The following is a 72,089-nucleotide window of genomic DNA, read 5'->3' on the forward strand; positions in this document are numbered from 1 at the left end:
TACAAACCCACCTAAGAAGAAATAGCAATGTCTGAAACAGAAAAATTGAAACAAACTTCAACAAGATGACAAAAAAGAAAAAAAAATTAATGTATATTGTGACTCTGAAGGGGAATGCAGAAGGTCAGAACCAGCTGACTCCAGCCAGGATGGGGCAACTGGAGATATGCCCCAGGATGGGAAATTTAGAGGGCACTGACTGAGCTTGTAGGAGGCAGTTGAGTGGCACAGTGGATAAAATGCTGAGCCTGAAGTCAGGAAGACCAGAGTTCAAATACAGCCTCAGGTACTTCCTGCCCCTGTCACCTGAGCAAGTCACTTAATCTCTGTTTGCCTTAATCCACTGGAGAAGGAAATAGCAAACCACTCCATCTTTGACATTTTTTTTACTATTATATTGGCTTGACCTACCCATGAGGAATTGATATTTTTCCAATTGTCTAACTCTGACTTTATTTGTGTGAAAAATGTTTCATAATTGTGATCTATAGTTCCTGGGTTTGTCTTGGCAGGTAGACTCCCAAGCCCAGTATCTCTGCTAAGAAAACCCCATGGATAGAATGGTCCACAGGGTCACAAAGAATCAGATATGACAGAATAACAAACAGCAACTGAACTTGTACTCCCTAAGGTGGCTGCAATAAGATTTCTGTGCCAGATCTGTGATAGAATAATGAGATTGTGGGGAGGAGAGGAAGGAGAAAACTTCCTGGGAGGAGGGGCTAATTATTTGACTATAGCTCTGCCTTCAGAATTCAAATTTGGCCTCAGAAACTTACTAGCTGGGTGACCCAGGGCAAGTCACTTAACCTTGTTTGCCTTAGTTTCCTCATCTGTAAAACAAGCTGGAGCAGAAAATAGCAAACCACTCCAGTATCATTGTCTGAAAAAGAGGATCACAAAGAGTTGGACATGAGTGAAACAACTGAACGGTGACACTGTGAATAAAGCACTGGCCCTGGAGTTAGGAGGACCTGAGTTCAAATCCAGCCTCAGATACTTACTAGCTGTGTGACCCTGGGCAAGTCATTTAACCTATAGCCTCCAATAAATAAATAAATGAAATGCTTAGGATTTTTTTTTAAAGGGAGGGGGAGTGAAAGGGTAAAAGCCTGACATGAGCTCCAGCCTAGGGATGGAAAGGGAAGCTGGTCTCCTCAGAATTCACAGCAGGGCTTATGGAGTGAGAAATGAGGTGGGAGAAGAGGGTATGTGGACCATGACTTTCCTATACCCCACCACACTACAGAATTGGGCAGGGTCAGGCCCTTCCTTCCTGTGGAGGAAGGCGCTGGTCTAACTGCCCTCCTGGATGTCGGGGGTGGGGGGGGAAGGGAAGGGGTTGATGGGTTTGGAACCAGCCTGAAAAGAAGCAAGGGGACCCTTTCCCATTTATCTGCTAGGATGAGACTAGGAGAATGTTTTGGGAAGGACTGACTGGTGCCCCAAATGAACCTTGGCCATATCGCAGAAGGCCAGATTTCAGTGATCCGACTGAACCACAACCAGCTGGACTGGAAGTAGAGAGACCTGAGCTCGGATCCCTGCTGAAACAGTAACTGTAAGTCTTTGTTTCCTCAGCTGTAGGCATCTACAGCTCTGCCTCAGGTATCAATAGAAAGTCCCCACTTTGCCACACAGAAGCAGATAGGTGACAGGCATGAGATACCTATGCACGCTCCTAAGTCCTAGCTGGGAGTTACCAGCAGGCTATGCGCACTCATAAGGACTATCAACTTCAGATTCAGCAACACTGAGTAAGCACGTGTTATGAACAAAGCACTGTGCTGGGCTGTCAGATTACTCAAATATGCAAATAGACCTGTCATCTCACAACCCATCATTGCCCTTCCTGGGTGACCTTTGGCAAATCACTCATCCTCTCAGCAGGCAGTAAGGAAGCACTTGAAGAAATGTTTTTTCATTCATTCATCCTCAGGACCTCAGTTTTCTCTTCTGTGAAATGAGGGGGTGGTCCTATGTGCTTTTGAAGGAATCCTCTGTCTTCCTATCCTGTGAGAATATTGCCACATGCTCCTGTAAATTTACAGCAGCAGAGCTCTCCCCCTACCCCTACCCTCCCGCCTACCAAGTTCTGGATCTCTTCGTCTTGCTCTCTGACATTGAGAAGGTACAGAGGAATACTCTGGCTGTACTGTGCTTATTCTTTGCTGATTACAAAAGTGTTTGATTTGCTCAGCCCTAAAGCCACAAAGCCAAAAAATAAAAATGAAGCAGTCCCTGCCCTCAAGGAACAGAATTCCATTCTTCTGGGTGGGTGGATGCCATCCATACAGAGATAAGCAAATATAAGGTCATTTGAGAAGAAACAGAGCAGGCAGCTAGGTGGTGCAGTGGATAGAGCACTGGCCTGGAGTCAGGAGGACCTGAGTTCAAATCCAGCCTTAGACACTCACTAGCTATGTGACCCTGGGCAAATTACTTAACCTTGATTGCTTCTCTCCTTCCCCCCCCCTCCCAGAAGAAAAAAGCTGGATACAATATTTACCATTCATCTGATAAGAAAATAATACAAGTCATTTGGGGGGCAGCTAGATGGCACAGCAAATAGAGCACCAGCCCTAAGTCCAAAATCTGGCCTCAGACACTTGACACTAGCTGTGTGACTCTAGGCAAGTCACTTACCCCCACTGCCTAGCAAGAAAATAAAATAAAAAGAGAAGAAACAGAGCATTAACAACTGATGGGCGTAGAGGAGGATCTGGAAAGACTTTAAGAGGAAGATGGCACAGTTCTGGAGCTCATAATCTCCTCAGGATAAGTTATTATTGTTGTTGTTGCTGTTCACTCATGTTGGACTCTCTGTGACCCCTTTTTGGGGCTTTCTTGACAAAGATACTGGAGTTGTTTGCCATTTCCTTCTCCAGCTCATTTTACAGCTGAGGAAACTGAGGCAAACAGGAGTAAGTGACTTGCGCAGGATCATATAGCTACTAAGTGTCCAAGGCCAGATTTGAACTCAGGAAGATGAGTCTTCCTGACACCAGGCCCAGGGCTCTATCCACTGTGCCACCTAGCTGCTCATACAAACAAACAAAAAACTAAAATATACAATATTTAATGATAGAAAAATTTGCATTAGACAAATGTAAAACAAAATGTTTTGAGCTTAGAAGGGCATGTAAGAGCTTACGCTCCCTTGGCATAACCTTCGTGAATCCAGTTTACCTCCATCCTCAATAAGAAGAAGACATTAGTGGAGGAAAGATGAACTATATGATATGCTATCATATGAGCATAACAACAATACCATAAATATGGCACCAGAGCTAAATTTTCTAGGATCATAGATTTAGTGCTGAAAAGGACCTTAGACATCAACCCCCTTGTTTTATTTTATTGGTGACTTTTATTTATTTTTGAAAGAATATTTTTATTTTATTTTTCTTAATTACATGTAAAACTTTTAGCATTTGCTTTTTATCATTTTTGAGTTCCAAATTTCCTCCCTTCCTCCCCTCTCCCCTCCTTGAGAAGGCAAGCACTTTGATATAGTTTATACATGTGCAGTCATGCAAAACATATTTCCATATTAGTCATGTTTCAAAAGAGACCACAGACCAAAAAAAGAAGAAAAAATACAAGAAAAATGAAGAAAGTTTAAAAAAAGTATTCATTGATCTGCATTCAGGCTCCCATCAGTTCTCTCTCTGGAGGTGAATAGCATTTTTCATTATACATTCTTTGGAATTGTCTTGAATCATTGTATTTCTGAGAATAGTTAAGTCATTCACAAGTTGATCATGATACAATATTGCTATTACTATGTACAATGATCTCCTGGATCTGTTCACTTCACTTTGCATCAGTAAGTCTTTCTAGGTTTTTCTGAAAGCATCCTACTAGCCATTTCCTACAGCACAATAGTGTTCCATCACTATCATATACCTCAATTTGTTCAGCCATTCCCTAACTGATGGGCATCCCTTTAATTTCCAATTTTTTACCACCACAAAAAGAGTGGCTATAAATATTTTTGTACATATAGCTCTGATGGGGCTGATGGACCCCCCAAAAAGAAAAGACCCTCAGTTCTTGAACTTTCCCACAAATTTCAGGAACCCAGATCCCTGGCATTCACCTGAGGCATTGCCCATCCCAGTCAATAATCCTCTCAACTGTCCTTTCATTGTGGTCCTGACCCAGCCCAGCCCTTCATTCTCTGTCACCTCAGAGCCATCCCAGGCTACTTGCCATGCCTTAATCATATCCAGATCTTCCCACAGTCTTTTCCCTGTAAAAATATCAGTCTTGTCCTTATGAAATTAGTAGATTCTTAAAATCTGACCTGCTTGTATTGGCATCACCAATAGCACAGACTCATTAGGAGTCTGGCTCACTTCTATTGGTATTACAATAATGTTACTGCTTGGACTGAAAGAAGACTTAAGTGGTCTAATTCTTTTGAGGCAACCCCCCCCACCCTGGACCCTTGTATTTTGGGGTTCCTAGCCCCTCTAGACCACAACAGTTCCTTTTCCTTTTATTTTTTAAAAATCTCTTTGGGAGGGGCAGAGCCAAGATGGCCGAGAAAGGCACAGATTTGCCTGAGCTCTCCCCCAAACCCCTCCAAACACCTTTAAATAATGCCATAAAGCAGTTCCTGGAGCATCAGAACCCACACAAGGACTGAGTGAAATAATTTTCCAGCCCAAGACAACTTAGAACGTCAGCAGGAAAGGTCTCCCACACCTGAGTGAGAGTAGAGCATAGTCCAGTGCAGGCTGCCCCAGCACAGCACAGCCCCAGCAAACCAGGAGCAGGCTTTGGGAGCTACTGAATCAGAAGTGGAAGTAGCTGCTTCTGCTATGGATTCAGGAGCTCTCAGCCCACAGACAGTAAGGGAGTCAAACAACTTGTCAGGAGGAGATTACAGGTGTGTCTTTGCTGGCACCGAGGCAATACCCTGTTGCTTTTCCCATGCTTGGATCCAGGTCATAGTCCTGGGTGGCAGACCCAGAATGAGGAGGAGCACTAGCACACCAGACTTTGTGGCCCCAGTAGAGAAGGACCCACAGTTCCAGGGCAGAAAAAGGTGCTTGTGGTCACTCACAGAGCAGAGTACTAGGCCATGAGAGTAGTAAAAACACCTCACCTCTGATCGTACCACCTTGGAAGAACTGAAAACTTACAGGTCCCTGGAAGGATCTCTGAAAACAGCTACACAAAACCCATGAAGCTTGGGACAGTGCTCCCTCCACCCTGGAAGCAGAGTTCTACTTTAATAAAGAGTTAAAAGTCAAGAAATAGGCTGGGAAGATGAGCAAAGAACAAAAAAAAAAATTCTGATCATAGCAAGTGACAAGGAAGATCAAAACATGTACTCCTACATCCAAAGCCTCCAAGAAAAAATATTGGTCTCAGTCCATGGAGGAGCTCAAAAAGGATTTTGAAAATCAAGTAAGAGAGGTAGAGGAAAAATTTGGAAGAAGAATGAGAATGACGCAAGAAAATCATGAAAAATGGGTCAATAGTTTGGTAAGGGAAACACAAAAGAATACTGAAGAAAATAACACCTTAAAAAACAGACTAAGCCAAATGGTAAAAGAGGTACAAAAAGCCAATGAGGAGAAGAATGCCTTTAAAAGGAAAATTGGTCAGATGGAAAAAGAGGCACACAAATTCACTGAAGAAAAAACTCCCTAAAAAGTAGAATTGGCTAAATGGAAAAGGAGGTACAAAAGTTAACTGAAGAAAATAATTCCTTAAAAATTAGAACTGAGCAAAGGGAAGTTAATGCCTCTATGAAAAATCAAGAAACAATAAAACAAAACCAAAAGAATGAAAAAATAGAAAACAACGTGAGATATCTCTTTGGAAAAACAACTGACCTGGAAAATAGATGCAAGAGAGATATTTTAAAAATTTTTGGACTATCTGAAAGCCATGATAAAAAAAAAAGCCTAGAAATCATCTTTCAAGAAATTGTCAAGGAAAACTGCTCTGATATTCTAGAGCCAGAGGGTAAAATAGAAATGGAAAGAATCCACCAATCGCCTCCTGAAAGAGATCCCAAAATGAAAATTCCCAGGAATATTATAGCCAAATTTCAGAGCTTCCAAGTCAAGGAGAAAATATTGCAAGCAGCCAGAAAGAAATAATTCAAGTATCATGGAGTCACAATGACAATAATACAAGATTTAGCAGCTTCTACATCAAAGGATTGGAGGGCTTGGAATATGATATTCTGGAAGGGCAAAGGAGCTAGGATTACAACCAAGAATCACCTACTCAGCAAAACTGAGTATAATCCTTCAGAGGGAAAAAAATAAATATTCAATGAAATATAGTACTTTCAAGCGTTCTTGATGAAAAGAACAGAACTGAATAGAAAATTTGACTTTCAAATACAAGGTTCAAGAGAAGCATGAAAAGGTAAACAGGAAAGGGAAATCATAAGGAACTTAACAAGATTAAACTGTTTACATTGCTACATGGGAAGATGATACTTGTAACTCATAGAACTTTCTCGTTATTAGGGCAGTCAGAAGGAGTATATATAGACAGAGGGCACAGGTATGAGTTGAATATGAAGGGATGATATTTTAAAAAGTAAAATTAAGGGGTGAGAGAGGAATGTACTGGGACAAAGGGAAAGAGAGAGGCAGAATGGGGTAAATTAGTTCACATCAAAGCGACAAGAAAAAGCTTTTACAGTGGAGGATAGGAGGGGAAAGGTAAAGAGGAGTGAGTGAACCTTACTCTCATCAGAACTGGCTGAAAGAAGGAATAACATACACACTCAGTTGGGTATAGAAATCTGTCTTAACCCTACAGGAAAGTAGGAGGGGAAGGTGTTAAGAGAAGGGGGGGGGAGTGATAGAAGGGAGGGCAGATTGGGGGAGGGGTAGTCAGAAGCAAAATACTTTTGAGAAGTGACAGAGTGAAAGGAGAGAGAGAGAATAGAATAAAAGGGGCGGGGGAAATAGGATGGAAGAAATACAGTTAGCAATAGTAACTGTGAAAAAAATTTTGGAGCAAGTTTCTCTGGTAAAAGCCTCATTTCTCAATCATATAGAGAACTGAATCAAATTTATAAAAATAAGAGCCATTCCCCAACTGATAAATTATCAAAAGATATGAACAGTTTTTAGATGAAGTAATCAAAGCTATCTATAGCCATATGAAAAAAAAATGCTCTAACTCACTACTGATTGGAGAAATGCAAATTAAAACAATTCTGAGGTACTATCTCATACTTATTAGATTGACTAATAAGACAGAAAAGGAAAATTACAAATATTGGAGGGGATGTGGGAAAAAATTAGCTATTAATGCATTGTTAGTGAAGTTGTGACCTGATTCAGCCAATCTGTAAAGCAATTTGGAACTATGCCCAAAGGGCTATTAAACCACGTATGCTCTTTGACCTAGCAATACCATTTACTAGATCTGTATCCCAAAATAGATAAAAAAAAAAAACAAAAAGGAAAAGGACCTATGTGAACAAAAATATTTATAGCAGCTCTTTACTGGTGGCAAAGAATTGGAAATTGAGGGGACGCCCATTAATTGTGGAATGGCTGAACAAGTTGTGGTATATGATTTTGATGGAATACTATTGTGCTATAAAAAATAATGAACAGGATGCTCTCAGAAAAACCTCGAAAGACTTACATGAGCTGATGCAAAGTGAAATGTACTGTGTACAAAGTAACAACAATATTGTGAGATGATCATCTGTGAATGACTTAGCTATTCCCAGCAACACAATGATCCAAGACAATTCTGAAGGACCTGTGATGAAAAATGCCATTCATCCCCAGAGAAAGAACTGATGGTATCTGAATACAGATTGAAGTATTTTTTTTACTTTATTTTTCTTGAGGTTCTTTTTTTCTATGTTTTCTTTCACAACATGACTAATAAAGAAATGTTTTGCATGACTATACATGTATAACCTATATTGAATTGCTTGCCTTCTCAATGTGGGGTGGGGATGGGGAGAGAGGAAGAGAGAGAATTTGGAACTTGAAGTTTTGAAAACGAATGTTAAAAATTGTTTTTACATGTAACTGGGAGGAAATAAAATATTAAATAAATTTTTTAAAATAAAAAAATGAAATAAGATCTCTTTGGGATATAGACCTGGTAGTGGTATTCCTGGGTCAAAAAGTATGTACCAAAAAAAAAAAAGGATGCACAGTTTTAGCCCCTTTGGGCTTAGTTCAAAATTGCTCTCCAAAACAGTTGGATCAGTTCACAAATTTACCAAGAGTGCATTAGTATCTCAATTTTTCCATATCCATTCCAACATTTGGTTTTTTTTCCTTTTCTGGATGACTTATTTTTACTTTATAGACATTTCCTGATATCCCCTCTCTCTCTTCTCCCCTATAAAACGCTCCCTTGTCAGGCACAGGTTCACATACACACACACAGAGTCAAGCAAAACCAACAGATACAGAGACTGCATAACACATGTGATATATTCAGCATTTGTCTTCCCATGCATTTATATCCAGATTGTGATGGACAGTTTTCAAAACATTTTCTTCATAACACTCCCATGAGAAAGAGAATGCAAGTACTATTGCTTCTATTCTGCAACTGAGAAAATGAGGCCTAGAATGTGACTCACCGAAGGTCATACTCTTTAGTGACTAAGGTGAGACTAGATCCCAGATGTCCTGATTCCCAGCCTCAGACTTTTTCTTTTACTCCAGCATGACTCACCAGGACTGACAATTGCCTTCCCTGCCCACTTTCCCTTCTTCCCAGATGCCTCCTTGTCATGTTTCAAAGCATATTATTGGTTTGTTTTTAACTCTCCTCTATAAGAAATTATTATAGGAGCCTAGAATTTAGACCCAGTAAAAACCTTTAAAGCCATCTTGTGCAACTCCCTTATTTTACAGACAACAAAACTGAGACCCTCAAGAAAGGTAGTGATTTTCCCATAGTTATACTGGTAGTAAGCAGCAGAGGCAGAATTTTAAACCAAGAAATAACCAACCAACTTAAATTGTTTAAGATGTGCAGAAAATGGAAGCAAAGACAAACAGCAGAAGATGAATGTAAGAGTTTTGCACAGTCCAGTAAAAAGAGTATGAAGAATGCTGAAGTTCAGTGCAGTGAATATGCTCTGGGGTCACTATCCCAAAAACAGGTACCTACTTCTTCTCCTCAATGTTCTAGAGGTACACCTGAGGGGTTTGGGGTATTTCTTTTCTAATGCCATTAGCTTAAGCCCCAGTGGTTGTATCCCCTCCCTTCACTGTTAGGTACCGGTGACTAGAGCCCCAGTGCTATTTAACCCATTAACATGAATTAGGTTTTATAAAGGGACATTCACTTTGAAGATACAGCAATAACAAAAGAACAAACATTTCCCTCCAACACCTAAAGGGTATGCTCCCCTATCCTACCTCTTTCTCTGGGAAGAGAGAGTAGAGTCAGAAATATCAGGTGGTCCCACCAAGTTCATGGTTCAATTACAGCATCAATGCCTGGATGAGTGCTTATTGTATCTACCACTGGGCTGGCTCCAAAAACCATTCCTGAAGGTGACTCCTTGCACCTCGGATCACCGCCTCTGTCCAAAGCACCTGGCATATGCTTTCCCATACTTCTGGATTTCTGGACTCCTAGAGCCTTGCTCTCTTGACCTTTTGAAACTCACAAAGTCAGAACCTACAGATTAAGCTCTTGCATCTTAAATGAAAAAACAAATGCCAAGGTAGACAAAAGATCAAGGCTTGTTTTTGAAGGGTCATGTCATTCTCAGAGGGAGAGAGCTCAAGGCTTCTCCCCACTATAGTATCGTCTCTCATGAGATACCACCAACAAAGAAGTTAAACCAAAAAAGGTCCACCAAGAAAGAGAAGGAAAAGAGAATTAATAGCCAATGCCATCTAAGACCTTTTGAAATTTATCATATTTTATTTTTCCCCAATTACATATTAAAACAATTTTTAACACTTTTTTAAGTTTTGAGTTTCAAATTCTACCCCTCCCTGACCTCTCCCCTCCCTGAGACAATAAGCAATCAGATATAGGTTATACGAATGCAATCATGTAAAATATCATCTGAGGCCTTTTTCAAGCACCCATCTGGGCTGGTTCCATAGCTGCAGCCAGTCAAAGAGGCTGCTGTATACCACATGGGCTGGAAACAGTTATAGAGTGTCTGCTCATGTCCAGTAGTCTCTAAGGCAACCCCACTGCTTTCATCAAAACTCTCCCAGAAGCAGGCTCTTGGCCTCTTCCTCACAGGAAATTGTTTTAGCCAAGTGCACTGATGCACTTTGCCCACTCACCAATCGCCTCTTACACTAGTATTGGGATAAGGGGGGTTGGTGTTCCTTGTGGTAGAAAGTGAGCTAAGGATATTTTTGGTTTGTTTCAGAATCCTATAATTACTGCGCCCATTCATAGGGGTATGGCTATGCCAATATTTATTGAAAGTTGGGTGGTTGGGGTGAAAGAGTGTGGGAGACCAGAGACTGGTAAGGGCAGTCAGGACTAAAGAAAGAGGGGGATATAGCTTTTGATATAGGGATATAGATAGCTGATATAGATATAGATTTGTTTTAAGCTATACTGGAAGAAAAAGGAAACAGATCTTTCTTGGGGAGGACAGAATGATAATGACTGACACCTAAGAGAAAGCAAAACTGTTCATTTTCCATTTTGCTTCATTTTTCTCTGCAACGGACTGAAAATGACAGAACAAAAATGATTATCAGGAAGTGGGTATGGAAGACAAAGAAGGAGGTAAAGAGCACCTAGCTATACTTGATGAGTTCAAAGCACCTGACCTAGATGAACCCCATCCCTCGAGTCCCAAAAGATCTGGCAGATGTAACTGCTAAGCCACTGACAATGATCTTTTAAAGATTATGGAAAGGTGGGGGGGTGGAGTGTGGTACCACAAGATTAGAGAAGAGCAACTGTCTAGATTTTCAAAAAAGTAAAAAGAATGGAATGGATAAATTATAGTCCAGTTTTACACCAGCATGCCTCACCAGGTCTGACTTAATTGCCCTCCTTCCCCACTTTCTCAAGTGCAAGGGAGTACACCATGACCCAAGGTGCAAGGAGTGAGCTTCAGGAATGATTTTTGGAGCCTGCCCAGTGGTAGCTGTAATAAGAATTCATCCAGGCATTGATGCTACAATTGGCCATGAACTTGCCAAAGGAACTGTGAAGGATTTAATTCCTGAGAAAATTCTAGAGCGAATTTAATTTCATTTTATTAGTTGGAGTTTGAGTGAAAAGTATCTCCGCTAGTTTTGTTATTAGGACATCTGACTGAATTGCTAACACCAAAGAGGTGATCATTCTAGTACAAAGCGCCAGGGAATCCCTACAGTCCTTGCAGTATGATGGAGTTCATTTTATAATTAGTTTGGAGGTAGGGGAGAAGTAAAGGTTTTCCGTCTGAAGTTTCTTCCAGGCTTTACTGTCTGCTTTTATTAATGGGCTGAAGGCTGGGGAAGGGGACAGAGCAGTCTTTGATAGGACCTGTCACTACTACTTGTGGTGGTCGAATGAGGCATAATTGTCTGGTAGAGAGCAGATGAAATCCCAGAAGCTTCTTCCAAGTCCAATAGTAATCATGAGGGCCATCGCCTCAACTCATCACCCCTGGACTGAAGAAGAGGGTAGGGGGATCTTTTGGTATAGTTGTCTGCCAGAGAGTAGAGGGACATCCAGCAGTTGAAGTCCCAGAAGCTTCTTCCAGCTCCACTGTTCAGTCTGGTCCTGTAAGGTAAAAAACTGAGGAAGCAGCCTTCTGGGAGGAGGAGATTGATGTCCACACCTCTATGGGTTCCTCTGAATGTCGGCAATCTTGGGTCATGAAAGTTGCAAGGATTGAGCGTGTCTGATGAAGATACCATGATGGATCCTTGAGTCTGACAGGTTGCTGGAGACACAGGGTCCAGGATGGCTTTTCTTCCAGTGCCCACAGCAGACACCATCAAGGCCACCTCCAAGGTCGCTGCCATGCCTACCAAACCTACCACCTGACTGGGCTCAGCTGCCAGTGCCTCGAAGGCCTGAGGAAAAGGGGCAGACATGTAGGCAGGCTGGGCCGCATGAGCCCAAAAGGGCCAAAGGGTACCTCCAGTGGTGCTTTGACAGTTTCTCTAGCATAGCTTCTTTAAGAACAGGTCATGCCAAATTCATCTTACCTTTTTTTTAAACAGGATTACTAAACTAGTAGATAAGGAAAATATTAGAAAATAGTTTGCCTAGATTTTATCAAAGCATTTTATCAAATATTGTTTACTATTCTTGTGGAGAAGATGGAGAGATATAGATTAGACCAGAGGTATCGAACACAGCCCCATGTGTCTCACAATACTCCCAAGTGTGACCAAATCAAAATGTAATTGGGAAATATTTAATAAAATAAATAAAAATACAATAAAATAGAGATACGTGACATTTTAAAATTAAGTCAAAATATACCCCTCAGGATAGGGATTCCTATTTGAATTTGATATCACTGAATTAGAGAATAGTAAAATCAGATGGAGTCAGAACTGGTTGGATGGTTCAGCTCAAACAGTAGTTATTAATGGTTCAACATAAACCTGGTAGGAGGTGTCCAGTGGAGCACCCTGAAGATCTGTGCTTGGTCCTATGACGTTTAACATTTTTGTCAGTGATTTAGGCAGAAATCAAGTTTGCTCATTAAGTTAGCTGATGACACAAAGTTGGAAAGCATAACTAACAAAATTAGGATCTTAAATGATTTTGACAGGCTAGAGCACAAATCTAAAAATCTAATAAGATTCAATTAATTGGAATAAATGTAAAATCTTGAACTTGGGTACAAAAAAATCATCTTCCAAAAGTATACTATGGAGGACCATGGATAGATGGGCATTTGTTCTAAAAAAAATCTTGGTAGACTGTAAGTTTAATATGAGTCAGCAGCATCCATAGGCAGGCAAAAAAAAAAAATGAGATCCTTGCCTACACTAGGAGAGGTATAGCTTCCAAGAGGGAGATGACATTCCCAATGTACTCTGCCCTTATCAGACCTCATCTAGAGTATTATGTTCAGTTCTGGGTGCCAGGGTTTGAGAAACACATTGATAAATAAGCCAGAGAGCGAATAGAGGAGGGCAGCAAGGATGGCAAAGGACCCTGAGTCCATGTCATAAGAGGATTGGTTGAAGGAACTGGGCAAGCTTAGCCTAAAACAAAATTTTTTTAAAAAATGAAGACTGGAGGATAGAGGGAGAGACATGATAGTTGTCATAAGGTACTCAAGTGGAAGACAGACTGGACTTGTTCCATTTGGCTCCAAAGGGCAGAATCAGAAGCAATAGGCAGAACAAAAACTTCCTAACGATCAAAGCTGTCCAAATGTGAAACAGGATGCTTACAGAGGTGGTGGGCTTCCCCTCCTAGGAGGCTGTCAAGCAGAAGCTGGCTGACCACTCGTTACGTATGTTACAGTGAGGATTCCTTGGCTCAGTAGATGAATCGGACTCGATGGTCACTCAGGTGCCTCCCAACTGGACAATTCTGTGATTCTTTAATTCTACTCCACATTCCGCTCCACCACAGCATCCAAATGACCGGGGTTATAACTAAATGAGTGTTTTATGAGCTGGAGAGGTTAAGTGAAAAGGGAGAAAGGAGAGGGGGAGGAGAGGGGGAGACAGGTACCCAAAAAGAAGCATTCTCCAATTGGAGGCAGACATCATCCCGTGGTTCTCAGTTTGCAGCCTAGCCAGTCCAAACAGCCCCTGTTTGTCTGCTGTGTCCTCATGCTGCTCTCTGCTGGCAAATAGCAAACTTTCCACGGAAAGGCTCAAGCAGGGTTTTTTGAACAGAGTTCACTTCATAACTCTCATAGAATGTGATAGCTGGCAGGGCATTTAGGATGGTAGAATAAGAACTCTTAGAATACAGAATGATAGAACTAAAAGAACCCTTAAACTGCTAAATGCAGAATGTTAGAGCTGCAAGCACCCTTAGTCATAAAATAAATAGCGAGTGCTGCAAAGAAAGGCATGATTAGAATGCGGAATGTTAGAGCACGAGGGTGCCTTAGAGACCATTTCTTTTAATCTCCTCATTTTCTGGACAGGAAAAGTAAGACTTAGAAAAGAGAAGTGACTTACTTGAAGTTATACCTAAGACCTAGGTCTCCTTGACCTTGAGCTCAGGTCCAGAAAAAACAAATACTGAGATGGAGACTGTTCTAAGGATCAAATTAACTGATTACTTTTTTTAAAAAAGTAAAGTATAAAGTAATGATGCAAATGTAGGCTATTATTACAGGAAATAAAGTGCAATAGGATTTTTTCTTTCGTAGTACACACCAAATAGCATTTCACCTTTATAAAGCCCTTCCTTTATAATATTCCCATGAGAGAATTAGCACAAGTATCCTTAACCCCAACCTACAGATGAGGTAAGTGATTTGCACAGTGCCTGATACATAGTAGGTGCTTAATACTTCTTGGATGACTGACTGACTGACCATTGTGGTAGATGAAAGATGAAATGTCTGAGGGAACAAAGGTTGGAGCTTCTGAGCATACTGAGTTCTTAAGCAATGCATGCCAATTGCCTAACAAGTCAGGACCAGGCCTCCTCAGCTTTGGCACTGGACCCAGAATATAGGAGGAAACATATTTTTGTGCATTAAAAACAATCAAATAAGACCAATTAATTAAAAGAAAGCAATTAACCAGGATACAATATCAGGTAATCTGATTTCTAATTGGAGAAAAGATTGAGTACTTTCCAAGTTGGGAGGGTGAAAGTGAACAAGTACAATTCCCTGCAATCAGAAAAAGAGGTATCTCTCTCAAGTGGTATGCAATGACTGTATACAATCAAAGGAACATGGAAATAACTGATCTATCAGTATGGGGCCAGTTTGCAGATGTGTAGTTATGAGAAAACTCCTTGCATCAGTCTTTGGATCTGACTGGGTTTCTGGTCGGCTAACTAGTTAACTAGGTCCTTAGTTAAGGTTCTCTAGGCAGCAGATAGAGGTGGTCCAGCTTCCCAGCAGCATAGGGATGGGTTCAAGCAATGCAATAAAATTTTCTCCCATTCCCACAATTGATTAAAGTTTTCTCACAAGACAGAAATTGGGCTAGACCCATAATTGAGTAGAAAGGGAACTGAGCTAGCTCCAGAACTGAATCACAAGATGGAGTCAGTGTGGTTAACTCAATTTCCACAATTAACCACTCCCTATCCTAATTCCCTCACCATGTTCACAACAACTCATAAGTGTCTGGGCTGGGCCTTGAACTGTAGGTTTTCTGGCTCTCATTCAGGTTTCCACCAAAAAGAGTTACCTTTCAACTTGAAACTACAATCCATACATTTTAAAATAACTGTAGTCATGTGACTCTCAAGCAAGTGCTCTCTCTCTTCTCAAATTTCTTATGGCATATTGCCCAGATCTTTCCATTGCATTCATCTAATTCTTTCTTGTGTCATGGTTTTTTGTGTCAGTGTCTTTCCCCCCAGTGGGTTGTAAGCTTCTTCAGGGAAGAGTCTCTGATGTATCTATCTTTACATCTTACACCGCCACACAAGGTCCAAAACATAATAGACATTTGTTGAAATCAAGAGCTGGACTTGAAGTCCTTGTGTTACATTGAGCAAATAATTTCCCTTCTCTGAACCTGTTTTCCCAACTATAAAATAAGGGCAGCTAGATAAAATGGTCTTTAAGATCTCTGTAAATAAAAGAATCAGATTATGTGATCTCCAAGGTCTCTTCTTGCTCTAAATCCTATGCCTCTAAGAAACGATGAAGTGGTGAGGGTGGAAGAAAACAGACATTCTCGCCACTCTAGTCACCTAATCTGATGACTCAAACAGAAAATCCAAGCAACCCCTCCCCTTCCTTTGCACTATCTCCTTCCTAGTAGCATTTATATAGCACTTTAAAGTTTGCAAAAAACAAAACAAAAAAATAGCTTTCTGAGTCAGGATTCAAGCTCAGGTCTTCATCTATTGTGCTCCCTATACAGCGGCTATATGCTATAAAGGTGACAGGATATGTTCTGAGTCCAGCTATGTCAAATTATAAACCCCAGAAGAAACAAAAGCCTTCTATAGTTTCCTTCAGTAATGAATTCAGTTCCCTCTTCTGTAAAATGGGCATAATAATAGTTGTCCTACCTACTTCAGAAGGTTGCTGTGGGAATAAGTGATATAAAGCACTATTAAATCAAAGCTGAAAGCCTTAGTTTAAGGTTGTTTTGTTGAAATCCCTGACCCAGAATTCTTGATGTCTCTCCTTGGAAACTGAGGTAATTTGGACAGCCTATAACAATAATGATGATGATGGTGATAAAAAACAACTCACACCACTACAGCATTTTAAGGTTTACAAAGCCCTTTATTTGCAACATCTCTGTGAGGTAAGTAATATAAACTCTATTATACCAGTTTTACAGGAGAAGAAATTAAGACTCAGAGTAGAGAAATGATTTGTTGACATCTTGAAGTGGCAGAACTGGAATTCAAACCCAGGTCTCTTGACTCCCAGTGCAGTGATCTAATAGGCTGCCTAATTTGTGATACATGTCTTTATGGATATATAAAAGTCAGTTCCAGACTCCCAGCACTGATACAGGGTCTTATCCAGTGCTTAGCACAGTGCCTGGCATATAACAGGCACTTAATAAATGCTTGTTGACTTGATTTGACTGTCTTGTATGTACCTGATTTAGGGCAGCTAGATGGCAAAGGCAATACAGTCCCAGGCCTGGAGTCATGAAGACTCACCTTACTGAGTTTAAATCTGGCTTCAGACACTTATTAGCTGTGTAACCCTGGACAAGTCACTTAACTCCATTTGCCTCAGTTTCCTCATCTGTAAAATGAGCTGGAAAAGGAAATGGCAAACCACTCCAGTATCTTTGCCAAGGAAACCTCAAATGGAGTCATAAAAAGGTAGACACGGCTGTGTATATCTTTTTTATACATAGCTATATGCCCTCCCTATTATGGGATCCTTGAGGACAGGATCTGTTTCTGCCTCTTTTAAAATCCCCATCACTTAGCACAGTGCATATGGAAGGTGCTTTAATAAATGCTTGATGGTCTGTAGTTACTCTCTGGACAGACAGCTCACAGCCTTCTTTCCACTCCTTAGTGGGCAGTCTATAGGAATTGCCATGATTTTTAAAAATTCGTCACCTGCGTAGTTGCCTTCTGGTGACGAGTCACTTTACTTTTAGCTACGCTGGTCTTTGGATAGGAGACACAGTGTGTCACTCAGCTTGCACTGAAGGATTGTCTAACTTAGTAACACCCACCAGAGCTTGTGCTATGCTGAGATCATCTTCAAAAGCCCAGGGTAGCACACTGAGGAATGAAAGGAGGATTTTAGTGGAGGATGATGTCTTATACATTTTATAACCTTCCCACACAAGGTATAATAGTAGAAAAAAATTTAATCATTGAAAAAATTATGATCAAATGTTCACAATCCAGCTAGCCAGCCTATCCCTATGGTTTCTGTGAGACAGGTAAGGGTCTTTCATGCTCTGTCTTAAAATAAGAGTTCACATTGTTCCTAGGTCTGATGAAGGGAAATGGGATCAATGAAAAGACAAGGTGCAAAATAGGAGGAAAGGATATGTAGGGAGGCTGAACTAGGGAGGAAAATATAATTAGCATCTATAATAGAAGCTGAAATAGAAGAGTCTTGGGGTGAGATGGCAAGCAACCGAAATGATGATGCTATGGGTAATCAAATAGTGGGCAGGATGTGAAGATGAAGGATTAAGAGACTTATAAATGGAAAGGTTTTAACGACGTTCTAGTGTAACTTCCTCATTTCACAGATGAGGAAACTGAGAAAGGGGCTTGCCCAAGGTCAATCACACAGGTGATGATGACGACGATGATGACAATAATAATAATACAATAACTGACATATACATAACACTTTAGAGTTTGCAAAGAAGAACTTCACATATTCATTATTTCGTTTGTTCCTCACAATAATCCTATGAGGCAGATACTGCAGGTGTTATCTTCTCCATTTTACAAATGAAAAAACTGAGCCTCGGAAGGATTTGCCCAAGGTCGAATAGCTAATACCAGAGACAAGATTTGAACGCAGTGATGCTAACCCCATGTCCATTATGCCACATTGGTACTAAGGGGAAGAGACTTAACTCAAACCAAGCCCACTGGCTGCAGACCCAGTGCTCTTTTTACTACATACGCCATGTTGCAATTTGGAGGGGAAGAGACAGAGAGGATGAAGCGTGTTTGAGTCACAACGACCGGACCTTGGAAGTACCAGGATAAGAGATTGGGCTCCAGGTTAGGGGTGGCGTAGGGGCAGTATAACTTCTCCCTCCCCCCCCTTCCCCATGCTACACCCCCCACCCCTGGGCTTCTGCGTCCGATTCTTGGACCAGATCCGGTTGCTTAGCAACGCTCTCCTCCCACCCTTTTCCCATCTCCTGGCCGCACGCTTGTTGCTAGGGGGCGGGCCGACGCATGCGCAACGAGTAGCGGGAGGCCTGGCGCGTCACATCCTGTTTCTTTAGGGGAACGTGGCCTTCCCCTCCTCTCCTCCCCTCTCCTCCCCTCCCCTCCCCTGCAGCGCCGGCGGCGGAGCTGGAGCCGCAGCAGCCGCAGCAGCCGCAGCCTCAGCGATGGACCCGACCCTTAGCGAACCCCACAATGGCAGCGGCCCCGCCGAGCCCCCCGCGGCCCCCAGTGCAGCCAACGGCACGGCGCGGCCGCCATCCACCCCCCGAGGGCATCGCCCTGGCCTACGGCAGCCTCCTACTCATGGCGCTGCTGCCCATCTTCTTCGGGGCCTTGCGCTCGGTGCGCTGCGCCCGCAGCAAGGTACGTCCAAACCGGCCCCTGGCCCTGGCTGCCCGCGACCCGCGAGCCAGGACCCCCGCCCCCAGCCCCGCCCCAGCCTCCTCCTGGGACGGCCCAGACCCGATGCCCAACGCGCCTTCGCTCCGGGAGGGGGGATAGAACCCCCCGCTTTGGCCCATCCGAGCCCAGGACCCCCTCCCCAGTGACCCAGTCTTACCTCCAGCCCACGGCCCTCACCGGGCCGCCGCCCCGAATTCCGCCACCCACCCAGACCCGCTTAGACTGTGGCAGACCCCAATCCTCGAGCCACACCCCATCAGACACAAACCCTCACCCACATGCATACAACAAATACTACATATAATTCGAGCACAAAAACACAGGCACCAAGACAAAACCAGATGGTTTCCCAACCTGCCCTTGATAAATGCATCCTGCCTCAATCTTGCCACACAACACTTACCTCAGTCACCCTAAAATAGCTTCTACTTGACCATGGAGCCCCCCAGTCGTTTCTTCTGGGCCCGAATTCTCTGAGATAGGAACAGTCTCGGTACTCAGGCTTCAGGAGTATCCCCACTGACCTTGATTTCTCTCCCTTTGGCCTCAGGCCTAAATTTCCCCCTTCCCCCAAATAGACCCTAGATGAATTGGCCCAACATCAGTCCCTCATGGGACCTAATCGGGCCCCAATACCTGCCCAGATCCAACCTCAACCCAAAATTCCCTTTCCTCTGCTTGTGAAGGACCCCAGTATCATACAGTATACCTTCCTTCACCTCCCCCAAAACACACACCTTATGTTTACATGGCTAAGGATTCAGGGCAGCCCTTGCCTACCAGCCTGATCCATCTGGTATCCAAAGGCCATAATTCAGTCTCTGCCTTAAACTTCATCATTCCCCCAAAAAGCCCTAGGTAGCTTGGCCTTTGCCTGTCTCAGAGACTGAGCTGCTCCCAGCACCCTGTCCATCCTTCTGTCACCTTTTCTATCTTATCCCTTCTAAAGCTGCAACTCTGTTCCCCCTCCCCACCATCCCCAGGCATTCCTTAGGCACAACTTTCTACCTTTTCTGCCTTACATTCAAGCCCCTCTGATCCATGTCCTTGTCCTGATATGCCAAAGTCTGTCTCTTCCCTCCCCCAAATTAAATTTATCCTGGCTCCTGTCAAGCTGACCCCGTCTTCTGTGATCTCTCCATCCCCCTTCTACCTTTTTTCTTCAACCCTACTACCATAACTGTGTCCCTGACCTTCATCTTCTCATTTCCTGTAATAAAAACATAAATTTATTTTGGCATGTACCAGAGGCTACCTTCACTCCCATCTTCCTGGTTGCTCTGGGACAATAGAACTTCAAGTGAACTCTTCTCCTGCCCTAAGTTGGCCTTTCACAGAAAAAATTGAGCTGTTTCTAGTCTGACAACCACTCTTCCACATTCTGAAGAGATAGGTGCCTGGATTCCCAGAATAGTGGCCAGTTTCAGAAACAGCTGGCACCTCCCTCTCTCTTATTGCCACTTCCTAAGACCCCACTCCACGGTGCTTCCTGCCAGTACCATGAGAGAGTTGAGTCCCTTTTCCCTCCCAAGAAGGATGGAGCTTGTCCTGTAAGAGAAAGAAGAACAGTAGTGCTTATACCAGGGCCACTCTAGCTTGAGAGGAAAAATTAAAAGAAGCATGGAGGTGACCTAGTTTTCTGTACCTCTCCAATACCTTTCATAATAATAATAATAGCTACTCACATTCCTTTAGAATTTTATGGTTTACAAAGCTCTTTCCTCACAACAGCCCAATGAGGTGGAGAGTCCAAGTATCATTGTCACCCATTTTACATATGAGGAAACTGAGGTTTATCAAGGTGATATGACTTTTATCATAGTCACAGCTATTGAGTGGACTATTAAATGGAGTCTTGACTCCAGATATAATATATTCTCAACTATAGCACACTGCTGGTTTCAGGCATCCCTATGCAAGCCCTTCAGGTCTCCTGTTTAGTGGTGTAGAAAAGGGATAGAACCAAACCAGAAGACGACTACAGGAGAAAGATAAGAAGTGTCATAGATGTTGGGGGAGCGGGTCACTTTCTAATTGAGATATAGCCTATTCCCAGCTGCAACGGACCTTAGATCATAGAATGTTAATGCTAGATTGGACCTTAAGAGATCTAGTCCAGCTTTTTTATTTTGCAGACAGGGAAATAGAGGCCCAAAAGCGACTTTCCCAAGGTCATAGAACCAGTCAGTAGAAGAGCTTGGGCTAGAACCTAGATCTCTTAATTGTCCATCTAAGGCTCTGTTCACTACAGCAGACTGTTCTAGCAAAGCCCAGATCCTCAGGCCTTTACACTGAGTTGCCAGCTCCTGTTGCTTTTGTCTGAGTCTAATAACTGTGCTTTTAGGTTGCAGTTGGATGCTAAATTTATTCTTGCTGTTTGTGTCAGGGTTTCACTAATTATGTTTGTGTTTCAGAAGCCAACGAATATGCATAAGTGTGCCTATTTAAGATCTTGAAGTAGTCCAGAAACCTAACTTATTTTCTGTGGCTTAAAGAAACTGCCAGATAAGATCCAACATCTGAATTGCCAACCAGATTTTAAAATAGTTAGTCTGACGTTATAAAAACCTGACATAGGAAAACTGGAAACTTATAATGATCCTCTTCACAGAGAACAGAACACCCACAGGCTATCTCTATGTAGCACCAACTTAAGAAGGAGAGATTTACATCAATTAAAAAAGTTATAGTAGATCAGAGCTTTGAGACCATTAGGTCTCCAGCCTTCTCAGTTAACAGAGGAAACTGAGGCTCCGAAAAGTGAGGTGAGGCTATATCAGGACTCTATTCTTGGTCTTATATTTCTAAGAACAACATAGTTGCCATTATGCCTTTCTGCCTTTTACAAATTACCTATACCAAATAATGTTTGTTGAACTCTTTTCTGCAGACAGATACTAGGCTGTCCACACTATAAGCCCTGTAATAATTTTAATGAGTTTAAGGAAGTCACTTGTAATAACTCCTTTTTGCAGGTAGGAAGAGCAGCAGAGAAGATGAAGGCCTTGGCCCAGGTTACATAATAAGACAATACCAAGGATAGACTTCAGGCCTCCTAGGCTTTGCTGCATGGGAGAGGGAAAAAATGAAGCCCTGCTGCCCAAGTTTGTCTCTCTTTCAGAAGGGAATGGCAAACCCAGAGCAGTGAGTTATGAGTTCTTGGGCTGGTTCCTACCCATCCTCAAACTTTAAACAACTTCAGGTCTTCTGACTAAAGTACCTGGGGGAAAAGATGTGTTCTGGGGGCATACCATTGCCCTTGCTTTAAACCCTATATCCTTTTAGCCACAGAAAAGCAATTAAAGGCATACTGGGAAATGTCCAGCCCAAAGGGGAAAAAAACCTGGGTTCTAGTCCTGGCTCTGCAAACCTCATGATGCTTGTTTGCTGTAAGCATCAGCAAGTCACTTCTCTGTACTATAGTTTCTCCATCTCTAAATTCAAGGAGAAGGGAGAGGTGCAGCAGTGAACTAGGTAACCTCAAAGCTTCCTTCAGGTTCAGAATCTATTAATCTGATACCTTTCTACAGCACCCTGGGATCAGGGAGGCCTGCTCTCCCCTTGGAATACAAGAATCTAGAGCCTTTTCCTTTCACTCCTTCAGAGCTAGTCTGATGTGTGTGTGTCCTTCCTCTTCTGAGAGTGGAGCATCTTCTGTTGACTAGAATGGATCTGATGGCCTGATTTAAATTGCTTTATTAATGTGTGCCAAAGGTATTTGTGTTTTGGAGGGAGCAGTGCCATCACCAAAAAAAAAAAAAAGGAATCTGTTGGTGAATTTCTGCCTTCATCGATAAGCCAGTGGGGCAGATGAGAACCTTCCCTGAGGCGTAGGTCTTGTGGCCTGCTTGGGCAATGATAAGGCAGGCTGGAACAATTGGAAGAACACTGGACTTCGGGTTAGAAGGCCTGTGTTTGAATTCTGACCCAGCCCTTAAACTACCTGTGGGATGTGACCTCTCTGTTAGCAGGTGTCAGCTTCTTCCTCATGTGTTCAACAGTCCAGCCAAACTGATCCTACGTGTGCTATTCCATATACATGGTATTTCCTCTCTTGTCGTAGTTCCTTTCCGTGGACTAGCCCCCATACCTGGGATGCTTTGTCTTCACAAGCATCTCTTAGGATCGCTAGTTTCCTTCAAGGCTTAGTTCTAGAGTATAAGCCTTGCACTAAAGGCCTCTCTTGATTTCTCAATATCCTCCTGAACCTATTTTGTATTTATCTTGTTTATCTTTCATATTTACTTATCTCAATACATATTCCACTCCCACTCCCTCCTCTTCTTGCCCCCATCACCATCTCCCCCCCAGAGATTTTGATTTTTGTCTTTGTATCCACAGGACCTATCAGGTATTATGTGTTTAATAAATATTTATTGAATTGAGAGGGTTGGGGATCTAAGGCCCTTTCCAGTTCTAAATCTCAAGATCCTCTGAAGCCCAATATCTCATTTCCACAATTCTTTCTTAGCTGGAAGGAACCTTAGAGGTTATCCCATCCAACCCTGCCTGGAATATGAATCTCCTCTTTAGCATCCCCACAGGTGATCATCCAGTGATGGGGACCTCATTCCAGTACAATCCGTCGTGGAATAGCTCTAATGGTTAGGAAGTTCTTTCTTATATTGAACTGAAAGCTCCCTACAGTTGTCTCAGTCCCATCCAGTGGGCCCAGTACTGGCCTTCAGAGCCATACGAAACAAGCCCTCCATATGATGGCTGTTCAGGTGCTTGAACCATAGATTGTGTCTCCTCTAACACTTCTTCAGGGTAACTAGCTCTAGTTCCTCCCGTGGATCTTTCTTTAGCTTTTCGATTTCCCTCTTGAAATAACGTGTCCATAGCAGAACATAGTATTGCAGGGATGACCTAAGCAGGACAGAGAACGTCATCACCTTATTCCCTATGTTTTACCTCTTTTAATACAGTGTGAGGACATTAGCCTTTTTGGTGGCCTCATCACATTTCTGGGTAATACTGACTTGGTAATTCTCTAAGGAAGCCCTCTCCCAGGTTATTTTTCACATAAATTGCTGTATGACCAGAGCTTACCATCCTGTACTTTGTATTGATGAGAAGAAACATCATGTAGTGGAAAGGGAGCTAGAACTGGGTTAAAATTTTAGCTTGATATTATCACTTATCAATTCTGTGACTATAAGCAAGTCATAGGTACATAAATTTAGAATTGGAAAGGATTTTAAAAAGTCATCTAGTCCACCACACACACACATTTTACAGAGAAGAAAAAGTTAAGTTATTGGTGCAAGGTCACAGAGGTCATCAGTAACAGAATTGGGGTTTGAATCCAGACCCTCTGACTCATAATACAGCCTTTTTCTGCTATGCCAAGCTGCCTATAACCTCTAGAAATCTTCATTTCCTTCTCTGTAAAATGCGAATAGTAATCCTTGCAATCTCTACCTCACAGGATATTCAGGAAATCACAGTGTAAATTTTAATAGGAATAGAGGAACACCTGATTTCATGACAAGCCAATGCTCTTCTTCTGATTGCAGAATGCCTCAGATATGCCAGAGACCATTACCAGTCGAGATGCTGCCCGGTTTCCCATCATCGCTAGCTGCACACTTTTAGGCCTCTACCTCTTCTTTAAAGTGAGTTCTTTGCTTCTGATCTGGATACATACTTATTTCTGCCTTCCTTGGTCCTTTCGTGGTCTGGTTCCCCCCTGGGAAATGTGGAAGAGGAAGGACTACCAATCACAAGGACTTGATAAGATAAAACCAGCCAAGGGCCTTCCAGAGGGTCAGATGTGGACTTTGCCACAGGCTAAGCCCGTTATGGTTGGGAAGTATGAAAGGGGCCAGACACAATGCCATAAGTGAGAATGAAGGGCTAGAATGAGAGAGAGAATGTGTGTGTGTATGTGTATGTGTATGTGTGTGTGTGTGTACATATATATATACACACACAAATATATATACACATACATAGAGAGAAATTGTGCTTTGGGAATTTCAATTCAACAAACATTCATTAATCACTTTATACAGGGCACTGGGGCAAACAGGCAGGTAGATACAGAGAATATAGCTTTCATGTAGCTTTTAGCTTAGGAGGGAGAGGTGGCAAAAGATAGAACACATAACTGAGATCATGAAGAGAAGTTTATAAGAGGAACAAACAAAGTGTTCTGCAGAGCTGGAGGAAGGAGCAGTCATTTTGACTATGGATGAAGGATGGCTTGCTGGAGGAGGTGACATTTGAACTGGGCTTTGAGAGGGTTGGTTATGGGATTTTATCAGGTAGAGAGGGAGAGCAAGAGCGAGAGTGGGTATTCTGAGTACAAGCAAAGCTGGAAGGAGGAAACATGCAAGGCTGTAGCCATTCTGTATGGCAGGAGTCAGGGAGCAGAGTGTAAAGATAACTGGTATTGGTGTCAGGGAGGTCAGCCACGTTCCGAAACATGAGGTCAGGAATCCAGGCCGGAGAGTCTGGGCAGGAGTCTGTCAGGAAGATGCAGATCAGAGTCTTAGCCTTTGCTTCCTTCTATGAAGGGGACCATAGATAGGTTTTAGGCAGTTGTGAATTTGGCTGAGGAGAAAAGTTACATCTTTATTTCAGCATAACCAGTTTCCTTGGTAATCCTATGTATTTATCCATTAAAAACCATTCTAAGAAGGGATCCATAGCCCTCACCAGATTACCGTATTGGTCTTTGGGCCAAAAAAAAAGTTAACCCCTGTTTTAGCAGAAAGAGCCTGAAAGGGAAAGCATTCAAACAAAGAAGAAGTAGGACAGAGAAAAAATTGGGGAGTTACAGAGATTAGAAAATCTTCATGATTAAATTCATTTCCGTAAACATTTATTAAATTCCTACTCTGTGCAAGGGAGAGCTAGGAAACCTGGCTTTCATTCTAGACAGCAGGCTACAATGAGTGATGCTAGTAATATAGTTAATGTTAATACAAAATACTTTGTTTTTGTCAGCCCTGAAAGGAATAGAGGGTATGCTAAGATTTTCATCTCCAGTTTTACAGAGCAGGCAAAGTGATCACACAAGATTTTATAGCTAGGAAATGGCAAAGCCAAGGCTTGAAAGATCCTAGACCTACTGACTCCTAACTTTGGAACTCTTCTTCGTATGCCAAGCTTCCTCCTTTGCATAATTAAAAGGAGACCCTTGGGAGTCTGTCAGGTTCCTGGCGAGACAGTGACTAGTCATAAGACAGCCATTATGTTATATTGAGAGACAGCACAAGGCAGGGGAAAGACCGACGATCTTGGAGTCAGGAGACCTGGGTCACAGTCCGTGCTCTGACACTAGCAGTGTTTCTCTGAGCAGTTCACTCACTCACACACTCTCTCTCTCTCTCTCTAGAATGCAGTTTCCCCACCTATAAAATAGAGGGAATAGTATTTACCCTACCTACCTCATAAGGTAAAGCATTTGTTAAACCTGAAAGCATCATAGAATGAGGAGCTATTATCTCATCCTCCAGACACCCCTGGGAGATGGGGAAAGCTAGTATTGCGGAGAAAGGTTTGGGAGTTATTATATACTGGAAACCTCCTTTTTTCCCTTGAGGGTTGCCAATGTGGGCTTTCTCCAAGGGGGAGAATGATGAGTCAGTTATGAATGGGAAGTTAAACTGTAAGGTCATGCTTGTTGAATTGCAGTTCCTGAAGGTCTTCAGCACGCCTCATTGGTTCCACCCATTTATATCTCACCTGTCACTGAGGGTATAGTCTCCCAGAGGAATAGGGGAAACCCAAAACACATATAACTGTGATACAGTGAAAAGGTTAAATGAGAACAGAGAAGCCAAGGCAAACTGTTCTGAGAAGTTTGAAGAGGAAATACTGCTACTGGGGAGGGATGGGCTATTAGGAAAGACTTAATGAAGGAAGTAGCACCTGTGTTGGGCTGTTGGGTCTTGAAGGAAGTGAGAGCTTCAGCAAATAGAGATAGGGCTGTGGGGGTAGGGGCAGGAGGGAGTGAGAGAAAGAGCATTGTAGGCATGGAGTACAGTAATGAGCAAGAGGACGGAAACAAGAGGGAACAGGACAGGAACAGAGGAGAGCAAATTGTCCAGTTTGGCTGGAACATAGCGTATGAAAGTAAAGGGGGAAAGTAAAAGATAAAGGCCAAAAGAGGAGTTGAAGTTAGACTGGAGAGAGCATAATACCCCAGGACCCCGGTATAATCTGGTTTTAATTATTGTCTGTTTGGGCACATGCCCTATCTGTCTGTTAAACTGTAACCTCCACGAAAGCGATACTGGGTCAGTTTTATCTTTTAGTACCTCCTACCCCTTCAAGCTCATTGCTTTACAATACAGTAGTAGATGTTTAATAAGTGTGTATTGACAATGACTACAGTAACATAAAGAAAAATAACATTGACATATGTAACAACTCTGATCAGTGCAGTGACCAACTGCTCTACAGAGGGTTGGTGGACTAGAGGTGCAGAATAAGGCAAATATTGGCAGACATGGCCAAGACGTTGCTTTGTTTTACTTAATTATACTTCCTTTTTACAGGGAGGGTTTGATTGGATGAGGGAAGAGTCACTGGAAGTGACAGTGATGTTTAAAAAGAAAAAGCAGCAATGAAGGATCTTTTTAATGGGTATTGAATAAAGATAGAAGTAGAGATCTTTAGCAGCAAAGCCTTCCTTCCTGATCTGAATAAAGCTAGGATGTATCCTACTGATGACCCTGGGTTGGGGCTTTGGAGAGCCATATTTTTGGTCTCCCTCTTTCCCCAGCCACAGAAACCACAGGGAGCCGGGGGACACCTGAGATTGCCTAGAGCCCTTGGCCCCATTCCTGTTTCTCCTGCCACAGAGCAGTTATGCCAGGCCTGAAATGAAAAATGGTTAGTAAGAGTGGGAAGCAAGTCTTAGCTTTAGTGGTAGCCACAGGGAAACATGCTTTCAACCACCTGTGTGTGTATATTTGCTTCTGTTTCTACCTCAGATCTTCTCTCAAGAGTACATCAACCTCTTGCTCTCCATGTATTTCTTCGTGCTGGGGATCTTGGCTCTCTCTCACACCATCAGGTAATGGGGACCAATCCTCTTCCACAGACGGGTAGCAGTTTTCTCCCAGGGGAGGATGAGGGATTTCACAACTGCCACAATCGTGGCAGCAGCTCATATTTGTATTGCCATTTAAAATTCACAAAGCACTTTTCTCACAAAAGCCCTGTATGGGAGGTAGTAAAAGCACCCCCACTTTACAGATGAGGAAACTGAGGCTCAGAAATGTAGAGCGACTTGTGCAAAGCACACATCTGGTAAGTGTTAAGAGCTGGGATTCAAGCCAAGGTCTCTCCTGGTCTGAAGTCTAGCACTCCACATGCTGCCTGTCATGAGCAAATATTTATTGAGCACCTACTCTGTGCAGAGCCCTGGGCTTTCTTCTAGAGATGGTAGAGGCCTCAGCAGAGGGCAAAGACAAGGTCTATCACCAAATAATAGAATGTAGCATGTCAGAGCTAGGGGCCTTAGAGAGCATCTAGTCCAGTCATTCTCTAGATGCACTCAGGGGGCTCCTATGGAACTTGAAAACCTTTCAGGGGATCTATGAGGTCAAAACTATTTTCATAATTATTCTGAGACATTTTCACTTTTTAGAGTCTTTGAAACCCTGTGGTCACTCTCTCTGTAAAGAAAAATCAATCTGGGCTAGGAGAAAGAGCCTCTAACACATAGGTTGAGGGATTGGTGGGGTGCCCTCAGGATCCAAGCTAGGGAGTGGTAGGTTTATTCTTCTCCCATATACCAGACACCAAAGTCAGTGGGCTAGAGTCTAAGAGACAGACTCTGAAGAAGAATGATTCTGTTGTATACTCATTCAGTTGAGCAGGGACTCTGACTGTAAGTTCCATGAGAGGAGAGACCATGAGGGAAAGAATCTTAGAATTCGTTTAGTCAAATAGGTTTTTGTTAATTATAAAAAAAAACATTTTTAATACAGTAAATATTGATAGATATAACCCATATAAACAGAAGCTCTTTCAAGGTTCCTCAGTAATTTTTAAGAGTGCAAGGGGGTCCTGAGGCCAAAAAGTTTGAGAACAGTTGCTCTGATCTAACCCCTATGCTTTACAGAAAAAGAAATTGAGGCCTGCCTAAGATTATACCAAGAGTGAAAAGTAGAGCCAGGATCAAAATCCATACCTCCTGATTGCTGGCCCAGTTCTTTTTACACCATGCCCTGTTCCCTCGTAACACTCTTCTCAGGGTGCTCTGGGGTAGCGACAACCTTTCTACCTGATCTCAAGAAAGCACAGTATTTATTCTTTGCCATGGGGAATTGTGGCATGATATGAGACCCTCTGTAGAGCCCAGCTGACTCGTTATTGCAAGAGTGTGTGACAGGTTGCACTCATTTGACCAAGACCTCATCTCTATTACATCTCAGGAAGCTGGGCAGCCTGAAGATCTTATCGTGCTTTCAGTTTCTGCAAGTCATGTTGTATCTGGACCCTTCTCACTCATCAGGGCTTTCCTCCTAGTGCTTCCTTCCTTGTGAGAAAAGCACCAGACCTTCATTTTAAAACATTTAGGCTCATGTGTCCTGCTTCCTCTTTTGACCCTCAGTGTGCCTCGGGGAGGAAGGGTAGCCCTGGAATTCCCATAGTGGAAAGAACACTGGGTTTTGGAGTCCAGTGGGCCTGGGTCTGAATCTAGGTCTCTTCCTTAGTTCTCTTGTGATGCTGGACAGGGGTTTCTTTCTGAGCCTCAGATTCTTCTTCTATTTAAAAAAAAAACACAGTTAAATTTGAGGACTTGTAAGTACCCTGCCAGTTATCAATCCTATGATAACCTGTGATCTGGGTTTGAATTCCGGCTTTGCCCCTCTACTAGCTGGGGCACTGGGGAAAGACCTAGAAAGCAGTCAGAGACCCAGCTGCCCAAAGTTCTCTGGAAGACTTTGCACTGCCATCAGTTCCTCTCTCTGGACCTCAGTTTTCTAATCTGTAAAACGTGTGTGTGTGTGTGTGTTTTATATATACATATAAAAAACATGTATATATGTGTGTATATGTATGGGTGGGTGGGTGTGTATATATATATATATATATATATATATATGTATACAAGTATAAAATCTCTCCCCTGCCCTCCCATTTATATTGTCAGGCCTGAGTGACATGATGGGACAGAAAGCGTAAAGTACCATAAGAACATTAAGTACTCTTATTATTTGGGGGGAATTTGACCCACAGTTCTGCCAGTTTAGAGAAACTTCCTCCACCAGTAATGCAGATATTTGATTCACCTCTGACTCCACGTCCTGGAGAGTCACGTGAAGCACTGAGAGGTAAAGTCACCCAACCAGGGGTGTTAAAAGTAAGGTTTAAAGGCTAGAGTTTACCAACTCCAAGGTTGGCCCTGTCTCCCCTGCTGTTGCCAAGGTGTATCGAATTGTATGGTGTATCAAAGCCCTGAGCCAAGTGTCAGGATGGACACTGCCCTTAGCATACCATGAGGTACCCATTTCAGCTCAGAATCTATTCACTCTTGTCTCCAGTACGTGGTATTGCAGCTCTGCCTCATAGAGTTGTAATGAAGAAAACACGTGGTGAACTTTCATGTGCTGTAGAATGTGAGGTGCTGCTGCTATTGCTAGTAATAGTAGTGAAAAATCAAATATGGCACTTCCCAAACAAGAATTCAGATCTGTCACAAGCAGCAGCCAGTGTCCCACTTGGAAAAATTGTGGAGTCTTCCAAGAGATCTTTTTTGAGGTATTTCCCAGTCCACTGCAGCTGCTTTTAGGGACTCAGAAGTTTTCACATTCAGTGATGCTAAAAGCAGTAGACTTTTATTGCAAGTTCATTTTAACTCATGAAAAGGAAGGACAAGGCTTAACTTGAGATATCCAAAGCTATGCAAGGGAAGAGAGGTCCAACACAAAGGATCCATCCAGATCACTTTCTTCTTTTTTTTTTTTTAATTCTTTTTAGGCAATTGGGGTTAAGTGATTTGCCCAGGGTCACATAGCTAGTAAGTGTTAAGTTTGGTCTGAGGCCGGATTTGAACTCAGGTCCTCCTGACTTCAGGGCTGGTGCTCCACCACCAGCCACCTAGCTGCCCCTTTTATCTCAGGCTCCCCCTTTTTTTTTTTCTATTTTTGGTAGGCAGTGGGGTTAAGTGACTTGCCCAGGGTCACACAGCTGGTTAAGTGTCAGATGTCTGAGGTTGGATTTGAACTCAGGTTCTCCTGACTCCCGGCCAGTGCTCTGTCCACTTGCGCCACCTAGCTGCCCTAGATCACTTTCACTATTGACAGATTATACCAGGTGACAGCCACTAGTGGGAGAACAGGACCCAGACATGGGGACAAAACATCCATGCCACAGTTGGCTAAGGGACTTTGCTAGGTGTTGGGTAAGGTGTTCTTCAGCTTATAGCAAGAGAAGGGAAGAAACTGATGATCCCACATGATAAAGCCCATTAGATCTGGTACCCAGAACCTAGGTTCTCTTCTGTCTTTGTTCAGTGCAGAATGAATCCTGTCTCACCACAGGACAATAGATAGGGAGGGATAGAGTCTCTCACATGTATCTGATTAGTTTCCTATCTCTGATATCACAGTCAGGGAAGCCACTTAGTGAGCTTGTATAGTGCGTGGAAGTTTTTGGCATGTAAAGTTCCAGGAGTAGTAGAAGATTCCAGAAACAGAAAGAGAATGCCAGGTAGGAGCTTAGAGCAGACACAACCTATAGTAAGAAAGGCTCAGCTTAAAATAGACAGGTTTTTCCGACTGCCACCCCTTACTGACTTAACTGCACAGCTATGCACAGTTGCACCCCGAGACCTTCCTGGCCACCTGGACTTGCCAGAGAGTAGCGATTCTTAAGCATCTTTTGCTCCTAGCACAGTATTTATTCTTTGCCATGGGGAATTGTGGCATGATATGAGACCCTCTGTAGAGCCCAGCTGACACGTGATTTCAAGTGTAAGTTCCCTACAGTTTCTGGAAGGCGTGGTGGAAACTGATGGTACAGCCTGGCCATACTCTTTGAGAATCACCAATGTAAAAGGCTCGAAGTGAATCCCCACCATTCAAGCAGTGAGTCCTGGGGTATTGGATTCAAGGTTTATGACCTTCTTTTCTTAACTGATTCCTAAGGCATAGGAAAGAGGTGGAAAAAAATTTGAAGTGTTAGCAAACCCAGTCATGTTTAGGGGGAAAGGTTCTCTAGTACACCCACCCCAACCCAACACTGTTGGAAAGATACAACCTAAAGGCTTGTATTAGCTCTGATTTAACTATATAACAAGCTCCGAGAGCAGAGGTGGGGAACCTGTGGCCTTGAGGCCCTTGGGTGCAGCCTTTTGACTGAATCCAAGTTTTACAGACCAAATCCTGTTATTAAGGGGATTTGTTCTGTGAAGTTTGGATTCAGTCAAAGTATTGCACTTGAGAACCTGGAGGACCACATGTGACCTTGAGGCCAAGGGTTCCCCACCCCTGCCCTAGAAGCAGACTCCCTAACTCTGCCACATACCAGGGCCTCATCCTTTGTTATCAGCATGTTTCTCTAAGGGACCTTTTACCACCCTTTGACTTGGGACTGTGTATTACATTTGCCTCTTTGCTAAAGGTTGATCCCTAGTGTTGATCCCTAGTAAAGACTGAGTCCAAAATTGCCTGTCCATGAACTATTATCTTCCCACTCTCCAAGGGGTATCATAGACTTATGATTGGCCAAGTTGGAGAGCTATTCTTTTCAAGGGAGGGAAGGAGCCTTTTCAGAAGGGTCCTGCCATCACCTTTATGAGGCCATTCCTCTCCAAACCTCACTGTTCCCATTTCAACCCCTGGGATTCATTCAGTAATCAGAGGTGATATTCGAAACTATCACTTTGGCTTCCATGAGCAATAATTAGCAGCCTCCTGATAGAGTTCCCCTATTGGAGTGTTGCATTTCCCCACGTCAGCAATCCCTGCCACCAGTTTGGTCCTCTGTTTCGTTAAGCCCCTATTTGTGTATGTAGGGATAGATGTGCTATGAAGTTTGTGGAACCCGGTATATGGAACTAGGATCACAAGCATACTGTGTGCTGAGATGCCATGTAGCCACTTAACATCAGTTCTGCCACTTGATAGCAGTAGGTAAGCCATTCTCTGAACAGTATCTCGGCTAGAGAAAGGAAAAATGTGTTGATACAGTAAGAAAAACATGGTTTTAGTTACTGTTGCCCAAAGGCACTATTGGAACTGAACTCTGAGGTGATTAAGTGTCCTAGACAGTCCAGTCCAGTTTTTAGCTCCATTTGATTTGTTGTTCATTTGTGTCCAACCCTTCCTGAGCCCATTTGGGGTTTTCTTGGCAAAAGTACTGGAGTGGTTTGCCATTTCCTTCTCCAGATCATTTTACAGGTGAAGAACTGAGGCAAATGGGGTTAAATGACTTGCCCAAGGTCACACAGCTAGGAAGTATCTGAAGCTGGATTTGAACTCAGGTCTTTGTGACTCCAGGCCCAGTGCTCTATCCACTGAGCCACCAGCTGCATTATTTAGTCTGTTTTAGCTAGTTTAATACCTAACAAATTGATGGTCATGTGCCTTAAAGGAAAATGCTTGTAGGAGCAGAAAAGGATCCTCGGGGGGAGAAAAAATATTCCATGAGTTCTAGACTGTAAGATACCTAAAGATTCCCCCCCTTTCTTACTTTCCATTGACAATACTTTATTGTCATTGCTTTAGTTCACCAGGGTTGCTCAGGTTAAATGAAGAATTCTTAAACTGTCAACTCGTGAGGATTTGAACTTGAGTTTGTTTCTTAAATCTCCAGCCTAATAGCCACTCCACAGTGTGAAGTGTGTGTGTGTGTGTGTGTGTGTGTGTGTGTGTGTGTGTGTGTGTGTGTGTGTTTTGATGTCAGTCTCCTGCATAGCACTCTTGCTCTGCTTTACCTGCCTGGCATGCAGGTTACCCTGGGTACTCAGCAGTTGGAGCTTAAGCTCCATTGGAGTTCTCAAAGGTTCTCCCAAGCTACAGAGTCATCAGGCCCAGTCTACAGCTGGTCCTTAGGGCAGGCAGTGCCTGAGCACCTACCTAACTGCATTCAAAGCTGACCCTCTTCAGAACCCCAAACAGGAAAGGAGAGCTGACAGATGGAATGACAGGCAGGATCCCGAGAATCCTTGAGAGGCCAGAGCACTGGACTGAGTCTAATAAGGATAGAGATAAATGAGGGGCTCCTGGCCCCAGAATAAGATGTAGGAGTCCTGGAAAGAAAGGAGCTGTCCTGAAAAGAATTGGGGGGTTTTAATGGCTTGCAAGCTCAATATGAAGCAGCAGTGTGACATGTCAGCTAAGAAAGCTAATGCAATGTTGGGCTTCAGCAAGAGGATAAATTGTCCAAAAATAGAGAGCACCAGACCCACTGACCTCAAGCCTCATCAGACCTCATCTGGAGTATCAAGTTCAGTTCTGGCTGCCAGGCTTTAAGAAGCACATTGATAAATAAGCCGGCAGGTTAAAAGAGGAAGGCAGCCAGGATGGCAAAGAGCCCCGAGTCCTGAGTCCTTGTCATGAGGATCATGAAGGAAGTGGGTATGTTTAAGCCTGAAAAAAAGATGCAGAGGGGACACGATGGCTGTGCTTAAGCACTTGAAGGTCTGTCGGGTTGTTCTGTTTGGCCTCAGAGGCCAGAACCAGGAGCACTAGGAGGAAGTGGCAAAGAGGCAACTTTACACTCAATGTCAGAAAACACTTTCTAGTGATTAGAGCTGTCCAGAGGTAAAATGGCTTGCCTCCAGAGCAGCGATTCTCAAAATACGGTCTGGGTTGCTCATAAAGCCCGGGCTCTGGGGATTCCCTGACTCCAGGCTTTCTGAGATCCCCTTTGGAGGCCAGGATGGGGATTGTGAGGTCAAAACTTTTCATACTACTAAGAGTTAAATTTCTAATAGTGTAGGTAATGATAGCTTTAAGCCACAAATCCAAAAGCTTTCTGGGGGCCTTCAGTAATTTTTAAGAGTATAAAAGGGTTCTGAGACCAGAAAGTTTGAGAGTCACTGCCCTAAATGTATTAGGTTCCCCTCCTTGGAGGTCATCAGGCCAAGGCTAGAGGACCACTTATGGAATATTTCTTAGTCGGGGCTGCTTTAGCTTATAGGTTAGACAAGATGGCCAGTGAGGTCCCTTCCAGCTCTCTGGTTCTGTGATTTCTGTGACACTGACCAAAGTTTATTAAGCACTTAACTGTACATTTGTCCAGCATCAGACATCAGACGTAAAACAGCCAAAACACTCAAAGTTTTGGTCATCCTGATTGTTCCCACTCTTTGTGTAATGTGTATGGTCAGGGCTTCCGAGTGATCCAGCTTAACCCTGATTTCTGTTCTGGGTTCCCTTAAAATTATTTTTTCACTCTTCTCTGGCTCTCTTCTTGGCAGCACATTTCAAAAAGATACTCCCATGCACACACACACACACAAACCTCACAGCAGAGTATAACCACTTTTTCAAAGCAAAGCCTCTTCTTCCCAGTTTGAAAACATTTTAAGTCACACCCACATCAGGTTTATGTTGTAGTTACAACCCACCCTTCCCACTTCCCAAGTTAGGCCTTCTTAAGTGAACTGGCCTGAGCAGGGGTCAGCTAAAGCGTGACAACCACCATCCTTGAAGCATTCTCTCTGCCTCTGGGCTCCTGGCTGACAGATAAGCATTGAGATTCTTCTTGCGGGAAACATGTCAGCCCCCATCTAATCCAAACCACATACAAAAGGAGCCGCCACTCTTTCCATATTCACATCTGCGCGAACACCTTCAGGGAGAGAGAAACTGCCTTCTCTCGTTAGTCCAGTTATGTACCATCCTCCCTTCCCTGCCCAGAAGAGCTTCAAAGAGGGGGTGAGTTGCAGATCCATACATGTGAGCTTATGTGAAGCTATGCATAACTGCACAGCCTGGCAGAAGGGCTTCCAAACCATTCCTCCAAAAGCAAAGCACCTTTGTGAAAATGAACAGAGGAGAATAAGAGTAAGAGCTCAGATAGGCCAGCCAGGCCCCTGTATTGCTTCCAGCCCCCTCACAACGGGAGGCTAGATTTATCAGGAATGAAAAAGAAGAGCTGCTAGGCATTAAAGGAAATCGTAACACCCAGCACTAGGACTTCCTTTCCCGCCAAACATAAAGACTTCAGCACAGTTGCCAAGAAAAAGGAGAGAGACCCACACTAGAGCCAAAGCTGTGGGAGATCCAGCATGTCCAGGGATGGCATAATCTCTGTGTCTCACTCCAGTGTCATCACCAGCTCTGGCTGTGGGAGAGAGTTTCAATCTTCATCATCAGAGTGCTAGAACAGGGGAGTTGGGCTGTCAAGAAGTAGCCGCCCCACACTTCCTGAGTCCCTGCCTGAGATGACAGAAGAAACACCTGCCCATCTGCAAAACAGAACTCACTTCCAGCACCACGTTTTTCTAGACCATTACAGAGCTTTATAGGACTCAGGGGTTTTCACAGAACAGGAAAACTGGTCAAGATACTCAAAGCAGTAGACCTTTTCAGCTTACCAAAAGAAAATGTAAGATATAACTCAGGAGGGAGCAAGGGATAAGAGTTTGGGGCAAAAACTGTTTAGATCGCAGTTGAAGGAAAGATGAGTATACCTGGGCCATAGCCCCTGCAGGAGCAGATAAATGCAACCCCAGCCCCAGATGAGGGAGTATTTGAGGATCTTGGGGAAAACGGACAATCCTCGGGCTACAACAAAAGAAAAAGGGCCTCCGTGTTACTGAAAAAAGAGCTCAGGCCCAGAGGGGAATTCATTTGCCGTAAGCATCATGTGTGGATTACCAGATTTCAGAGGATTAGAAGTTGATAAAGTAATCTGCTAAATAGAAACTAATCTGTCTTTTGATTCAGAATCTCGCAAATGTGCCAATGTGTGGAAAGAGCCCTGTGTGTGGAGTCAAGAGACCTGGGGTTTAGATTTCACTACATTGACTCTGTCATTTCCTAGAAAGCCCAGACACCTCTCTGACCTTCAGTTTCTTCTTCTATATAATTAGTACAATAATGCCTCACAATACTGCTGTGAGAAAAACACTTTGAAAGATTGTGGAAATATGTTGCTAGTTCTATGAAAATCAACTCTCCAGGCAGTGAATCCCAAAGCACTTGTGTTTCCTTGGTTCCCATCTTTTAAGCAGGAATCAGTAGTGTTCTCCTCATGTCTGAGGAACTCAGTAAGCTGTAGTCCTGTGCTGATCCCATTTTACAAATAGGTACATTGAGACAGGGGACAGGGAAATGCTCACATTTCAGTAGCACTGTGAAGTTTGCAAATTGATTTGTCATGGGTCTCATAGCAGGTGAGCAGGACAGGTAATCCTCATTTTACAGGTGAAGAAACTCAGGTCCAGAGAAGGGGGGTAACTTTAGGCCAAGGTCACATGACTAATACATGGCAGGTCTAGGACCCAGCTGTAAGCCCCTTGACTCTTGGCCTGGCATTTTTCTGCTGCTTCAGAGGAAGGTTCTAAATTCCAGCACTTAACCCTAAGTGTCAGGGCATAGAGGAGATCAAAATGGATGTGACCAATGAAACTTCCCCCACATTATCCAGGCAGCGTGTTGTATTCACTGTCCATGTGACGTTGGGCAAATCACATCACACTTCTGAGCCTCAGTTTCCTTGTCGGTAAAATGAGAGGTTGACTAAGTTCTCTCTAATGGTCTTCCTACCTTTAAATGCTGTGAACCTGTAACTCCAAGTCTGTTCTTCTTTCTGTGGGCCCTAGTCCTCAGCCAGGGATTCACCAAGCTAGGAGGAGCCTCAGGGCATCCCATCTCCCAGGCCGATGCACTCTGGTCCTGCCTGTTTTGATGTGGGTTCTGATTTCTCTTCTCTTCTAGCCCCATCATGAACAAGTTCTTCCCAGCAAATTTCCCCAACAAGCAGTATCAGCTACTCTTCACACAAGGCTCAGGGGAGAGTAAGGAAGGTAAGTCCTTAAGGCAATATCCTTGTAGGCCTATGAAGGGAATGATTGCCTTTTTATTTCTTTTTCCCTTCTTCAGTAATTTTTATCTCTGAGGCTCTCCTCAGGCTTTAGGCCACTGTGTTTGAAGCACTCCACCTGCTGCCTCTTCCTTTTCTAACCTGGACAGTGGTCCTTCCAGCTTAGGCTCTGACCTGAAGTCAGACTTTGCCCTGGTAACCTCTTGCTTGCCCAGCCTCTAAGGAGGTCTTTTCCCCTAGAAGAGCAGACATTTACTAAGCCTGAACTGTGTGCCGAAGCACTGTGTTCATAACACATACACACACACACACACACACACACACACACTCTCTCTCTCTCTCTCTCTCTCTCTCTCTCTCTCTCTCTCTCTCTCTCTTCTCTCTCTCTTTTCCTCTCTTCTCCTAGTGACCTCCCTTCCAGACCTGTTTCATTCCTGTTTATTAGAATAATAAAGGTCGGAGTCCCTGCTCTCAAAGAGCAGACTGTTCCACTTGTCTTTGTACTTTCAGCTTGGCATATGGAAGGGACAGATGCTTATTGATTTATTGATGGATGGCTAGATTGATCCTAGGAAGGTCGCCTTCCTTGGTTCCTTCCTCTGGGCAATGCCTGACCCACCATGGCCTCAGTGGTGCTTGGTTTTCACTTCTCTGGTACACTCATTATGGAATACTGTGTGTTATATCTATATCTATGTTTTATTCCCATATAAGACTCTAAGTTCCATGACAGCAACAAAGCTCATATCTTAACTAAAACTTAAATCTTCTCTGGTGTCTGGCACAGGGCTTTAAATGCCCTGTAAATGCTTAATAAATTTTGGTTGAATGAAATTGAATTGTTCTTCCTCCTACTCTTTTCTTCTGCCTTCACCTTATAGCTGCCAAGAGTTTGCGTGGTCTTATTGGTTATATCTCAGGAGAAAAGGGTTTTACCCCATACTTAATAAGGATGATTAATCATAAAAGGAGTCAATTTCTCAGCAAGCATTTCTTCTTCCTTAGTAAAATTCAGGCCCTGTAGCCCTTATCACATGCCTCTTGTTCCCCACAAATGCCAGAAGATCAGGAACACAGACTCATTCAATGGAAGGGCCTGGGCATAACAGTCTTTCTCCTCCCTTCCCTTCCTCCTCCCCGCCCCCCGCCTCCCCTTACTGCAGAAATTGTCAATTATGAATTTGACAGCAAGGATCTCGTGTGCCTGACCTTGAGCAGTATCATCGGCGTCTGGTACCTGCTAAGGAAGGTGAGGGGGTGGGGGCATGGTCTTGGACTGTGGCAGCACCCCCTTTTTCTGATGGATGGGAGGAGGTAAGAGGGAAGACACCAGCTCCGTGAGGAGTATGCTTCACCTCCTGGGCTGGGTGGGGGTCCATTATTCTCCAACAGCACTGGATTGCCAACAACCTCTTCGGCCTGGCCTTCTCCCTCAATGGAGTGGAGCTCCTGCACCTCAATAACGTCAGCACAGGCTGCATCCTGCTTGGAGGCCTCTTTGTCTATGACATCTTCTGGGTGAGCTGCCCCATGCTGGGGCTTCCTGGGATGGATGAGCTTCGGAGCCAGGCTGAAGTCCCCTCAGCTGCTCCTATTCTTAGAAAGCTTGGTTCTTGTTTCACAGAAAAAGATGTCAAAGAATGTTCAAACTGGGAAGGACCTTGGACATCATCTGCATACATAAAATGAGGGGGTTATTCTAGGTGACCTCTGAGGTCCCTTCCTGTTCTAGATCTGTGATCTCATCTAGCCTAACCTAATTTACAGAGGGAGAAACTGAGGATCAGAGAGGGGAAGTGTGACCTTCCCAGGTTCACAGCTAATCATTATCAGAGCCATGATTCAAAGGTCTCTGTTCCACCACTATAGTTTCTTAAGGTCAGTGTAACAATGCTAGTTCTTAAGTGCTCTGACCAAGGTCTGGTGGGGCAGAGGATGGAGAGGAGGTTCTGGAAAGCCCCAGCTCCTTCCTGATGATGCAAAAGTCCGTTGGTTGAACAGGGTTTGTAGGAACCTTCCTCCACGCCTCACTACCTTGTGGGTCTCTCTTACTCCTAGGTTTTTGGCACCAATGTGATGGTAACTGTGGCCAAGTCTTTTGAGGCACCCATAAAATGTGAGTAAACCCGAGCCCAATATCCCCTGGGCCCTGTTCTCTTTAGTGACCAGCAGCATTCTCAGGGCTAAGCTCTTGCCCACTGAGAGCCTCAGCCCAGCTCTGCTACTAATAACATCTCACTGGGCAACAGCTTCTTATATTTTCCAAAGAACTTTTCTATCCATTCTCTCATTTGATCCATCTTTGTAAGGAAGACAGGGTAAAGGTTATCCCCATTTTTGTTGATGAGGAAGTTGAAGCCTAGTTGAGGAGCAGGTAGGCGGCACAGTAGATAGAGTACTGGCCCTGGAGTCGGGAGAACCTGAGTTCAAGTCTGGCTTCAAACACATAATACTTACTAGCTGCGTGACTCTGGGCAAGTCATTTAACCCCAATTGCCTCACGCACACACAAAAAAATTTTAAATTAAAAAAAAAAAGCCTAATTGAGGGAAGTGGGATCTCACCCATCCTGTGCATGCACAGTTGATTTTTTTTTTTAAGCCCAGGTGCAGAGGAGACAAAGATAATGTTATTAGGGGAGGAAGGATGCAGACAACAGTATATTAGAGGCCATGGTTGGGAGTGGGCATAGGCAGTGGGAAAGCCCACCCTACTCAACCTCAGAGCTTCTGCTCCGAGGGCTGTCCCAGGCACAGGCCCTTAATTGCCAGGTGTGGGGTCCAGTATTTCAAGGTCCCGGTGTCCTTTCTTCCTTTGAAATTGGGCCCATTGCCCTTTGCTTGGGCATGTCTGAGTATAACTATCCAGTATCACCTGTAGCAAAACTGAATTTACAGAATCTTAGCTTTTAGGGGTGGAAGGAACTTAGAGATCATCTAGCCCACCTCCTCCATAATAACTACTACTAAAAATATTAACAATTCAGGGGCAGCTAGGTGGCACAGTGGATAGAGCACTGGCCCTGGATTCAGAAGGACCTGAGTTCAAATCCGGCCTCAGACACATAACACTTACTAGCTGTGTGACCCTGGGCAAGTCACTTAACCCCATTGCCTAGCCAAAACAAAAAATAATTCATACTTACATAGCATTTTACCAAGCATTTTTCTAATAGTGGTCCTGTGAAATAAGATATGCAGCTATGGTTATCCTCATTTGAGTAGCAAAGACCTCAGAGTTCATCCAGTTCAATAACCTTTTTTAAGAGATAAGTAAACTGAGACTGAAAAATTAATGATGATGATGATGATGATGATGATAGCTAGCATTCATAGAGAGCTTTAAGATTTACAAAGCCCTGTATATATGCTATTTCTTTTGATCCTCACTGCAGCCTATGAGATGTTGTTATCCCCATTTTACAGATGAGGAAACTGAGACAAAAAGGATTAAATGGTTTCCCTGGAGTCACACAGCTAGTAAAAATATATGGCTAGATTTGAACTTGGGCCCTCCTAACTTCAGATCCAGTGTTCTTACCCAGATTGATACCTATCTACTGCAAGTCATGGACCTCTGACTTCAGTTCCAGTGTTCTTTCCATGGCATCATACTGCCTTGAAAAGAAAGGGAGAAAATGGAGGGCCCAAAGTAGGAAAGTGCTTTGTAAGAGACCTAATGTGTGAATCCATTAATTGAGGGCTCTCCCTATTTCTCAAAGTTGTTATTTGAGCTTATCAAACATGGGAACTCCATCATCAGTGTATTCTACCCTGCTCTTTCCTAGGAGATTTACCTAACTAATAGCTAAGGCCCTTCCCCCTCCTCCTTTTTCCCTGCAGTGGTTTTCCCCCAAGACCTGTTGGAAAAGGGGCTGGAGGCTGACAACTTTGCCATGCTGGGGCTGGGAGACATCGTCATTCCAGGTAATGCTTGAAGTTTGGGAGCGAGTGGGAAAAGCAGTCAGTAATCAGAGGACAGTCTGTCCTGAGAGAGAGGACACAGTAACAACTTCACTCTCCCCCCATCCACCAGCCCGAGTTTCTTCCTTAGACTCCTTTTTCCTAGTATAGTTCCTGACAAAACACTTTTACCACTGTTATCTTCATCTTCATACATGTTTTGTGGAAGAGGCTAAGTAAATGTTATCTACATTTGGCACATGAGGAAACTGAGGCCCAAAGAGTACATGCTTTGGCCAGTTGATTAATGTTGGAGTTGGAACTCCAACCCAGATTTCATGCCACAGGACAAGCCATGCAATTTCTAGGGTAAGCAGTTTTCAGGGCAGGAAACCTCCAAGCAGCCATGGAGGGAAAATGCCCTTAAAAAGTTCTTTTTCTATAGGCCTGTCTGCTCTGCATCACACGGGTGCCACCCAGCCAGACTGGGAGGTCCAGAAAAGGTAACTCAGCTTCTCAGTGAATCAACAGGCCTTTGTTTCTTTTCCTGTGCCAAATGCCAAGGACTGGGCTGGAATCTGGGACCACTGCTTAAGTGTGTTTGCAACCCACCATGGGCACATATGCCCGGCCATGGATACCTGAATGGTTATGACTGAATACACGTGCATTTTGTATGTTTGACCCAAAGGGGGCATGTATGCAACTCACCCTGGACACCTAGACGTTCCTGATTGTGACTTCATGCAGGTCTGTGAGCTTGACCTTTGGTCGTGTGAGCACTGCTCAGTATGGTTGCACACAAGTGCAGGGGTGGCTGTGCTCATGGCTGTTGGGCAGGCTGGAAGAGGTCAGACTGTCTACCCTGAAGAGATGGGCTGTTGGAGGTTTTAATGAAACTAATACAGAATCAAGTGTAGTAAGCCTTGTCCTGTGAAAAAATGAAGACGCCACCTCTTTGTGGGCACTTTGCAGTTTCAAAGCCCTTTCCAGTCCATTCTCATTTGATCCTCATGACAGCCTCGTGAAAGAGGGAGTCTGGTGGTTATTATCCATTTGACAAAGAAAGAAACCAGCATGGGGAAGCAGCTTGCCCACAGTCCAGTAAGAGAGTCAGCCAGAGAGCCTGACCAAGAAGCCAAGTTCTCAGAGCCAGCATTTCTTGATGTTGGCCACCAGGTGGCGCTGTCTCCACATGCAAAGTATCAAGAATTCTGGTCTCTGCATGTCCATGGGCTCTCACTCACTCCCACCCCCATAGAAACATCTCTGCATGTACCTGGAAGGTGTCTTTTGAGTATTTTCATTGGATAGCACTGTAGAGCTCATGTGGCCCAACCCCTCTGTTTTACAGATGAAGACGATGCTCAGAGAGCTTGAGGGATAGGTTTGAGGGCTGTGTGGTACTTGCCTCCCAGGTAGCCCCCACCACCAATCTCTGACTCTCACTTTCTCCCCTCAGGTATCTTCATTGCTCTACTTCTGCGTTTTGACATCAGGTGAGCCCAGAAACTCAGGCAAATAAGAGAACTGAGGTGTCCTGAGCCAAAGCTAGCTCCAGCCACCTTCCATACTACCTCCAGCGTCCCACCTCCTTCCTCCTCCCGGAATGTTCTCATCACACTCCTGAAAGAGGGTGTCCAAGCTTTATTTGAGCCAAAACTAGGCAATGGGGAATTAGGCAGCCCTGCACCAAGTCAGACTTAGTCCCAAGGTCTGGAATATAATTATCTTAGAATTGAAAAGAACCTGAGGTACTCTGTATTCCAACTTCTTCATTAGACAGAGTAGAGGCTGAGGCAGGGTGAGGGGAAATGTTTGACCCAGGGCAGCAACCACATTCTCCTGTCTCCCAGCCCAGAGTTGCTTTGCCCTCAGGATGGAAGACAAGGGTTAATTTGGGTGGCCAAAGGCCCAGACTTAGAAAATCAGGAGAAGAATCTTAAAGGTGTTTTCCCCAGCCTTGACTAGCCAAGGCTACATTGTGGGCACTGAATAAATCTTAGTGTTGGCAGGGAGGTAGGAAAAAAGGTTGGGTCATAAAAGGAGACATGAGACTTAGTGGTAACCTCAATACTTCAGCAGTGAGTGACCATTTTTAAATCATTTTATGCAGAGCCCTGTACTGAATGGTAAGGAAACTCAAGTTTTTATAAAAACAGAGGTTCTGTCTTTCTAGAGCCCCACAGCCTAGTGACCAGTTCAGTTCAGCAGACATTTAATAGGGGTCTATCATAAAGCCCCATGCTCTTTAACTGGATTGTTCAAAATAATGAATTTTGAAGCAGCCAAAATAAGACTCAGAATTCCATTCATGTTGGACCATTAGCAACTTGCCATTTATGGGATAGAGCTAAATTCAGCTCAGTTCAATGTAGCAGACGTTACCTGCACACCTCGTACATACAAAGCACTGTGTTAGGTCCTGGAGATACAAGACCCTGCCTGCATAGAACTCACAGTACAGGAGGGAAAACAAGACATGTACACAAAAAACTAATAGACCGCTGAATGTGGCAGACGCATGACAAAGATTCAGTTCAGAGATCTGAAAGATTTGAGGCAAAATTCACTAACTGCAGGGGGAAAGGAAAAGTTCACCAAAGAGGGGGCAGCTTAGCTGGACCTCAAAGAATGAGATTTCAGTGGCCAGAGCTGGAACAAGGATGGTCCAGGAATGGGAAGAAGAGTAAAGATAGAGGCGTAGGACAACATGGAATGTATGGGGAGGGCGGGGGTTGGCATGAACATTAGTTTAGTTGGAGATCAACATGAAGGAGAATAGTGGGAGATGAGGCTGGAAAGGTAGTTTGGGGCCACATTGTAGAGGGCATCGGATGCCAGGCTTTTAAGAGTTAGGCCTTTACCCAATAAGCACTAAAGAACTAAGGAAGGATTTTTGAGGAGAGGAATTTTCAGAGCTGGACTGACAGTAGGAGAATGATTCAGGCATAATCAGTAGGATGAGTTGTTGGGGGAGAGACAGAAGGTTGTCACGATGATCCAAGGACTAGATAAGGAGGACCTGCATTGAGGTGGAGAAGAGGGGGCAGATGCTAGAGATTTCTTGGGGGCAGAGAGAGAGCATCCCAAAGCAAAGAGCTTCAGTCCTCTCCTTCCCAGCCTCTAAGACTCCGGAAAGGATGAGGACCAAAGATCCACTGGAGGGAGTAGAATCAGGAAGTTACCCACTGTCCTCACCTGTCTCTCCCTCTTTGCCCGCTGCAGCCTGAAGAAGAACACACATACCTACTTCTACACCAGCTTTGTGGCATACATCTTTGGCCTGGGCCTCACTATCTTCATTATGCATGTCTTCAAACATGCCCAGGTAAGTGATAGGGCCAAACCTCTCCTGATGAGAGCAGCCCAAGAGCTGAGTTCCAACCACCACCCGTCTCTTCTCTGCGCTCGCCTTTTCTACTCCCTTTCTGCCCTGAGTCCAAGTTGGGGTGGCCTGGTAAGAGAAACAGCAGGATGTAGCAGAAAGAGTACTGGGCTTGGAGTGTGAAGTCCTGGGCAGAGTTCCTGCCCTTCCTGCCTGAGCTACCTTGAGTGGCTCACCTAACTTCTTGGGATCTTAGTTTTCGTATATGTAAAATGGGGCTAAGGATACTTATACCAGTTAGCTCAAAGGATTGTCAGGAAGAAAGTTCTTTGTAAACCTAATGCTCTAAAGAAACATTAGTGTCAAATTTTAAGCCTGAGAGAGACATGAGCAGTGAGAGCAGGAGCCACCAGTAGGTGGCACTTCCCACTCTGGCCATCACTACCACGTGTAAGCCCTGATGTCACAGAACCATGATCCTGTAGACTGGCATATACCCCTTTTGAATAAAACATTTTCTCTGGGTCTGTTCGGGGTGGGGATGGGGGATTGGCGGAAAGAGTGCTGGAGTTGGAGTTAGAAGACCTGAGTTCAAATTGTGGCTCTGCTGCTTAAAAATCTTTGAGATGTTGGTCAAGTCATTTCCTTTCTCTGGGCCTCAAGTGTTTTACTATCCAGTAAGGGGATTGGACCACATTCTTTCTTGGGTCCCTCTAGCCCTGGAATACATGACTATAAATTCTTTCATTTTGCAGATGAGGAAACTGTGGCTCAGAGAATAGGAAAATGCCCTCCCATTATGTCCCATAATAAGTCTGTCAGAGCCATTACTGGAACCTAGGCCTCCCACCTCTGGGACTGGCACATGAACCACTCTCCTCACCCGTTCTGCCTTTCCAACTTTGGATACATTTTGCAGTGCCATCCCTTGGAGGGAAAAGGGAGGGATGATCTTCCCTGGGCAGGCAGGATTCATCACTTCACACCATCAGCCCCTGTTATTACTGCCCAGCTGGGTATCTCTAGGAAGCTGTGTAGGGTCTGAGCAAATAGAGCATAGATTATCTGAGCTGGAAAAAACTTTCAAGGTCACCTAACCAATGGTCATTCTACAGATGAGGAAACTGAGGCCCAGAGAGAACTGACTTAACCCAGGTCTTGTTGATAGAAAAAGACATAGATTTGTTGGCTATGTTCCTGAAGGGGAAATGAGGGAAAACCTGGCTCTGCCAAAGGGGGGGAGGGGGAGACGGCAACAGGGGGTCCACTGGACACCTGCTCTCTAATGAATGATGCCAGCATACTCCCCTGAGCCCGTATCTCCATCTCCCCCAAGAAATGTGAGCTCCAAGGGTCTACTGCAAGGCCTTGGGCAGGTCTCAGGCCATTTTCTTTAGCTTTGAGATTTCCTGCCAAGGCCAAACAATGAGGACCACTCAGATGTGAAGTTTGGGAGCAAATAGGAGGAGGAGAAGGAGGTATGGAAGAAAGGCTCATGGACTGTGAGCATTGGAACCTTAAAGAAGAGCTGTCTCCTTTCTCTTTTACTTTCCCTTCTCTCTCTTTTGCTCTTCTCTCTCTATCACTATTTCTTTCTTGTTCTTTTTCTCTGTTACTTTTTTTCTCTTTCTCCCTCCTTGATTCCCTCCTTCTCTCTGTCTTTCCCTTCCCCCTGCCCCCCATTCCTCTCTTCCTCCCTCCTTCTCCTCTTCTCTTTCTCTTCTTTCTCTATCTCTCTCTCTGTCACACACACACACACACACACACAGTCGCACCATGCACACACTTCATAATGCTTTACAGTTTTCATAGCACTTTCCGAAGAAGTCTTCAAGGTAAGTAATACAGTATTGTTTCCACTCAACAGATGAGAAAATTAAATGACTGTCCCGTGGTCAAGTAATTAGCATCAGAGCCAGGTTAAGCTAGATTTCCACCTCTTCTGTGAAGCAAACATAGCCCATGGTCCCTCATTCATGCAAGGCTCTCCCGCAGTTCCTAGGGAAAACCCCCTATTTCCCAGCATAGCCTCCTGGAGCTGATGAACCTCTGTGTTTTCCCCCACCCCCACAGCCGGCATTGCTCTATCTGGTCCCTGCCTGCATTGGATTCCCCCTGCTGGTGGCGCTGGCAAAGGGAGAGGTCACAGAGATGTTCAGGTAAGGGGTGGGCCCAGGCTACCATTCCCACAGCGCACAAAGGCCTGGGGTGTGTTCACAGGTGCAGCCAATAGGCCCCAGGGGTAGAGGCAGTACCTGACAGAGGCTGTGGGCCGGGGAGGTGGGGGGGGGGGGACCGTAGTGGAATGTTTGTACACGTCTCCTGGGAAACATCACTCCCTGGCATTTTCCGCCAGTATGTGGGAACCTGTCTGTATGTTCTGGTGACAGCTTTGCTATGGATCCAGCCCTTCCTTCCCCCAAACGGTTGGGATGGCAGTTAGCTGAACTAGAGCACATCATACCACCACCACCCCCCAGGGCAATTCTGAGGACCAAGCAGGGGCATCCCACAAGATTTGGGCCACTTTCTTCTTCTCTAGATAGGGATTTTTTTGGTAGAATGTCCAGCACACTGTGTCTCACATCCATGAGCTTTCTGGGTCCTGTGCCCATCTGAGACTGACATAGAAATTACTTCCACCACCAAGACGAGTGTAAGACTAGCTGAAGTGTTCAGCTTGTCTCAGGTGTTGAAACACCTTGGAAGAGCCCTGCCCCAGGTCTCCAGGAAGCTGGATGGCCTAGGGAAGAGAGTGCTAGACTTAGAGACAGAAAGACCTGGATTCAGATCTCACTTCCGATACTAGCTGTGTAAAACTTGGGCTTCTGGCCTTAGTTTTCCCACCTGTAAAATGAGGGGCTTGAACTAGATGGCTTCTGAGGCCCCTTCAGGCTCTAAATCTGTGACCCTCTGATCCCTGCCCTTGACAGGGGCTGTTGACAGACCACTCCCAAAGGGAGGCTTTGGGAGACAGTAGAAAGAGCGCTGGGCTGGGCATTGGGAGACCTGGGCACTGGCGTGTGACCTTTAACAAGTCCTGTTCCTCTCTGGACTCCTGTTTTCTCCTTTATAAGATGATGTGGTTGAATTAGATGGTCTCTAAGGTCTGTTCTAGCTGTCACATTCTTTATTTTGTATTCTAAGGTCCCTTTCAGCTTTGTCATATTCTGTATTTTAAGGTCTCTTCCAGAGCTGCAGTTCTCTGTTCCCATGTTCTGTACTCCCTCCCATATCTAATGCTGTGTTATTCTAGGATTCTCTGAATAGGTGATCCCCACTGAACAAAATAGCTAAAGAGCAGATCCAGAGCCCTTTCCCACTTCATCTAACCCTGGCTACCAGGAAGGGGTCTGCACCTGGCAGCTGCACACCTGCATCAGGGAGTGGGATGCCTGGAAAAGCCCCAGGGACACTGTCCAGGCTGGTGCTGTTCCCAGGACCACAGGCTAGAGACACCATGTCCTGGGGCAGAGCCACACCCGCCCACCCATAGGCTCTGCATATCTTTCAGGGCCACAGATGTCTCCCTGTGGGCTTGGCCTCTGGATTGGAGGAAGACAGAATTCTAGGAAAAACTTCCAAAAGAAAATTCCCATCTTCCTCAGTTTCTTGCTTTGTAGGGCAAAGAGTAGAGTAATTTGGAGGGTGGGATGTTCTCTTAGAAAGGGCATAAGCATAACTCAAGTCATGGCAGTTAGAGGCAGAGCATCAGGGGGCTGTCACGTCTTTTCTGTGCTTGAAGCTAGGCATCATGGCTAGACCCTTGGAGACTGTGGTTCTTAGCCCCTTCTTCCCCCAGCTTGGTCACCTTAAGCTGAACACCTTCCCTCTCAACCCCCCGGTGTTCTTCTCAGTAAAACAAAAGCATTGGGCCCGATGACCTCTCAGGCCCATTCTAGCTGCAACATGCCATGTTCCAAGGACTATATCTTGTGTCCTCTCAGTTCCTGACTTTTTGTGATTTTATATGTCCTGACATCTAGACTCAAACCAAAATTGTGACAATACATAAGTTAATCTCCTGTGCCCTTCCCTTGTTCCTCTAGCCTGTGTTGAGGGCCACAGTAGTCCTCCTCCTTGCTGATGTGACTCCCTCAACGTCTGCCTCAGAGAGCTGTTCCCTTCCCACCCCACCCCGTATCCTTCAACCTTGCAATGAGAAGGCAGGTGGGCAGCTCTGCCCCCCCCAGGGACCCTCAAAATAACTCTCATGGGCAGCTGCTACCCATGGGGGTCAGATATGGCCCATCCCTCCCCCAGCACCACCACCCGCATCCCTCCAGGTTATTGGCCAGGCCTTCACCCTGTCCCTTCCCCACCTGCTCAGCCTTTGATGTTTCTCTGGGAACCCAGTGCTGCAGGCACCAATCGTCCCGGTCCTGGCCTTCCTGTGCACCTGGGCGCCCTGAGCCGTGCTGCTGACACACCCGTGACTCATTCCCACCCCCGCTGCACCCTCCCTCCCTCCCCGGAAGCCAGCAGGGCTCACGGTCACAGCCCCGTGTCTCCTGGTGGGGTGAAGGGGAAAGGGGAGTGGGCCAGACCCTGGGGCTGGGAGAAACAGGGGCATATTGATTCCCTCTTCTCAGGCCTCCCACACCCTATCCCTTACATGACAGGCCCTGGCATCCTCCTCGGCTTTGGTTCCATTCCAGGCCCCCACCCCCTCCTGATGGCAGGCAGGTGCTGGGAGTTGTGGAGGCCAGGGCCTCACTGAGGACAGACAGCCCAAGTTCATAGGAGACAAGGTCAGTCAGGGCAGCAGCAGGCTGTAGTAGAAAGTGCACAGGGTTTGGACCATAGGTTCATAGAGTATATTAATAGCAGTAACTTACACTTACATGGTATTGTAAGGTTATAAACCCTCTACGTAGATAAAACATTATTATTAGTAGTAATTCCTGTTTTTGCAAAGTCAGAAACTAATTTAGAGCTGGAAAGAACCTTAGGAATTTTAGTCCAGGCCCTTCATTTTACAGAGAAGTCAGCTGAGGCTAAAAGAGGCTAAATGATTAAATCAGTAGTGTTTTTAGTATACCCACATGCTGTCAGCCCTGACTCCTGAGTTCAAAGAACCTACTTTGGAATCCTAGCTCTGCACTGACCACGCCCTATGAAATGGAGGCAGCGGGTGGCTCAGTGGATAGAGCAGTGGGCCTGGCGTCAGGAAGACCTGAGTTAAATGTGGCCTCAGACACTTACTAGCTTGTGTGATTCAGGGCAAGTCACTTAACCTGTGCATGCCCCAGTCTCTTCATCTCTAATGTGGGGACACTAATAGCACCTATCTCCTAAGGTTGTGGTAAGGATCAAATCAGATAGATAAAAGCCTTAAGGCTCTAAATAAATATTAGCTGATTTTGAGCATATAATCATCACTTCCCCTCTCAGCACCTTGGCTTCTTTTTCTATAAAATGAGTGATCTCTGAGGCCCTTTGCAATTCTTGGGCTAGTTTCCGGTGCTGTTTAGATCATTTTGAGGAGGGTGGGGTGGGCAGGAAGTCGGGAGTAGGGAGAATGGAGACCATGGACAGCAAGTGCTTAAGTCAGAAGGCACCCCCACCTCCTAGGACCTTAGAGCACTTAGGGGTGACATAAGACCATTTTCCAGCGCAGAGTGCACATGTGCACATACATGCACATATACATACACAAAAATACTGCTTCGTTCTTCCCCAACCCCCAGGGGCCAGAGTAATGTAGTAGAAGAACATCAGATTTGAAATTAAGACTACCTGAACCTCAGTTTCCTCATTTTAAAATAAAAAAGCTGTACTGAATATTCTGTAAGGTCCCACCAGATCAGTGTCCTTTTAACTCTCTCCCACCCCTCAAAATCTTCTTAGAGCCCATGCCTCCAAGTACTATATCAGGCTGTTAATAACATGCAGCACCTCCAGACTCTCTGTCCATACTGAGACTGGTCTCTGATGCCTACTCAGCCTTAGCTGTCTCTGGAGGAGGAAGCAGGCTGTATCTCTGGACTGTGGAGGGAGCCAAGTAGAAGAGCAAAATTATTCTGCTTTTCTCTCCAAATCCACTCCCATCACTACCCTTGGTCTCTCTCCCTGCTTCTCTCCTCTCCTGTCTCTTCCTTTGCCCTCCTCCAGAGTTCTAGTCCCAGCTCTGACACTGACTTGCTGTATGACTTTGGGCAGGTCCCTTCCTTTCCATGGGCCTCACTTTCTCCATCTGTAAAACAAAGGGGTTGGACTTAAATGGTCACTAAGATCCTTTACAACTCTAAGATTCTGTGATTCCTCCTCTTTTCCCTCCCTTCTTCCTGTCTGTCTTTCCTGCAGCTATGAATCTTCTGCTGAAATCTTGCCACACACTCCTCGGCTTACCCACTTTCCCACTGTCTCGGGCTCGCCCGCCAGCCTTGCGGATTCCATGCAGCAGAAAGCAGCCTGCCCCCGCCGCCGCCGGCCACACAGCCCCAGTGCCCTGTAGCCCCCAGCGCCCTTTCTCCCTCTGTTTCCCTTCTGCTCTGTCAGGTAGGGCATCCCATTTTTCACCTTCCTTTCCTCTTCCTGCCCCACTCCCAGCCAGCCAACACCACCTTTCTATACCAGCCCTTACCCCCACCCCTTCCCCAAAGAGCCATTGGCTCCTTGCTCCTTTCTCCCCGGGGCACCAATTAGTGGTGGAATGTCAACCCCAAAATGGTGTCCAGTTTCAGCTTTAGAGACAGGGCAGACCCAAGAGAAGCCATCATTCTTGTTCTTTGTCTTGTCCATAACCCTAGGTTTCAGCCTGAGCCTCTCTTCGTGTTTCTGATGAGTTGGCCGTCTTGTATTTGCCAAACACCTCTCTAGGGATCTCCGAACACCTTGCAGATCTCAGTTCCTCCTACAGGGCAGCTGTGAAGAGTAGAGTCATTCTCCCTGTTAGAGAAATAGGGGTGCAGAGAAATGGCTGGTCCAAGGCGATGTGATCAATGCGGTGGGGCTGGGAGACGAGAGGCAGGAATCCCATCCTCTGTGAGGACTCAATGCTTCCCATTGAACCCCTGGGATGAGGGGAGAGAAAGTTGTGTCACCCCAAGCTGCATCAGGCTGGTAGTTAAAGTAGAGTTGTTGTGAGGCTGCTTGATCTAGAGTTGTCTGGGCCCTGTTTGCTGCCAAATAGAAATGAGGAAGTGAAGCTACAGGGAGGCAAGGCATGGTGCAGAGCGCTGGCTGTGAAGTCAGAGAGACCTGGATTCAAATCCTTGCTCTGCTATGTATTAGGTATGTGACTTGAGCAAGTCATTTAACCGCTAGCCTCCATTTGCCTGTCTATAACATGAGGGGTAAGACTAGATAGTCTCTAAAATCCCTTCCAGCTGTAAATCCTGTGATGCTGTGAACTAATCAGAGTGGCTACAATAGTGTAGGAAGTGAGGCTTAAGCTTAGACTGTGGGGCCCCTGGACCTGGTTTCTTATATACTTATATACTTTGGGGCCAGAGCTTGGGTTATCTCCTAGCGGGCAGGAGAGGAATCTGAGCTACTCGGTGCTCTCCCTTGTGAAAAAGGGGGTCCTCCCCTTCTCTCAGTGGCCTGTTTTTGTGGTGAGTGGGAGGGCACCACTGATACTGACCCTTCCTCTCACTCCCCCCTTCCCATCTACATTTAGAGCCCTCCTGCCTTTTCTGACCTGACATTTCTGCCCTCCTTTCCCTGTCCTCCAGTTACGAAGAGACAAATGACAAGGAGAAGGAGCCAGCCAGTGAGTGCAAAGAGGGAGCGCTGTTGTCGTCGTCCACTTCCTCCGAGACGGAAAAGAAGGAGCAGTAAGGGTGGGCTTGGAGCTGGGGTGGGGGCCCTCCTGCCACCAGTGCAGGAGCTGGGGGAGACAAAGGCCCCACAGAGCTGGATGTTGATGTTCTGGGCCCTTCTCCTGTCCCTTCTCCCTCTTGAGCCCAGCCAAGGATTTTCTCTTTGTTTCTGGTCGTGTACCTCTTGTGTCCTCCCTCCCCAGCACGGGGCAGAGAAACCCCAGCTATCTGTTGTGGGGAGGGTGATGGGTGGTGAGAGGGCCTGGTTTTTAATTTTTTTTTGTATTACCGTCAACCCCTCTCTCTCACATTAAAAGTCTGTGTCAAGTGAAAAGTGAGAACCAAGGGGGCAGCACATCTGTCTTTGTCTCCACTTCGCCCTAGGCCTTGGGGAGAGGCATTGGAGGGTGGAAGCCTCTTGACCCCCAAATCCTGGTTTCCCTTGGACCCGTGCTTGGTGCTAATTTACATTGCTCTTTTCTAGGAGCTTAGGAGACAAGCCTACCCCTGGGCAAAGCTCAGACCCTTCCTTCCTCCGGCCCACAGCAGCCTTCCCTTTCTGCTGTGTGCACAAAATTCAGGGCAGAGAGTTTTTGAAAGGTCCAAGAATCTCTGGTTTAGCCTTTAGAGGGATTCCAGGTAGCCAGCAGGAGGTGCCTGCAATCCTGCCTTCTCTGGAGATAGAGCCCAACAGCTTCTTCCAACCTTTCTCTTTTCTTCCCTAACTATATTGAGGTAAGAGGAGACAGGCAGAATGAGCTCAAAGTGTGTACTTGGTGTACGTCCTTCCTTCCAGTACACACTTTAAAAAAAGAAAGAGCCCAAGAACCTCCCACCCAGGACTAGCTCCATTTGGAGGTGGGAAGATATGCCTAGTCTAAAGGTAGAGGGACTTGGGTACGTGCTCTATTGTTCCCTAGGCACTCCCCTTTTTCATACAGTACTCTTTCAGCCCTGAGGGCCCCTGCACCCAAGAGAGGTTTGGGGGTGGGGCCCATCATTGCCATCGTGGGAAGAAGGTCCAGGGAATTGCAGGGCTGAAGAAAAAAGTTTTCAAGCTGTTTGAGAAAAGGAGTGATTGAGAGCTACCGTGAAGGGGATGAGCAAGCTCCCTGGTAGTAGGGATGTTCAGGTGGGGCCCGATACTCTCCAACATCCCTTCCACTGTCTCTGATTTTGTGAATCCTCCAAACTAAATCCTACTAGGGCTCCCCTCTGGTCATAAGGCCCCATCATTTAGCCACTGCTGATAAGGCGAGGGTCATGAGTTTATGAACTTTGCTTGAAGCTAAAGAAGGCCCCAGACTTTGACCTTGGACAGCTACTTTGCCAAAGGGAGCTCTTGAGTAAATGAGGGGTTTTGGCTGAGGATAGCTTATCCCCACTATTAGAAAAGTAAGACCTCAGGTCTGCCCTCCCACAATGAATACATTCTATTATGATAACATGTTAGCTTTGGGTTCTCTGCCCTTGATGTGACCCACAGCCACTCCGATGTTCTTAGGTAGAAACCACAGAGCCCCAGCTGGACCCCAGACAAAAGCTACTCCACTCCCACCAGGACCACAGAGACAAACTGTCCTTGAAAGTCGGGGATCCCACTTGACATTAGCTCAGCTCTGCCCTGCCCACCCTGCAGCTGGGTGCAGATTTGAAGATGATTCAGAAGCAGTCAGTGCATCATAGGGCCTGCTTCCTGAATAGCAGGAAGGAGGAGCTACTGCTGGGTGGTAATGGCCCACAGGCCCCTTAGCCCCAAGCACCAACCACGGGGACAGGGAAAGTGCCTGGCCCTGGGGAAGGTGTCCAGGGAGGCCAGTGAGAGTAGGCATCCTAGTGGTTGGAAGTGTCAGACTAAGGTTGGGCCTTTAGACTTTTGGATTTCAGCTAATTGAATTTAAAGCCTCAGAGATGGACCTCAAAGATGACCCAGTAATTAGGTTTCTAAGAGAAAATTAGAAGATTTTCCAAGAAGATAGGACTTTAAGATCACAGTGAGTGAGCGGAAAAGCTGGGATGTTTCAGCCCAAATCTCCCGAGCCTCCTGTATCCAGTTCTCTGTCTGCTGTACCACCAATCCCCTTGAGCCAAATAGCCAGTTCCCCCCTCTCTACCACCATTTCTCTGCCAGGAGAATGAGAAGAATGCTTGCCAGTGACTGGTTTGATGAGAGTTAGTATTTTGCCATCCCTCTGAAAGGATCTCAGAGACCTTAAGCAAAGAGGAAGAGGTTGTCTCCCTTTCCCAGATAAAAGTAACCAGACCTACCCAGGAGTCTCCAGAATTTCACTCCCAGCTTTCCCTCCCTGAAATCCCACAGCTTCCAGAGGGCTGTAGGTGAGACCTTACACACACATACACACACACACACACACACTCTCTCTCTCACACACACACACACACACACACACTCTCACACCCTCAAATCCCCTCCAGGTTCCCTTGGGCCACATAAGAATGAGCAACTCTCATCCCAGCACTCAGAGAGGAGAAAGGTGGGAAGAGGAATTTGGCCAAAAAGCTGAGCCTGGGACCCTAGAGACTCAGAAGGAGGGAGTTCCAGGACTGTTGGTATGTTGATGGTAAAGAACAGCTGTTGGAGGATTGGCACTGAAAACATGGACTCCGTGAAAGGGAGTGAGCAGCAATCGACATGGACTATGGGGAGAACCCATCCAACCTTAGCTTGTTCTTGTACTCTTCCCCAGCATGACCTCTTCCCAATTGAGATCACACTTTCTGATCCCTCAGAGATGCTCATCCCTTAGGATTACAACCAGCAAATCCAGAACAAGCCCTTAAACATGGCAGAAAGGGGGCCTAAGTTGTATCTGTGAGGCCTGGATGAGGGATTCTGGAGGACCAGCCCTGAATTCAGAGGAGGGTGGCCTCTGGAGGAGCACTGGCTCAGGCAGCTGGCACAGGGTTCATGTGGGTTATGGTCTGTGAGTCCCAGAAGTGGGGCTAGCTGGGAGAGACCCAGAGGCATCCAGGAATCCTGTAGTAGAAAGTCAGCCCCTGGGGCCAGGGCCTTCTTCCGTTTATGTGCCTAGTGCCTAGTATGTAATAGGTGCTCAACATGCTGACCAGACTGGATGTCCTCTGCCCACCAGCCCTCTTGGAGTTGGCATCAGTCTATGACTAGAACTTCCCTGGGCTTTGAGAGCCTGGTATGGCATAAGACCATTGGCACAGTGGGAAGAGTGTCAGACTAAGTCAAAGACCTGGGGTCAGTCTGACAAGTATTCAGAGTGTCTACCATGTGCCAGGCACTGTTCTGCACTGGGGGTACAGATATAAAACCTAAGCAGTCCCTGCCTTCCAAGAGCGTATCTTCTACTGGATTCATGACCTAGTGTGTCAGCTATCTAGCTATATGACTGTGAAGAAGTCACTTGCCCTCTCTGGGCCTCACATTCCTCATCTGTGAAGTGGAGGGTTGGACTAGGTGGTCTCTGAGGTCCCTGCCAATTGTGGGATCTACCTCCCCACCATGCTGCTGCTTAATGCCAAGCTGAAGAATGTCATGGCCAGGAGTGACAAACCCTGGAGTGAGAGGAACAACAGTTAACATCCTTCTGGGCCCCTCTCTCCAAGGAGGTAGATAAGGAAAGAGGCCAGACCCCCAACAAATCCCCAGCCTCTACCACCCACCCCCACCCCAGCAGCAGCCCCCCAAGATCCTTCAGCCTGCCAGAACAAACATTCAGCAGAGTGTTTGCTGCCTTGGCAGCTTGGCCTGGCTCTGGCTGTCCATCCACAAAAGCCGTATTGAAACAGCTCTGCCCCACGCCGGCTGTGGCTGCTCTAAGCGGCGCCTCGCATTCTGCCATCTAATGACCCCTTGCAGCCTCCCCCAGATGTTTTCTATGACTTCCAGCCCAGCTTCCAGCGGGCCTGTCCGCAGGAACAAGGGAGGCCACTTTAATTCTAATTAAATACCTCCAGCTAAGCAAACAGTGTGGAGCAGGGCAGGCCAGGCCCAGCCTGGAAGCCCAGCCCACAGAGTCTCTGAGTCTAGACTCCAGATGTGATTTCACCAGCCTCCAATGTCCCATGGAAAAATGACACTCAGGCCAGGAAGGGCCATAAACGCTGAGGAAGATGGGAAAGGAAGGGGGGAAGGCTGGAGAGAGGAGCCATGACCCAGAGCAGTTTGCTTAGGGTGCCAAGTGGCCTTTTAAGGTCCTCTTTTAGAGTACCAGGCAAGGGATGGGATACAGATTATAGTGGATGTAAGCAGCCCCATCTCTACCAGCTCCTCAGGTCCTAGGATACGTTTGGGGTAGAGGTATCTTTGGGAATGTTCAACCATAACTTCCTCCTTCCCTACCCAGTGGAGGCTGAGTCAAGGAAAAGGTCATGACACTGCCTTCTGGTAGCTGTGTGGGTAAATGCCTTAACATCTCTGGGCCTCCTCATTTTCCTTTTCTGTAAAATAGGAATAAGGTTTATCCAGTCTATCTTGTAAGATTGTTGGGGGCAGGGGGGAGTGCTTTGTAATCTGTAAAATCTGCCCCTTCCTCTCCACATCTACCTACCCAGCCTTCTAGTTCCTACTTCCTCCATCTAGTCCATAATGGCTGCTCCTAAAAAGGACCTCTTACTGCCCTTATGTGCATGTGTATTTACCATACAGTAAACACTGTGGCAGAAGTCAGAGGGAGGAAACTTCATCTGCCTTCTTGGGATAGACTTGGGGGGTGGGGAGGCTGTGCCAGGCTAAGTGTCAGTTCTGTTGGATTCTGCCAAGGCTTCAAGCCCAGGGCAACTCAAGAGGGATTGTGGATCGTGCCTTGTGCCCTGACCTCCAAAGACCATCCTAGCCAAATCCAGAGGAAGCTCATTGCCAAAGGGCTGCCTGCTGTGACACTGACATTTTAAAAATCCAGTAACTTAGGAAGAGAGGCTGTGGAGGAACTGGGAACTGGGGCAGAGGAGGGGACACTCACTTGGATGAAGGTCTGGGTCCTTAAAGGATTAGCCTTGCTCCAACAACACTCACATCTTGCCAGGCCCTTGCACAGTTGTTTCACCGAATTGGGTCACACACTGCCCCTGCCCCACCTTCCACCAGAATGGAGAGTGAGCTTCCTGGTCACAGCTCCTCCTTCACCTGGCTAATCCTCCCTCATCCTTCCCCCCCTCCCATTCTCTCACGTCCTTTCTTTCTGCTGCCCAACTATTCCTCCACTCCACTCTCATCTTAACCTTTTTTTGTGTCCTGGATGCCTTTGGCAGTCTGGTGAAGCTTACAGAACCTTCTCAGAATGATCTAAGTGCATAAAATACAAAGAAATTACTTTGAAATAGTTACTAAAATACTTTTAAAATATCAAATTTAGGCTATAGTAACATATGGGCTATAATCTAACTGGATCCCAGGTTAAGAACCCCCCACTCCACCTCAGCCTGACTGGCCTGGAGCCATGCACTGGGAATCAGATGACTAGATTCTAGCCTGACTTTGCATTACAAATTGCATACCTTTGGGCTAGTCACTCCCACCTTTGGGTTCCAATAGGTGGCCTCCTCAGCTGTTCTTTCAGTGGTGAGGGGAACTAGCCCATGGTGAAGAGCATCTATGGAGCAAACCAGGACATTCTTTGCAATTTGTTGTTTTAGAGACCTGCCTCAGGTCCCACAGCCAATATGTATCAGAGACAGGACTTGAACCAGATTTTTCCTGACTGATGCCAGCTCTCTACACCACAGATGCTTCCTCTTTGTTAATGATAATAATACCTGACATTTATGTTGTACGTTCATGGTTTCTTAAAGGGCTTTCCCCATAGTTGATACAACCCCCTGTGAGGTAAGTGCAATAGGCATTATTCTCCCCATTTTATGGATGAGGAAACTGAGACTCAAACTGAATGATTTGCCCATAGTCACACAGTTTCAGAGGTAGGCTTCAACTCTGAATCAGAACTCCCAAGGCAGTCACTATCCACTGCCCTGCACTTGCCTCTCAATGATGTAGGGTCCTTTCTAGCTCTGACATTCTATGTTCTGTGACTTCACTGAGGGGGCATAATGGATTAATTTACACTTCCATGTTTTTGTGCAAGATACACCCTACTTCTTTTCCTCTCCACTTCAGATCCTACCCTATCCTTCAAGGTCCATCTGAGGACCTCATATTGCATAGGTTCCCCTGACCCCAACTCAGTGCTTGCTCCTTTCACTTAGTTCCTACAGTTTCATGCCACACTGGAGGAGATCTCTTCACTCTGACTTGGCATGGAAACCTGGGAATGGCCCTTGAAGAAAGGTAAGGCTGTGGGTCGGAGTAATCCATTCGAAGATGGCTCATTATCCCCTACCCTTCCACAGCCAGCTCTTTCAGCCCTCAGATTTTCGTTCTCGGTCACAGTCTTGTATTGGTCACTCTTTTCCTATGAATGAGGCTTGTCTTCCCCCAAGCCAATGACCTCTCTTTTTGCAATAAGAGCTTGCTGATGAAGTGACTTAAGACAAGACAATCAGTATCTGGACATTTCTATTTGTGTAGAATGGAGGTCCTCAACCACACTGACTTTTCTCCCAGAGAACCCCAGAGAAGGTGTGCTTTTACCAAGAACACAGCTAAAAATTATTTGACCAGTGAGCATTCGTCTGGGTACCCACATGACACAAAGTGCCTTGAGAGGTGGCTGGGAAGGGTTGGACTAAATAATAGCTAAGGTCTCTTCTAACTTTGATGTCCTATATTCCAAGGGCCCTTCCAGCTTTGACACTTTGTGTTCTCAATCCTCTCAGTCCCCTTCCTATTCTGACAGTCTATGTGCAGATAATCTGGTAATTGAAATGCATCAAATCCCAGCTCGGTCATTCACTAGCTATGTGACCTTAGGAAAGTCACTGGAACTCTCTTCAGTCTCGGTTTCCTCCTCTGTGAAAATAAGATGATTTTTTAAAAATAACAACCCTACTACCAAGATGGTTGTGAGGAAAGAGATGGTAAAACCCAAAAGATCCGTAGAAAAGAGTTCGGAGGTTCTAAAGGCCCTAGCTGCTGTGACCCTGCTGGCGCCCTTCTGTTCCCGATGACCACCCCCTCCCCCCAGGGCCAGGAAGGTACAGGGAAGGGGGAAGGTCATGGCTTGAATTGCCCCCCCACCCCTTCGGACCTTATGGCCAAAAACTTGCCCAGTTCCTGTGTGTGCAGCGGGGAAACCGGCTGTATCCTGCCCTTGGGGAGGGGAGGGACAGGATGGGATAGGACAGGGCGAGGCTAGGTTCAGGAACCCGAGGAGATGTCCTGCAAAAAAACACAACACACACACACACACACACACACACACACACACACACACACACACACACACACACACACACACACACACACATATATATATATATATATATATATATATATATATATATATATATGAAAGCAGCCTTCCCCTAGCCTGAGCCCTTCAGTGTCTCTTCCCTCCCTCCCTCTCTCCCTCCTCTTCCCCGGCTTCCTTTCCCCACCACAGCCGCACACCTGGCCTCCTTACAGGCGGCCCGGCAGCTCCCCACGCGGCGCCCCCCTCCTCCCCCTTCCCGCCCCCGCCCCAGCCTGGCTCCAGTGAGTCTGGGCAGCTGCGGGGACCGCCTTCCTTCGCCCCGTGGGGTCCGCCAGATGGGAAAGCCGCCGGGCTGGGGAGGAAACTGCCCAGCGACTGGTGCAGGAAATCTCGGGGTGGCCCTCCCGGCAGTGAGGAATGCGGCTCCGCCAGCAGGAGGGGGAGCAGGGCAGAGGCCGCTGGAAGGCTTTCCAGCGGGGTGGGGGCGCGTCTCCACCCCCCGCCCCGTTCCCTTCCCCTACCTCCCCAATTCTTAGAACATACAGGAGAATGTTAGAGCACGAAAAGAATGTAAACTAGGACGCTGGAGCTAGAAAGGGCTTTTGAACATTGAATGACACTAGTATGTCTGGTACATCTCTTTGGGGTCTCTCTTTTGCCCCTCACATTTGAGCTTGCAGTTACAACTCTTTGCATTTGTGTGCCCGTAATTGTAAGCCCCTTGAGGTCAAGAACTGTGTTGTTTTTGTTTTGTTTTTTCCCTTCCCAAAGCCCCTAAGTATGGGGCTTTGCACGTGGTCTCACTTGATAAATATTTGTTCAACTGAATTAGAAGGTACTTTAGAAGCCAGGATGGCAGAGCAGGAAGGGACCGTGTCTAGTTCAACCCTCTCATTCTACAGTTGGAGAGAAAAGGAGGGAGTGATTTGCCCACAGCCAAACAGAAAATTAACGACAGCTGAGACTGGGCACCAAGTCTCCTGCCAGCCGGTATTTCTCTCCACTGTATCCCAGCAGCATGTGGCATTTGGACTTTACTGGGGAAGTAGGAGGACACCAAGCCTTCTGTCCCTTCTAGCTCTTTAGACTTGAGACCACCCTGAGCCTCCCTCCTCTCAAATTTCCCCTGCCCTCTCACCTTCCCTTTCAGTTCTTTGTCTCCCCCACCCCAACCCCACCAGCAGTATCATCATGTTATAATGATACCTTACATGTCTCCAGGGCCTCATGGTTTTCAGGATCATATGGTGCAATGGAAAAGCTGGCTGGCTCTGGAGTTGGAAAGCAAGTGGGTTCAAATCCTGACTCTGCCATTTACCATCTGGGTAACTTTGGGCAAAGCACTGTACCTCAGTTTCCACATTTATAAAATAAGAGGGTTGGACCAGATGGCTTTTTAGCTCTAAATCTTCCAGCTCTAAATCTAGGACTCGGGACTGTTAATCTTCACATCCCCCCTGTGTGGTAGACACAAGAAAGATTAAAGAGAGATTATCATCCCCATTTAGCAGAGGAAGAAGCTGGGACCCTTAAAAGGGAAGTGACTACCCAGACAATCCAAGGTAGTGTTTTACAGTGCCCATCAGAACTGGAACCCAGATCTTTTGCTACCCTATGGCAGATTTGCAAGAAATTCAGGGCCCTTATGTCAATTCCTCCCTCTTCTTCTATCTATTGCACGGGATCCATTTCTCAACTTGCACTTGAGGGCTTGTGACTATGCTGGTAGTCCCTCAGGAGGCTAGGGCCTGCACCAGAGAGATAGTGCCAATGGACCCATGGGAGTCCCCCACCCAACCTTCAGGTGGCTACGCACTCAGTAAACACCGGTTTGGTCGCCTGTGTGCCCATCCTGGACGAGATGCTAGAGGAGACAGACGTAAGCAACAACTTATTCGTACCCTCACAAAGCTCATTGTCTAGTTGGAAAAACAACATGTACCCAAAGTACTAATACAATAAAAACATGATAAAAAGATCTGAGTTTAAATTGTATTTCTGCTATTTGTTACCACCAGAGTGACCTTGGGTCTGTCACTTCTCTAGGCCTCTAGTTTCTCCTTCCTTAAAATAAGAGGTTTCCATATTTTAAAAACTTTCATTATCCTAAGGATAGATAGTGCCCAAGGTTCCTTCCAGCTCAAAATCCTATCATCCTAAGAAATGTCTATTGAGCTCTAGAAAAATGGAAATGGCTGCTTTGTGGGATGATGATCTCCCCAGTCATTGAAGTATTCAGGCAGGGGCTGGTTGACCATTTCAATTCAACAAACATTGAGTGCCAATTCAATGCAGGACACTAATCTCCTCTTTTGCCAGAAGCCTTTCCCAGTCTTCCTTAAGTCTAGTGTCTTCCTTTCTGAGACTGGTCCTAATTTGTCATGTATAGATCTCGTTAATACATAGTTGTTTGACTAGACTTACAAAAACACAATTTAAAACAGTCTCTACCTTCAAGGAGCTTACATTCTTAAAAAAAAAATTAGTAATTATCTTTTGTTTTTCTGTCCCCTTCATTTCTGAAGATATCCCCCTTTCCTCTACCCAGTGATCCATACTACTGCATCAAGACAGTGACGATATATGCAATATTCCATATCCATAGTTCCACCTACCTCTGCAAAGAAGATGGAACAGGACATTTTCTCAGTTCTTTGGGGACAAGCTTGGTTCTCCAGCATTCAGGGTTTTTTTAATTGTTATTTCCTTTTACCATTGTCATTGTGAATATTGTTTTCCTGGTTTTGCTTCCTTCACTCTCCATCAGGCCATATAAATCTTCCCCTGATTCTTGAAATTCTTCATATTCATTGCTTCTTGCAGACTGGTAATATTCCATTCCTTTCATGTACCACGACTTGTTTAACCATCCCACAATCTGTGGACATCTGCTTTTGTTTCCAGTTTTTTGCTGTCTTAAAAAGTGTAGTTTGCATTCTATTGTTCAGGATCCATAAAAAAAGAGTCCTTTATTGAGAACCAGGTGACCTAGCTTCAGCTCTCTTGCATTTATGACATGTTCAGTTCAAATTCTAGCTTAGTGACATAACTGCGTGACCTTAAGTGGATGGGCTCATCAGAGGGGTATAAGTCATCTAGTCCAACCACTTCATTTTACAGATGAAGAAACTGAGATCCATGTAGGCTAAATAACTTGTCCATGGTCATGGAGGTGTCATAGATGGGGCTGTAGACACTGTATTACGCTACCTTCTTCCAGATATAGCTCTTGTGATCCACGATCCTTTAGAAAGCAAATTCCTAGATGACATGGGACTTTGGACTAAAAAACAATGATCTCTTCCAACTCTGACAGTCCATATCTTAAGATTCCTTCCAATTCTGACATCCTATGTTCTAAGTCCCCTTCCATCTCAGACATGCTGTGTTGTATGATACTATGAACTCTTGCCTTCAGGATCCTGAAGTCCAGTACCAGGGATGGGGATTCATGACCATCAAGGCCCGGGGACCAGAGGAGAATCATTGTGCTATATGAGAAAGTCTGAATTTGGAGCTAGGAAACCGAGTTCTGTTTCCAGTTCTGCTACTTGTCAGAGCCATAACTAGGAATTTTTTTCCACTGGGATGTGGGACAGCAATACAAAAGATATCTGACCACGGATACAGCCATCCTAGGAGAGTCTGGCCCACACTTCCAGTGGGGGTAGAGGAGGTAGTGCAATGTAGAGAAGGAAGGTCTCAGGAAAGGGTTGCCATGGTAGAAGGCCTCTGGGGGATGCTGGCCTGGGGCCAAGCCAATAGAAAAATGTCTTGCCCCAAACACAAACTGTCAAAAGACTGGGTGGTTTGAGGAGGGAGTTCTTTGGACCACCACAAGTAGGAAGCATGCTTCTCCCACCACCCTGGGACAAAGCCCCAGTCCTAGTCTTGGTCTCCTCACCTCTAACATGAGGGGGTTAAATTCTGTACTCTCTAGGGCCATTCTTGGTGTTCTGACTCTCAGGGCAGAAGATACTTAAAAACATTCCTTGGAGCCTCCTGGGTTAGTGGACACTAGAAAGGTAGTTTAGTACTGGGCAAAGAGAGCCCCAGAAAGGCAGGCAGCTGGAAGAATTGATTCTAGCCCTGACTCCACCCCTGCTACCCTGAATGACCCTGGGCACAGCCCTTTCGTTATGTATAAACTATATAGTGCCCAGAAATGGTGAACTATTATTACTGAAAATCAATGCTCATCCTTTGAAAATTCCCTTTTTCCTCCCAGGTACTCAGCCTCTATGGAGGCTTGACCCTGAGCATAGCCCTCAGAAGGATAACTCCAGCCCCCAACCCAGTCCTCTGGGAGAACTGAGGAGGAAGGGTAGAGTGGACACAAGGTGTCGGGGTCCTGAGTGTGGATGCCATGCCTGAGTCCTATCTCCCTTCTCCTCCAGCAAAACAAGGAGCCCCTGGTGGGCGGAAGCAAGGTTAGGAGATCCAGACCAGGTCAGGGCTGACAGCTAACCCAAGAAAGAACAGGGAACTGCCTTTAATCTCAGGAAGGGCTGAACGGCTCCAGTCAGTCTGGGCAAATGGAGCCCAGAGGAAGGGAAAGGGAAGTTAACTTGAGAAAACTGTGGTCAGGAGGGTGAGGAATTGGGGGAGGGGCGTTGGAAGAGAAGAAGGGCCCCCTTCCTCATCCTCCCACCTCTACCCCTTTCAGTTTTCCAAGTAGCCCCAGGAAGGTGGACCTCGTTTGGGGACCCAGCTTTGGCTCTGACCTGATACCAAGGGTATTCAAGGGTGTACCAAAGTTCTGTGAGATAGGGAGAGCAAGTTATTATTGTCTCCTTTTACATCTGAAGAAATTGAGACCTAAAGAAGAGTGACTTGCCCAAGGTCTCACATCAAGCCTAGTCTAGAACTCAAGCCAACTCCCAGGTCAGGTTTATTTGCTCTGTTCTGCACTGACTCACATACCCTGGTGTTTACATGTAAACATGTAAACCCTAGTGTTTATATGTAAACATATCCTTCTTTCCTTTGAAAAAAAGAAAAGATGGATCATTCTGAAGAAGAATCCCCACCTCCCTAACTCTCAGTCCCCAGCGGAGGAAGAAGGTCCCAAAAATAGTAGGACCACTTGTCTAACAGGAGACTTGGGATAGAGTCATGACCTTCTCTCAACCTCAGTTTCCTCATCTGTAAAATGGAGATAACAATGCTACAATATTACCAGCAGAAATTTGTTTTGAGGAAAGTACTAGGAAATTTTCAAGTTCTATAGCAGAAGGAAATGTTATTATCATCATCCTTTATTTAATGATAGGAACCCATTCAGGTCAGGATGGGCCAAGAGACAGAGATTAGGCCAAGTTCAAGACTCAGCTCTTCCTCAAGCGAAAGGGAATGTGTCCCTGTGTGGATACAGGGCAGAAGGGAGATAGCCTGGGCTTTGTTGAGACCAAATCTGTGTCTAGGTTTGCTGAGGCCAAGGTGAGAGAGGGTCCTGTGTCCAATTTGTTCAGAACCCAGGGAGGTACTGCCCAGCAAGGTGTGTGTTCTTTGGGGTGGGGGCCCAGGACCCCTGGGCTCTCCTCTTTCCTCTCCTCCTTGTACCCACCCACTTCATTTCTATTCCCTACCCTAGGCTCTTCTAAGGCAGCAGGAAAAAAGGGTGAGTTTAGGAGAATACCTCCCCCACCTCAGCCTTAGTGTCACTTCCTGAACAGAGACATGCAAACCTAGAGTCCTAGGGTCCCTGAGCCAAGGAGGGCCCCCAGAGGTCACTAAACCTCTTGGGATGGAGAAAACATCACCCCCCCAAGACAGCCCATTCTATGCTGGGACATTGAGTTGTGAGAAAGTTTTTCCTAATACAGAGCTGGAATCTGTTTCCTTGTAAGTTTTCCCTCATTAGTCCCAGCTCTGCCTTTTGGGGCCGAGCAGAACAAACTTAATCCCTCTGCCCTCTGAAGGCCTTGTACAAGGCCTTCAAATGTTTGAAGACAGAATATCCTTCAAACACAAATGGCCCCAGTCTTGTGTTCTCTTGTCAGAATGCCTTCAGACCAGATGCTCAGGAAGCCTGTTCTCCAGACCTCTCTCTTGCCTGTCCACCTTCCTCTAGCTCATTTTCTCCAGCTTTTGGCAGAGCCCCTCCTAAAACAGTGTCCTGAACTGGACAGAGTCTGACCAAACCATGGCTGGGGGCCGAACCATTCCCATCCTCCTATCGGACACTCTGCCTACACAGACAGACACAAATCTGTGTATGCTGAGACACACACAGCTCTGGCAGGAGGGGTATGGGGGGAAGATGTCCACACATACATCTGTGTAAGTTAATACACAGACATACCTGCACCAACAGTCAGCATACCCCTGCCTCCCCAGCCTGGAGCCTTACACACCTGATAGGTGACTGGGCTTTTACAGATGCGCAAGCAGTCACAGTTACTTACACACACACATACACACACACACACACACACACACACGAACCAACTGAGCTGAGCTGACACCCAGGAAGCTACCTTTATCAGGATTCCCCTCCCCCCTAATCCCTTGCTGGAAAAAAGGGAGATGGGCCTCCTTTAGCTCGGTTCCCTCACAAAAGGAAGGAGGGGGGGGATGATGTCCCTCAGCTTTGTCATGCTAAGGGCTGCTGGAGAGACAGACCCAAAAGCCATATCTGCATGAGAAGCAGTCTCAACATCTGAGCACGATTCCCTCCTCCCCCCTCCCTCCCCAGCCCCTTCCTTTCCTCTCTTCCCTGGGATTAACTGTTAGACGGGGTTTCCCAGAGCTGACCCAAAGGTACCCAGGCTCCCCTCCCCCTCATGCACACAGGGGTGGATGGCTATGGTCATGGTTGTCAGAATCATAGAACATGGGAGGCTGGAAGGCTAGAAAAGTGACTAGCCCAGAATAACATGGGAAATCAATGACTCTCAGATCCCCCAAATCCTTTCCACTACCCCTCGGCAGCTTCCCAGTTAATGGCAGAACTGGAACCAAGACACAAATCTCCTGTCTCCCAGGCTCAGAGAACCTTTCACCACAACAAACAGCCGGAGTGTGTGGATGGTTCGGGCTAGCCCATCCCCATTGCTAGAGACGCGGCACCCCAGGCACATATTCTTCTGAGGGGGCACCAGGAGTATTTCAGCTCCACAAATATTAATTAAACATATCAAATGTGTTGGAGCTGTGCTGTGAGCAGCAGGAGAAATTAGATCTCAATTTCCTCCTCTGCAAAATGTGATGGGGTTGGACCCTAGGGTCTCTTCCAGCAGTCGTACATTCCATGTTGTCCTAGGTTCTGAGGCCCCTGTGGGCTGTCACACTCCTCTATGTTCCAAGGTTCTTTCCAGCCTTGATATTCTAGATTCCAAGATTCTAAGTACTCCCAGGGACCAATTTGGAGGAAGAGACTGGAAACTGTCAAAAAAAAAAAAGGATCATCTGAAGGAAATGAAGTTGTTTAGCCTGGGGTAGAGAAGACTTCAAGAGGCACATGATAGCTGTCTTCAAGTCTTTAAAAAGCTGTCCTGTGGAAGAGGGATTACATTTGCTCAGTTTAGCCTCACAGGGCAGAGCCAGGATCTGGCTGGAAAGGGACTGAGAAGTAGACTTCAGCTCACTTCATTAACACAGCCTCCCTAAGTGAGGGCTTCCCCGAAGTGGAATGGACAACCTGGGAAGATCTGGAGCTGCCTCAGTTTTATCATCTGTAAAATAGGGATAATAACACCTTCTTCCCAGATCCCTTGTGAGAATCAAATGAGATAATAATTGTAAACTGCTTAGCACGGTGCCTGGCACATAGCATGGTACAAATGTTAGCTCTTATTATTATTATCGCTGAAGCAAGACACTATAGGCTCTTGGCTGAGAAATAAACAGTAAGAGCAGCAGTTCCATGTCAGAAATCAAAGGCCAAGGCTTAAGGATAGGGCAGCCTGATTTTACAGATGAGGAAACTGAGGCCTTGCTGTGTTTCTCACTGTGTACTTGTGGCTTTATCTCTGTCTCCTTCCGATTATTTCTGTATCTGTGCCTCTCTTTTTGTCTGTCCCTCAGATGATGTTTTCCTCATCTGTTTTTATCTCCCTGTGACTCTTCCTATCAGTCTTCAATCACTATCTCTGTGGCTGCCTCTGTTTCCTGCCCTCCCAGCTGTTCCCTACTTCCTCACCTCCCAAGCCCTACACAGCTACCTGTCTCCCCCAGACCCCAGGGCAACCCTAGAGTTGGGGAGCAGAGCCTCCCTTGCCCCTAGGGTTCTCAAAGGACCCCAGCTCTGAGCTGAGCCCCGAGGTCCCTGTGTGGTCTGCTGGGCCCTGGGAACCCTCTGTTGTCCCACCCAGGCCCCTTTGATATCGGGGAGAGCGGCTCCCAGCCATTCAAAGGGGCTACTCAGCCTGTGCCCCCCGCCCAGCTTAGCCCCAGCCACAGCACCATATGGCTGGGACAGTGTTACCGGTCTGGCCTCCCCTTTCCCAGAATTCACATGGTAATGAAGGCATTTGTCTTGGCCAGAGACACCAAAGCCTGGGCCAGTCCGAGCTTCAGAGAAGGAGCAGCGATCCTGCCATCCACCGCCCCCCCCTCCACCCTTTGCCACACAATGGCCCCCAAAGTACAACCACCTGTTTGATTATCCCACGGAGAATAATGGAGAGCAAAAGAAATTCAATGCTCTCCCAAGCTCCATCCCCTTTCTCCTGCTGACCTCCTGGCTTGCATTGGCTTTGAAGCCCCCCAGGGAGAGAGGTGGAGTGGAAGGACCTGGAACAAACAGAGATTCTAGACCCTATGGCAGGATTAGATTCCTCCCTTCTTTCTCCATTAATCTGGCCCCTCCTGTGCTCTAGCAAACCCAGCTCAGACTTGGAATTGCAGACCTGCGTTCAGGATCCTGGTTTAGAGACCCCAGACTAGGAAAGGGAGCTCTGAATGTTTTCTTTGCACTGTCCCATGATCGGCCTTAGTTCTTATTCTCCAATCCCACGCCACAACCCCAAGATGAGAGAAGCATATGCAAACCCACCATACAAGAGACTGCCAGCATCTATAGTGAAAATGGCTTTGGTTGGGTGTCAGGAGACTAGCAGCACCGTGACCTTGTGTGACCTTGTGCAAGTCCCCTGCTACTCTCTCCGGCCCTCAGTTGCCTCATCTGTAAAATGAGGAGTTTAGGCAAGAGGGATATCCTCTCAGTTCTGTTATACTACTGTTTTGTTCCTTCCTAAGGAACCTCCTGGGAGTTAAGGAGAGGATGGCTCCTGGGCTGGCAAATTGATCCCAGTGGGGAGAGGGCCCCTTAGGGGATGACCTGTGGCCTTGGGGTCATGAGCTTTGACCTTGGGCTAATGAGAGCTTCCAGAGGACTCAGACCCAGGCAAAGCTAAGTAGAGCCTGAGCTGAGCTAGGACTTCAGTTGTTTCGTCCCCTTCCCCCTCCTTTCCTCTTAGCTTATCCTACACTGAAAGACATTCCTATGTACAATCTCCCTGCCTAACCAACCTCAAAAGAGGGCCAGCCCCCGCCCATTGGATAGCAGATGGGGCCTACTTGCTGCCACTTCCCAGCTCGTGGGAAGGGGAGGGGCACCCACTCTGCTGCCCAGGCTAGGGGGTTGGGGCTGGAGACTGAGAATAGCCACCAGGGCTGCTCACCCTGGGAACAGCCCCTGGGAATGGTGCAGACAGATGGGATGGGGCCAGCAGATGGGTGCAGGGGGCCAGGCCCCAGGCAGGAATATAGTTCCAACCAGATGTTCATGTCCAGATGTTCATGAAAGGAGGGGGAATCGCTCTGGGAAAAAAAAATCATTCCACCCTCACCCCTGAGGCTGCCTAGGAGTGCCCAGTATCGCAGCCCCCTAGGAGTAGAGGGGGCACACCAGGGTCTTGAGAAGGGTGAAGCAGGTATGAATACCACCAAGGGCTCGGGTTTTCACAGTGGTCAGGACATCATTTCCCAGAGATCTCCAATGTCTCAGTAAAATGAATCTGAAGCAGTAGGGAGAGCACAGAATTAAGAATCATAAAGGAGAGGACTGTAGTTCCCTGGTTGGAGGGAGACCTGGCTGTCCAGGAACCCTCAGGACCAGGGGGCTAAGTGGGAACTGAATTAGTCACCTTACCTTCCAGACAAGTGAGGCAGGTAGAATTAAAAAGAAGGAAGGCAGAAAGAAGTAGGGAAAGAATAAAGGGGAGAAATGGAGGGAAGGAGTAAAGAGAGAAAGGAGAGAGGAGGGAGACAGGGAAGAAGCAAGAGAAGGAAAGAGAAAGAGTAGGTGTGATGAGGGAGTGCTGGAGATAAAAGAGGAGGGGTCAAGGAGGGGCTGCAGGGCAAGGGTGGCTAAGCCAAGTAACCTTCAGGAAATGGGTCAAACTCTCCCCTGGCATTCCCCTAGCCTGGCCCAAGGCAGCAAAATGGGTCCATCCCTCTGCACACCTGCTTGGCTCAGCTCCACCCCCAGCCCTGGGCCAGGGTAGGACTGGCTGCTCTTCCGGGTGAGGAGGAATTGAGTAATGAAGAAGGCTCATGCTCTCCAGCCCTGTCCAGGAGACTTCCCTGGAGGGAGCTTACAACCTGACATGCCCAGAGATGGGGCCTGTCACCCACGCACCCTAGGCCCCCTTCCCCCCTTTTCCCCACAACCCTACCCCCAGCTTTGCTTCTTGGTGAAAGTAGAGCACTGGGTGACTTTTGTGTGCAAACGTGTGTGAGTAAATGTGCACATCAGTGTATGCCACAGGCAGTGTGGGATAATGGAAGGAACATGAGGCTGGGATTGGGTTCAGTTGTTTCAGTTGGGACATGACTTCTTGGGGTTTTCTTGGCTGAAATACTGGAATAGTTTGCCATTTCCTTTTCCAGATCATTTTACAGATGAGGAACTGAGGCAAACAGGCTTCAGTGACTTGCCCAGGGTCATACCAGTTGTTTCTCAAACCAGATTTGAACTCAGATCTTTCTGACTCCAGGGATTTAGGAGGCCCATTCTAGCCTAAGCTCTCCTACCAACTCACTCTACAGCATTGGGACTCAGTTTCCCTATCTGTAAAACAAGTGACTTAGACTATATGGTAAGTTCTTTCCATCTCTGACACTCCACGTTCTAAGGTCCACTCCAATTCTGACACTGTATGAGTCCAGGATACATGTGTAAAGGGGGACGAGCCAACGGGAGCGCTCTCCCCCTCAGCCTTAGAGCATGTGTCTGTCTGTCTGTTTATATATTTGTGGCCAAGAAGGAGGAGAAGTCAGGCTGACAGGGGTGTGTTGGCACTGTGGGGAGAGGGTGTAGGGAGGTTGAGGTGTGACCTGGGAGAGCAGGGACAGTGGGGGTGGCTGGGGAGGGAAGGAGAACAGGGTGTGGGCTGGTCCCAGAGGGGTGCTAGCCTGAGGCAGGGGCATAGGCAGGTGCTGGTGAGAGCTGCAGAATCATCCAGTTCCCCAGATTTCTAGAGCCCCTAGGGCAGGTGGAAGCCAGGTGTGGGGAGGCCTGTGAATCAGGCCAGTGGAGGAGGCTGTATCTTGAAGCTCTGGAGGGATAGGCCAGGGGCTGGGAGCCAGGTGGGAGGTGGAGAAGGCTGGGAGGAAAAGAGCTCTGGGAAGGAGAATTATTACAGAATAGCAGATCCAGGAGGGGCCACTTATTCAATCCTGTCATTTTACAGGAAGAGGAAAACTATGTCGAGGGAAAGGAAGTGATTTTGCCCAAGAAAACACAGTGAGTGATAGGGAGAGCCAGAACTTGAACCCAGATCCCTTGACCTTTTTCATGGCTCCAAAGGCTTCCAGATTCACTCCTCACTCTAACATTCCATATTCTGAGGTCCCTCCCTGCTGACCTGCTAGATTCTAAGGTTCCTTCTCCCTCTTACATGCTATGTTCGAATGCCCTATTTACTGAAAATGAGGAAACTGGAACGAGGGGGGAGAGGCTGGGTTGGGAAGGGGGATGCTACCCATCTGGTCGCTGCCTCATCATTTG

At 46.0% G+C, this 72,089-nt stretch overlaps 1 protein-coding gene across 1 annotated transcript; it reads left to right on the plus strand.

Annotated features, from left to right (window-relative positions):
- Window positions 1-18,517: 18,517 nt before the first annotated feature.
- Window positions 18,518-53,176, plus strand: HM13 (histocompatibility minor 13). The gene is given in 13 exon segments (XM_020990684.2): window positions 18,518-18,734; window positions 18,736-18,834; window positions 24,393-24,491; window positions 27,822-27,904; window positions 37,734-37,822; window positions 39,003-39,088; window positions 39,232-39,357; window positions 39,898-39,955; window positions 41,682-41,765; window positions 43,204-43,240; window positions 44,970-45,072; window positions 47,143-47,228; window positions 52,749-53,176. Coding segments are annotated over 13 exon segments (1,155 nt in total). The 5' UTR covers window positions 18,518-18,635; the 3' UTR covers window positions 52,855-53,176.
- The last annotated feature ends 18,913 nt before the right edge of the window (window positions 53,177-72,089 follow it).

Source organism: Phascolarctos cinereus, unplaced genomic scaffold, assembly GCF_003287225.1.
Source record: "Phascolarctos cinereus isolate Bilbo 61053 unplaced genomic scaffold, phaCin_HiC Scaffold_2;HRSCAF=192, whole genome shotgun sequence".
NCBI lineage: Eukaryota > Metazoa > Chordata > Mammalia > Diprotodontia > Phascolarctidae > Phascolarctos > Phascolarctos cinereus.